The sequence below is a fragment of the Sorex araneus genome, chromosome 5 (assembly GCF_027595985.1).
Source record: "Sorex araneus isolate mSorAra2 chromosome 5, mSorAra2.pri, whole genome shotgun sequence".
Taxonomy (NCBI): domain Eukaryota; kingdom Metazoa; phylum Chordata; class Mammalia; order Eulipotyphla; family Soricidae; genus Sorex; species Sorex araneus.
Window position 1 is genome coordinate 111,672,428 of NC_073306.1, and position 60,948 is coordinate 111,733,375.

At 51.2% G+C, this 60,948-nt stretch overlaps 2 protein-coding genes across 2 annotated transcripts in view; one reads left to right on the forward strand and one right to left on the reverse strand.

The window, feature by feature from the left end:
* The window catches only part of SAYSD1 (SAYSVFN motif domain containing 1), an 8,592-nt gene extending 3,311 nt beyond the window's left edge, over window positions 1-5,281 (forward strand). Inside the window, exon 2 of the mRNA XM_004619340.2 lies at window positions 4,661-5,281. Coding sequence (XP_004619397.1) covers window positions 4,661-5,014 — 354 coding nt within the window. The 3' untranslated portion in view covers window positions 5,015-5,281. The remainder of the gene's footprint in view (window positions 1-4,660) is intronic.
* Window positions 5,282-17,615: 12,334 nt separating this feature from the next.
* Window positions 17,616-60,627, reverse strand: GLP1R (glucagon like peptide 1 receptor). The gene is made up of 13 exons (XM_055139740.1): window positions 60,471-60,627; window positions 54,263-54,359; window positions 53,418-53,525; window positions 45,703-45,821; window positions 45,397-45,503; window positions 35,887-36,040; window positions 35,095-35,254; window positions 31,836-31,896; window positions 30,905-30,974; window positions 30,709-30,797; window positions 30,311-30,449; window positions 29,674-29,715; window positions 17,616-23,356 (listed from the first exon to the last, which is right to left on the reverse strand). The coding sequence occupies exons 1-13, from the start codon at window positions 60,546-60,548 to the stop codon at window positions 23,219-23,221; spliced, it is 1,362 nt and encodes a 453-aa protein (XP_054995715.1). The 5' UTR covers window positions 60,549-60,627; the 3' UTR covers window positions 17,616-23,218.
* Window positions 60,628-60,948: the final 321 nt, after the last annotated feature.

A 60,948-nucleotide genomic window follows, 5' to 3' on the forward strand; every position in this document is an offset into this window, starting at 1 on the left:
GTGGGAGTGGGAGCCCACTGCCACCAAGTGCTGTGACGGAGGGGATGTTTCTCTCCAATGGATGCCCCGTGCAAAGGCCCTGAGGTGGGAGGCAGCGTGATTTGGGGGAACATGGTCTTCCCCAGATTGCCTGTGTGTGCTGAATGTGACCCCAGCACTTCTTTACGAAGCTTTGCCTGAAAACTGGTGCTGGCGCATCCTTTCCCTTCTTTGTTCCTTTCCCTTCCCTCACTGTGTCCTCTCCCCATCTCATCTCTCTAGACTCTTCCCAGCACCCCAAATGCTTCTCATGAGGTCAGAAGATCTTTGAGGGAGATCCTCTGGGTCCTAGAGCATCCCCATCTCTGCCTCCCCAGTTCCACTGTGGACCTTGAGCCTTAGCTGCTTCTTTGCCCCCTAAATAACCAAGTGAGCCCAGTTTACGTGGATCCTGAGTCATGCACGCAGTTCGGGCTGTGTCCTGTATTGACTTCCTTCTCTGCACTCGAAGGGGGCCACCTGCACGAGCTCCTGACAGGGGTCCTGCGTCTGCCCCTGCAGCCCCTTCATGCGTGGCAGAAGACGTGAATCAAAAATATTGAATAGCAGTAAAAGGAATGTATTTGCTCTGCACTAAGGCTTCCAGCGCCTGTGGCCGGAGCCTGTGGTCCCAAACCTCGAATACCCAGGACACTGCTGCCTCGCCTCGCCTGGCCTCGCCTCTTTCCACACAGGCCAATCTCTCACCTGATTTCACCTCCTTCCTGGACAAGAAGTGTCATGCACACTGGCCAGATCTGAGAGGGACATTTTTTTAGTTAATAATGGGGGTGTCTCTAGGGACCATTTAAAGTGATCTTCTACCCAGGCTTTCCAGTCCAGTTGGAAAAAGATGATTACAGAGCACATGCTCAAAACGAAGGTCCTAACAAAATAGAATTCCTGAAGTGACCTCAGTCTTTTTTTTCCCCCCAAGGGGAAAGTGATCCACTTTCTAATTTTTTAACATTTGCAAAATATTATTATTAATTGTTGTTGTTTATCACCATAAGATACACAGTTATAAAGCTGTTCATGATTGGGTTTTTCAGTCATACAGTGTTCCACCATCCTTCCCTCCACTACTGTATGTTTTCTACCACCAGTGTTCACAGTTTCCCTCCCCACTTCCCCCCCCACCTCCCAGCCTGTCTCTCTGGCAGGCTCACTCTTTCCTTCCTTCCTTCCTTCCTTCCTTCCTTCCTTCCTTCCTTCCTTCCTTCCTTCCTTCCTTCCTTCCTTCCTTCCTTCCTTCCTTCCTTCTTTCTTTCTTTCTTTCTTTCTTTCTTTCTTTCTTTCTTTCTTTCTTTCTTTCTTTCTTTCTCTCTTTCTCTCTTTCTCTCTTTCTCTCTCCTTTCGGGAATTTTGGTAGCAGAATATTATTGATTTATACTTTCAGTGCTCCTACACCATGTCTACCACCAGAGTGCCAGGATCTTGCCTCTTTCACTGTGATCCCTTTTTAAATTTGCATGTGAAGAATGGGGATATAACTGAAGAAACAGCCTAGAAGTTGTACTGTGTATTGAGAATCTGTGATGTGTGGTATGCCTATTTGGCTCTGGCTACCAGCCCCATTCCAAAGGTCATGACAGTTGTGGCCTCGTAGTACTTCACTATGTCACTGTCATACCGTTGATCATTGATTTGCTCGAGTGGGCACCAGTAATGTCTCCATTCATCCTAGCCCTGAGACTTTAGCAGCCTCTCTTTACTCGTTCTTCCCAGTGGTGCTGCATTAGAGGCTCTTTCAGGGTAAGGGGAATGAGACCCATCATTGTTTCTGTATTTGGCATATCAAATACGCCACAGTGAGCTTGCCAGGCTCATAAATAAGTAGTCTTGTAGTACTTTATAAAAAAAACTGAGGGATACATGTGACTTCTGTTGGGAGAGGGAGATAGGCGATACTGAATCGGGCTTTTAATTTCTTTTTAATTGAATCACCCTGAAATACAGTTACAAAGCTTTTATGTTTGAGTTTCAGTCATACAAGGATTGAACACCTATCCCTCCACCAGTGCACATTCTCCATCACCACTGTCCCCAGTATTCCCTCACCCTGTCCAACCCCTCCCCCTGCCTCTATGACAGACATTTTCCCCCATACTCTCTCTATTTTTGGGCATTGTGGTTTGTTGGAAATTTCCCACCACTATTCAAGCCTGCCTGCCAGGGGCAGATGTTAGATAATTTATTTTTTATTGCTTATCATGAATACCATGATAGGTCGTGCATGCTTCTGGAATTCTAAAATTGTAAATGGTTGGGGTCCAGAGACATCTCTGTAGTGAGCTGATCCATTTTGAGATTTATTTGGGAGTCTGTGGATCAAGGCTGCTGATGTTCTGGGATGGCGCCTGTAGGCAGATCTTGGGCGTGGCAGCCAGGAACCCAAGTAGGTGGGGAGATGGGGAGGGCCAACCCTTCTCTGGGGGCCACCACGTGGCCTGGAGTCCTAGTCCTGGAACCGAGTACCTGGGTTTTGCTTCCGGAAGCTCGTGCCCTCCAAGGTTTTATCTGGAGTGGGTGGAGAGGGCACACACATTCCATCTGAGGCGCCCCATGGAATTGGCTCCACTCGGGGTCCTGCGAGGTCTCCAGCGAGCTGCTGTGTCTCTGGATCAAGGCCACTGGTGTGCTGAGATGGCGCCCGGAGCTAATATATTTTTTTTTTAATCATGTGCCAACACAACTTTTACAAACAAGTTGTTCATAGCTTTGGACTTCAGCTTTTCCTGAAGTTGGAAGTGTCTGAGTGAAATTGGGACAGGTGGGTGGGGTGCAGAGCCGTGCTGTGATGGGGGCTCCGGGAGCCAGGAAGCCCAGGCACTCCCTCCTGGCCACTGGCCGGGACTGCTGGAAGCCAGCGCTGAGGAGGGGAGAGCAGACTGACTCTGCCTTTGGCTAGTGGGCTGCTGGGAGTCGAGGATGCACTTGTGGGTGATAGATTGCAGAGTCTGTGGCACAGGAAGCTAAAGATTGTTTCTCAGACTGCAGATCATGAACGATTCACAGCTGTTGCAATCAGCTTAGAGCGTCTTGTTTCTCTTTTAAAATGAAATGAAGGGGCCAGAGAAATAGCCCAGGGGTCAGGGGCACATGACTTGTGAGGGCCTGGGGTTGCTCTCCATCATTGCATACGCTGTCCCCAGCCCCAGTAGGGCTGAGTGTGCCCACTGCACTGCTCACCACACACAGATCTAGTCACCAGACCCAAACATGATCCACCTGCCCCGCTGGCACCCCGGCCCCCTCAGACACTCGCATATTTTAATTTTGGGGGGTAGTATATGCAGTGCTAGACATCAAACCTAGGCACAGAATTAATATAAAATATGTTTGCATTTACATGTAGGGAGTGCATTTATTGATTTGTGAGGCTTCTCTGGTACCTGTATGTGTATATATGTATGGACGTGTGTGTATGTGTATATACTGAGTCCCATTACAAATTATTTAGTTTTTCTGGCAGAGAAGGGCATACCTGGCAGTGCTTGGGAGATCATACAGTGCTGGCATCCAGCTTGGGGCTCTCACATGTAAAGCATGTGTTTTGAGCTATCTCCCCAGCACCCCCCTCCCCCCACAAACACACTGGAATGTCTTTCTTTTTTTTTTTTTTTCTTTTTGGGTCACACCCGGCGATGCACAGGGCGTTACTCCTGGCTCTGCACTCAGGAATTACGCCTGGCAGTGCTCAGGGGAACACATGGGATGCTGGGAATCAACCTGGGTTGACCGCGTGCAAGGCAGACGCCCTACCCACTGTGCTATAGCTCTAGCCCCTGGAATGTATTTCTAACTGTACATCATACCCAGGAAAGTTTGGGGAATGCTGCACTAGGAACCAAGCTCATTAAAGCCACTAAGCCGGGGTGTCCCCATCAGCACCCAGGCAGGAGTCTGAGTCTGGCATCTCTGACTTCCCAAACACAGCCTCGCCTCGGGTACTGGGTTACTGGATTGTAATCTAGAGGCCATGACATTTGTGGGAGGTTTGATAGGTGTTTCAGGAGGGTTATTTAGTAGCTGTGCGGCTGATGGCTTGGGATCCAGGTATGAAGCCCCGCCTGGTCTGGGGGAGGCCCCTGTGGATGGGAAAAGGGTGAGGAAGGGGGCCCTGTCAGTGGCTTTTAAAGATATGTGCGAGAGATTTTGTTTCCTGTTTCTGGTAGAGTCTCCGTTTTAGAATCATGTCACTCACTTACGGTATTTTAGCTCATCTAATCCAATCAGCAAACTTCTGTTGCCCTTGAAGGGAAGCATATGCTTGGCTATTGCGTAACCAATTACTGGGGAGTTTCTATTGGGGGCCCAAATGAGCTCTTGTTAGCCACAGACTAATCCGAGGAAATGTCTCCAGCGAATGGAATCCATCTGAATGCTGTAAGGTTTTTAGGGGGTCACATCTCACTTAAATGCTGAACAGTTCTGATTCTGTTTGGAGCAGAGCTCATGAGCTCTTTGGGGGTGGTGGGGTCGGGGGGAAGAATGATTGTTTTAGAGAGCAGGGCAAGAAAAATAAAAATCAGTGAGCCGGAAGCCTGCCCAGAGCAGTGAGAAATGCCTCTCCAGATTTGTTTGGATCCTCTCAGCCCCATTACCCTTTATTCATCCGTTTGTTTGTTTTGTGCCCTAGGAAGCCACTCCAGCTCCTGCTCCACTGGGAAACAGCCCGTCCTGGCCCCCTCTGCACTCAGCCGTCCCACCAGCGCCACGGGACCAGTGGCTCCTGACCAGGATCACTGTCTTGAAGGTGCTCCTCTGGCTGGTTCTCCTGGGCCTATTTGTGGAGCTGGAATTTGGACTGGCTTATTTTGTCCTGTCCTTGTTCTACTGGATGTACGTCGGCACGCGGAGCCCTGAGGAGAAGAAGGAGGGAGAGAGAAGTGCATACTCGGTGTTCAACCCGGGCTGCGAGCCCATCCAGGGCACACTGACTGCAGAGCAGTTTGAGCGCGAGTTACTGTTTAGGTCCCCGGAGGGGAGATAGTCTGAGATCCACAGTCCGGCAGCTGCCAGGGGCCCTGCCACCCTTTGGCATGAACCCATGGATTCGAGTCCAGGACAGAGCTTGGGACAGCTGGCAGGTTAGCTCTGGGACGGCGTGCCTCTTTTACCCTCTTTGCCACCTGTCCAGTCAACCTGCTGCTAGAGTTTCATCCTGGAACTTGGCTTTGGTTTTGGTGAAAAAAAAATGCCATTGGATCTCAGGCAATTTGTGAAAAATAATATCTCAATAAAGGAGACTGTCTCGTTATTTGGGCGAGGTGACTTCAGTACATCGAATATTGTCCTTGTGTTTGAAGCCATGGTTAGGTACTCTCTGTTGAAAGTAAATGTGTGTTATCTTTAAGCCCTTTAACATGTATAGCTTTTTGTTGTTGTTTTTCCTGAAAAGCTATAGTTTGTCAGTTGTATTTTTTTGTTTTCTTTTTTCCAGCTTGCTTTTCTGGGACATCCATGGTATTGAAATATAAAATAGCTTTAAAACATTTACTTCAGGGGCCAGAGAGATAGTTTAATGGGTTAAGGCATTTGCCTTGCGCACAGCTGACCTGAGTTTGATCCACTGAGCTTACCAGGAGTGATCCCTGAGCACAGAGCAAGGAAGAATCCCTGAACACTGCTAGGTGTGGCCCCAAAACAATAACAACAAAAATTTCCTTTTCTGCACCAGATTTCTATTGCCTGTTACAATGAAGTTAATTTATCTCTGAACTAGTGGGTTCATGGGTATCATGTGAAAGATTTGCATACAAAACTCAGATGCTCAAGAAGTTAATTTTGCTCGGTCTGTGCCCCTTGTCAATGTTCAGCTTCTCTCTTCACCAGTATATACATGTTTTGTTCCTCAATGCCCAGTCCAGATCGTGCCAGCTTGGTCCTGTTCTTGTGACATTTGACAGTGACCAATGATGGTCTGGTCTCATCTCTGTGACATTTTCTGTCCTGTGAACACATTCCTGGTCAGAATCCTCCAGCTGTGTCCCCTCCTGGGGCCTGCTCTGTGGCTGGGCCTCTTCCATCTCCTAGTGGGTGAGACCTCACTGTCTTGCCATGTTTTTGAGCTTAGATGAGGGGCCAAAGAGGATTCATCTAGCTGGGGGGCTTCATTTCACTGTCTCCCACCCCCAGCTAGCCATTTTCTTTTCTGACTAATTTGATTTCCATGAGCAAGATTTATGGTGATACTCACAAATGTATTTTAAAACAAATTTTAGAGTTTATTTTATTTTTTAACTACTCCCACCTACTAAAAAGTTTTGTATTCAGTTATGAAACCTGATATGGGATGGCAACCCAGTTTGAGCAGCGAGGTTCTGGGCCACAGAGAGAGCATGGGGTTAGGAGCATGCTTCATATACAGCCAACCCAGGCTTGACCCCCAGCACCATCTGGTCTCAGAGCATCGCCTCACACAGCCCTGGATGTTCCCAAACACTTCCAATGTCCTGAGTAACCTGAGGCACCATCAGACCTTAGCATTGACCCCCACCTTTTTTGCCAAGAATTGCCAAGAGGCGCCTCCTCCATGTTGCTTAGAAGGCCAGAGCAGCACGGTGCTCAGACTGGAGCCCAGGTGATGAAAAGAGCAGATGTTACATTTCTGAGAACATTCATCCGACTGGGTGTGGTGGGAGAGAGAACAGGCAGTGCTGTGACAGATGTTTTCACTGCAGGAGGTGTGCAGGGAAGGGGTGTCCTCATTGGTCACTAACCATGTGTGTCCGCCCAGGTGGACAGTTATGACATGCTGTGCTCTTTGTTAAAGAGGAGCTTGGGTGTGCCTCAGAGCCATCTAGTTAAGCAGAAGATTCTCTGGCTCACAGCAAAGTCTCTTCTGTGGAGCTGGACTTGTAGGGAAGAGGGGAACAGACAAATCTATATTAACTGTGGACCTTTGAATTTTCTGTAAGATTGGTTGTTAATTGGGTTCTTCATTCCTGTTTTTTATTTTCCCCAGGGGTGGGTTGGGCCACTTTCAGTGGTACTCAGGGGGGCTGTCCCTGGTCTGTGCCCAGACGTGATCCTGATGGTGCTTGGGGACCATTTGTGGTGCCAGGGATCCAGCCAGGGTCAGGGGGATGGACGCAAGACAAGCACCTTAGCTCTCGTACTTTCTCTCTGCCTAGTTAATTTTCTTAAGGCTTTTTTTCATTTTCTGTTGTGTTGCTCGAGCTTTCCTGTTACGTAAAAGCCAAATACAAGGAAGACTTAATCTGATTAAAGATTTACTGTCATGCTCAGGGCACTAAACATATTCTAGGAAAGAGATAATTTACATTTCAAAAGACAGAGCTAAAATTCAAGCTTTCCCCTAAAATAAAATGCCTTTATTTACCTGGTTTAGAGACACTTGATTCAATTAGGAAATTCAGCTAGGTGGAGGGACTTCTCTTCAAAACAGGAGAAACCGAGGAGCACTTCTCTTAACTTCTCTTGTTCTTTCTTGTGATGTGAGGGGGAGCAGGTTTGGGCCCTGTGGTGCTCAGGGGCTACGCCAAACTCTGTGCTGGGGTTTGGGGGTCACTCCTCTCGGTGCTAGGGACACAGTCTTGAGTATCATTCTCTGTCTTTGAAAATGAAGCTGTTCATAATGATGTGGTGCTTCATTTTCTGGAGCTCTTCCATGGATTTCCTGTGAATCATTTGTCACCTCTCCTTGCTCACCTATTCCCAAAGGTTGCATGAAATGACAGTATTAACTTCTAGGAAAAGTGAACCAATTAAATGCCTGTCAGGGAAGAGAGGAACAGCTAGTATGTATTTGCTGTTCTTATCAGACCATTAAGCTTTAGGTGCAGCCTTGATTTCCTGAATTTAGAAAGGCCTATTGATCTTGGAATTTCCACTTGGGGCCTGACCATTAGCCCGGCAAGCAGCTTCCATTAAAGGCCTCTGTCATCAGTGAACTTGAAGTCCCAGAACTGCACTCCGCCTGTGACAGCGTGTGCTCACGCAGGCAAGGTCAACCCTGTCCTGGTCTGGGACGTAAATTGGCTTTGCTTATATTCGAATTATCCCATCTTGCCTAGCCACAGGACTAGTAAATGAGCCTCTGCTTGGAGGGCTGGAGGACTGGAGGGACCCCAGAGTGCATCTCCCTGGCCTTGAGCAGGGCCATGGTCATTTCTGGCCACTTTCCAGTGACCTCTGGAGCAGAATTCAAGCTGTAAGATTCAGGCACTTCTCAGTTCTTTTTGGAAGAGCTTTGCCGCAGCCACCACTCCTGATTGTTCTCAGTGACCGCCCCTGGCTTCTCTCTGCCCTCAGCCTGCACACCCCACCTGTTCAGTGCGCCCCTGAGGCAGTCCTCGGGCATGAGGGTTTCAGGACTGGGTGTTCCTGTGAGTGGGTGCAGTGAGGGTTCTCACAAGCTGTAGTTTTGCCCAGGGATGGCTTTGGGTTCTAACACTGGGTTACCTGCCGTGCACAGCACTGGGGGCCTCCATTTATTTACTCACACACATCTGGCAGCACTTTGGGTGAGGGCCATGTCAGTGCATTCTCCTGGTTGAGGAATGGTCGGCCCCTGGAAGCAGGAGGCAGGGCAGCACCTGCCACCTGGAGGTACCTGGAGCCGCTGTTCCCTGTGGTGGGTCCCTTCCCCTTGCTCTGGGGTGGGAAACCCACTGGATGTTTCTTGAGCCAGCCATGCATACGACTATTTCAGACCTTCTTTTCTCTTGGCGGTACCCCAAGCACCGCGCCTGTCAGAGGTCCTGGGAAAGTCTTGGAAAGCTATCAGAATGGATTTATACACACATTTAACAAAACGACGACCCCCTCTAACCTTAGCAGCAGCAATGCAGGTGAGGAGGCTGTTACCATGTTCATCCACATCTTATTTTTTTTTCTTTTTTGGGTCACACCTGGTGATGCACAGGGGTTAACTCCTGGCTCTGCACTCAGGAATTACTCCTGGCGGTGCTCTGGGGACCATATGGGATGCTGGGAATCAAATCCAGGTTGGCCGCATGCAAGGCAAACGCCCTACCTGCTGTGCTATCACTCCAGCCCCAACATTTGATCTTGATGTGGAGCGGAGAGAAGCAGCAAACTCACAGTTGGGAGAGAAATGTGATAAGGAAGCACAACTTCAGCCGTGTGCTTTGTTTTTTATCACATACACTCTAATTTCTTGGGAGCATTAGGCTAGATACAACCTTGGATCTCCCAAAGAGCTGACAGAAGGCAAGTTGAGAGCAAAATGAATGACTTTGTAGTGTGTGTGTGTGTGTGTGTGTGTGTGTGTGTGTGTGTGTGTGTGTTGGCGGAGGGGTCTTCAGGAGGGATCATATTTCAAATCTAAATTCTATACAGTACAGGATTTGTCACTTTGGTGTGAGAAATGCTCTTTCCTCAACATGTCAGGAACGCAGGTAAAAGAAGCATCGCACCACCTGTGTCTGAATCTGTAGTAACAACCTATGGGCCTTTTAGGGGTGTGGGAGAGGCTTCATACCCGGCCGTGCCCATGTGCTTGTTCCTGGCTCTGCCAGGGATCACTCCTGGCAGTGCCCATCCCATTGTTCTGCCATCAAACCAGGGTTGGCCACATGCAAGGCAAGCACCTAAATCCCTGTCCCATTTGTCCAGTCCCTCTTGTAGTAACGTTACATTGAAGATGTTAGGGCTCATGTAGACCCACTGATTTCAGTATGGTAGGGTATAAGGGCCCCAGAAGTCTGCACTTTAACAACCTTCCTGGCTGGTGTAATGTCCAGTAAGGGTTAAAAATGCTGGGGCCAGAGAGATAGTACAGCTGGTAGGGCACTTGCCTTGCATGTGGTTGACTTGGGCTCCATCTCCAGCATCTTACCTGGTCCCCCAGTATCACCAAGAATGATTGCTGGGTGCAAAGCCAGGAGCACTGTGGGTGTGGCCCTCAAACGAAACAAAATCAGATATGTTGAGTAGAAGCATTAATGTAAAAAGGGAAGATAATGATTAATAGACTCAAGCAAAGAAAGAACTATGTATTTCTTATGAAGATCAACAACTTTGCCCTTTTTCAAGATATGAAAGCTAAATAAAAGAAGATGTATATGGCTTTAAAACCAGAAGGAACTAATTGCAAAGACTAGAGTATAGGTGCATTAGTCCTTAACATTTTCTTTACAAGCAGTAATTATTTAAAAGTAGAACATTTGGAAATATAGAAAAAAAAAGTTTATATTTTCATGCCTATTTTCCAGAATTCAATAAAATGAGAAATTCTCCTTACTGCTGCCCTATTTGTTCTTTGTGGAGCCCACAAATACTAATATAGCACTCCTCTGCCTCTTTTTTTCTAAGTACTCTGGGTTTTACTTACACATATGTGTAGTTTTTATGTAAGAGGGTGATATTTTCAGTGATATACTTAGCTGGACAAGTATGAGGCTGAGTTTCATCCCCATACTGCTGTGTGAACGGATGTAGACAGCCCCACTGTCTGTGATCCCTCACGGTGGGGGGCGGGGAATATCACCTCAACTATCATCAGAGCGGAGTCTCTGTGCTGTTCATTTGCTCATTCATTTTCTAATACCTCCATGTTCACCCACCTGCGTATCTATCCATCATCTACCATCCATCACTTACACATCCATCCATCCACTCATCAATCATCCATTCATCTATCATACATCCATCCACTTGTCCATCTACCCATCATCATTCATCCATCCATGGAGAACCTAGTCTTTGCCAGGCCTGGAGCTAGGCTCTGAGCAGGCAAGGGCAGGTGAGTAGCTGATTGATAATCAGCTCAAGGACAGCATGGGAAGTGCTGTGAGAGTGTGGTATCTACTCAGGATTAGAGCACACAAAAGGGATTTCTAGACACTTATGGGTCAGGGTAGATCTTCTGGAGACTGTAACAACATGCTGAGTTTGGAGAAGCATCAGGTATTCCCCAGGGAAGGAGGCAGAAGCCTGGAGGTAGCAGTTAGGCTGCCGGAAAACTGCCTTGGGAAAAGGTGTCCTTCTTGTTCTCATGTTATTAGTTATGCCACTAGTATAATCTTAGGGACTGTACGTCTGGCATTCTCCTTTGTCACAATTTCTTCTTGTTTTTAAAGGGCTGGAGCAATAGCACAGTGGGTAGGGCATTTGCCGTGCATGTGGCCGACCTGGGTTTGATTCCTCCGCCCCTCTCGGAGAGCCCAGGAAACTACCAAGAGTATCTCGCCCGCACGGCAGAGCCTGGCAAGCTACCCGTGGTGTATTCGATATGCCAAAAACAGTAATGACAAGTCACAATGGAGATGTTACTGGTGCCCGCTTAAGCCAATCGATGAGCAACAGGATGACCGTGATACAGTGACACCGTCTTGTACTTGATTGTGGGAGAGGCACATCAGCTGTTCCCAGGGTCTGTTTGGCGTTGTGCTCGGGAGTGAGCCCTGACAGTACTCGGGACTGTGTGCTGCCGGGGTTGGGGCCAGCCACATTCCAGGAAGCGCCTCACCTCCTGTGCTGTCTCTCTGGTCCTCCTATAATCATTCTTACTGAGTTATAAGCGAGGAATATGTTCTTCCCTTCTGCCACATTGATTTTGAGAGCTGTATAATATTTTTTCTGGATAGGTGAAGCAGAATTTATTTGGCTAGTACTCATTATTGACCATTTCAGTAGTGCCTAGTGCTCACTAATGCACATAGTATAAACTGGACTGTCCTCTTCGGAATTAGAGTGCTATGTTTCTAACTCTTGGAAATGGATAATTTGAGGCAGTTTCCTATTAAGGTGTTAGTCTGAAACTTTAGTGGCCATAAAAAGTCCGCAGAAAGTGTGGCAGCTCAGTGGTTGAGCACATGTCTTGTACACTGGAGGCTTGGATTCAGTTCTGGGCACCCCATTGTGCTCTGAGCACCTTACTGGGAGTAGTCCCTGAGCACTGGTGAATATGCACCCGCCTCCCCAAGCCCAAACCCCCAAATCAATAGAACTTGTTAAAATGCAGACCCTGATTTGAGAGGCCTGGGCCCTGGCCTGAGAATCTGCGTTTCAAATACGTTTCCAGAAGCTGCTGCTAGTGGTGGTGGTCTTAGGTCCACCCAGTGACTACCAAAGCAGTTCTATGAAATTTTTCCTGAAAAACTGAAATAGCCACCCTTCCTCACAAGCTCCATGTTTTTTCCACCTTTCCTTAGCAAATACTTCATTGAGTTGTTTTAGTAATACTATTCAATTGTATTTTGATCATCTCTAGAGAAAAGTGTGTGTTTAGAGGCGCATACATTTTTCCACTAGTAGCCATTCATTCACAGTGAAGGTCTATGGACATGAATTCTTTTTTTAAATTTTATTTTTATTTTTTAAAATTTATTTTTATTTTTAAAATGAATCACTGTGATTCCAATACTGGAATCATCTGGGGTGTGGGTAGCTGGCATGTTCTCAGGGATCTGTATCAGGGTTGTAGAACATCTCAAGAGCTGTTACATTTCTTTTTAAAAAAACTTTAAAAAATAAATTATATAACGAGATACACAATTACAAAGTTGTTCATGATTGGGTTTCAGTCATACAGTGTTCCAACACCTGTCCCTTTACTAGTGTACATTTCCTACCAACAATGTCCCCATGTTCCCTCCCACAACCCCCCTGAACCTGCCTCTGTGGCAGACACTTTTCTCTATCTCTTCTCTCTCTTTCCTTTTGGGGATTATGGTTAGCTATAGAGGTGCTGAAAGATTATCATGTGTATAACTTTGCCACCTTTCATCACTTAGTTCCTGTCCAGAGTGATTATTTCTAGCTATCATTGTCATAGTGGTTCCTTCTCCATCCTAATTCCCCACCTCCACCCCCACTTGTGGCGAGCTTCTAAGTATGGACCAGTGCTCCTGATCCTTGTTTGTATTGCTCTTGGGTATTCGTCTCATACTGTGCTTTGTTTTTAATATATCCCACAAATGAGTGCAAGAGTTGTTGCACTTCTAATGTGATGAGGGACACCAGACTCCCCAATGGAGTCTGACAGGAAAAATACCCCTCCTGCTAGCAGGGTGGTTATATCTAGAAGGGGCCGAGTTCAAGGCTAACAGGCATAGAATTTCTCCACAACCAACTCTGAGATTCTGCACATGGCATCCTTTCCGCACTGCGACGCATTAGGCACTGCTTCACAGACTTCAGCATCCTTAACAATTCCCAAAACACAGTATTTTTGGAAATTTGTATAATTGCTGAAAGTGTGGTATTAGAGATCTTTTTTCATGATTGCTAAGAATATTCAGACACACATCCCAGATAGAGAAGGGAACAGCAAGTAAAATGTGATTGGAGATCCTGCGCGGGAAGAGAGATGCGTGCTGAAAGTAGTCTAGAGACTGAACACGATGGTCACTCAATACCCCTGTTGCAAACAGGGGTATTTCTTGTAAGAAATCACGCAACCCGGAGATTCTTCTTGCAGCGATTTATTCAGAGACCTTCTCGGGAAAGAAGAGGAACGAGGGACGAACGAGAAGAAAACCCCACCTAGCTAGGCAGCTTCCCTCCTTATCTACCCCTCTCTGCCTGCTTACGCCCAAGTGTCTGCAGCTGATAAACTAGTTACAGCTCGTGGCGTGACAAGGCATCCTGATTCCTTATCAGGTGTTATCTACGAAGCACGGTGTAATTAACAAGAAACAGGTGTCCACGAAGCACGGTCCCGTGGTGGCTCTCCACACCACAACACCCAAAAGGAGAGAGAGAGAACAAATTGGAATGCCCTGCCACAGAGGTGGGGTGGGGTGGGGGGATAGGATCGGGGAGTGGGAGGGATACTGGGTTAGTTGGTGGTGGAGAATGGACACTGGTGGAGGGATGGGCTCTCGAACATTGCATGAGGGAAAAATAAGCACGGAAAGGTGTGAATCTGTAACTGTACCCTCACTGTGACTCGCTAAGAAAAATAAAAAAATAAAATAGAACACTGACAAGCTTTTCTAATGAGGAAGTCAAACTTATGAGAGTGGACAGTAAAGTTATTATTAATTACTTTCTTTAATAAAAATTTATTTTGAAAAAAAAGAAAAAAGAATATTCAGGCACAGTATAATTCATTTAAAGAATCATTTTTTATTAAGGCACTGTGGTTTACAATGTTACTCATAGTTGACTTTTAGACATATAATATTGAAGCATCGATCCCACCACCAGTGTCAGCTTCTTCCCCCCAGTGTTCCCAGGCTCCCTGCAATATCTCCTCTCCAACCTGCCTTCCTGACAGGCACCTAAGTTAGGTTGTTCAAGTTTGGGTCTCTTGATTTCAGTGTTTTTGACCCTGTGGTTTGGATATTTGGTTCTATCATTCCAAACACCACCTTTCTTTCTTAATCCTCTGGCTTGGCCTTCATTTCTTCTCATCTGTCTCTTCTCCCCCTCCTCTCCTCTCTTATTTTCCTTCTCATCTGGAGCCAAGGTTGGTCATAGCATCCCCACATACATGTGATATCATCCTGTGTTTGTCCTTCTCTGGCTTATCTCATTTAACATTGTGTCTTCCAGTTCCATCTGTGTTGCAGTGAATTACTTGATTTCATCATTCTTTACAGCTGTGTAGTATTCCACTGTGTATCTATACCACATCTTACTTTACAACAGTGATAATGGAACGTATCAGAAATACTGGCAACAATCTCTTTTGGTGGGGATATGATGAAAAAGGAACCCCCTCATCCAGTGTTAGCGGGAATGTTATCTGGTCTAACCCCTTTGGAAAACAATATGAAGGGGACTCAGAATTGAGTTCCCATATGACTCAACATTCCATTTTGTGTGTGTCTATCCCCAGGACAGAAAAACTTTCATATAAAATGTAATAAGTCTTCTTTATATATGTTGAGTCTACATAAGATGTCTTTGCATCTGTATTTTTTTTTTTATTGAATCACCATGTGGATAGTTATAAAGCTTTCAGGCTTAAGTCTCAGTTACACAATGCTCAAACACCCTGCATTTGTATTTTTAATTTTAGTTTTCAAAGTATGTCTTTGGTGGGCTGCTGGTTTAGCATGACTAGAGTTATATGTCTATACTTCCGTATTTGGGTATATCTGTATTTGTATTTGTATATCTCCTGTATTTAGGTTCTATACACTCTCTTTTCTGCCCATGGATTTGAAAGATGAAAGAGCTTCAGTGCAGTCTTGTTGGCAGGTACCAACGGGGTTTAATAAAACCATAAATTCAATTTTCTAGGAATTAGTGAGCCTTGTTTAGACCTCTAGGAGGTCAAAAACAAGTTGGTAATACCCCTGACCCTTTAACACAGTAATAATTGTAAATTGTTCAAGACTGAACATATCCACTAAGAAACCAGGAACTGAAATGTCTCCTGTAAAAATTCTTTATCTATGACCAAGACTGTGCTTGTTCACTCAAGAGCCATGAAAACTGCAAACAAATGCTTGCTGATTCCCTTCTGGTGTTACCAGGCAGTTGCAGATCCAAAGTTGGGGTTGGATTGCTCTGCCTGGGATTGCTTTTTGTTTGTAATCCTCAGCAAGTGCTTTTTTTTTTTCCTGGAGGTTGTAACATAGATGCATTCTGGGCTCTACTGGTCCTACAGGAGGAGGACCCGCAGTCATTCATTCTAACACTCATGCCATGAATCAGTGGGGAAAAAATAAAATGTGCCAGACTTACAGCAAGCTGGACCACCAGTCTTTTTCTCGTGCTAAATTCATTGTGAAAGTTAAAGTGAGTTTTTGTATCAAAGAAAATACACATCACATCTTGGTATTGGGAACTCTCTCTACAAGGAACAAAGTTAGGGTTATGGGAGAAGTTAATGACTCAGACTGTGGATAGGCCTCCTGTCCTAGCCCCTCTCATTCTCACTGTCATTGTCATTATTATCACCACTGTAATTTCTTCTTCTTTTTACTATAGTAACCCCCACCCCCATTAAGCAATATGTTGCCCCTCCTCCTTTCTTTCTTTCTCTCTCTCTCCTTTCCTTTTTTTTTTTTTTTAATGTATGGCCTCTATCATTTCTTCACCACCTACCCTTCTACCTGTGGGGACAGATTCTATTTCTGCTTTGTCCCAATATGGGACTCTATTTCCCTTCCTCTCTAACCGTGTGACCCTCTATGTTGTCTGTTCCAGTCTTCTTAACCACCAGTTCATAGACGGCTGCAGGTCTGCAGGTGTGAAAGGGTTAAAGAGTGCTGATCTACTCCACATTGTACTGCTGGGTGCTGGGTCTTCTCCACTATGCCTGGTAAGGAACATTCCACTGTTACAAATATTTGTGCGTGTGTGTATATGTGTGGTGTGTGTATGAGAGACAGAGACATACACAGAGACAGAGAGGTGAGAGAGAAACAGACTCAAAGAGAGGGACAGAGAGGGACAGAGTCAGAGGAAGATGACACAGAAGCAGAGATAGACACAGAGGCAGAGAGAGAAAGAGGAAGGTGTGGAGATAACTAAAAGTGTTTCTGCACAGACTTTCAAGGGTACTGAAATATAAATTGTGCGGGGAGGTTCCCAGCTCTTGGGAATGCTGGTGCCAACTGCATATGGGCGAGATGCTTCATGAATTCAGCACAGAACCTGGTTGTTTTTGTCTGCAGGCTACTTCTGTCCCTGGGATATGCTTTCTATGAGCTAGCCTTGCGATCCTGGGTGAGTCTGGAGACTGACCTCTCCTTGGTGTGCCCCTGACTGGGCCTCTGCAGGGCTGGGCAGCTCCTTGGACCTTTCTTGAGGCCGAGTTAAGTTCTGTGAAGCACCATCTTTCCGGAGGTGGCCCCTCACACCGTTCTGAAAAGCAGCAATAGCCATTTTGGGCTTGAGTTTGTGCTTTCCTGGAGATGTGAAAGGGAGAAAAGTCTCCAAGTTCCTCCTAATTCCTGCGAAGGGGCTCACAGAAAGGTGAGAGTATCGAGAAGGAAGTAGAAAGCAAGACGATGTTTGATATCAGAACGTGGTTAGATTTGTAATTTCCTCTCAGGGTAAGAATTACTATTATTCTGTTTGAAAGAGGCAGCACTTACAGCTTCACTAAAATCTATTTTATGTTTAAGGAAACCTTGAATTAAGTGTTTCTCTTCAAACAGGTGGAACTGAAATGGTGCTGGGATGAGGGGGAGCTGTCGCCCTGCTCCTGAGTGGAAACAACTTGCAAATCCTGAGAGTGAACAATGATTTTAATTGGAGAAAAGTTCATTTTTCTGAAGAGGAATCTTTGAACTGCAGTTACATTCAAATTCTGTGGCTGCTGCGCAAACAAGGCTTATGCTTTTATGGCATTTTCTAAAAAAATGAATTTAATGGACTGAGTTTATTTAGAAGGGGAGATCAAATAGATGAGTGGAATTAGAATACACATCCATTTGGCCATCAGCATTGTTTAAACCACTCGACCACCCAACTTCTCTAATTAAATGACATTGCAGTCCCTGTACAAAGGCTGTGATGGTAAATTAGTACTTGGTAAATGCTTTGAAGAGAAAAAAATCATGATATGAGTAATGAGCAAGGTTTTTTTTTCCTTTTAACTTGGGCTGGAAACAGCATCTTTTGTATTTTCCTACTGCACCATGAGTCACCTAGGTTGACATTGCAGAAAACCTCTTTTCCCAAAGGAAGACCAAGAGAGACACAGTAATGACAGGCTTTTATTTGATTTACAAGGCAAATTAGGAAAAAGCCTGAATCCATTCACATCTGTACAAGGAATTATACACCATACACATTTCCTACTTATAGATGCAGGTCCTGTTTTACAGGAATTTATACAATAAGAAATAGCATGAAAATTGCCTGTTTAAACATTCATGAAATGCATACAGCCCCCAAGAGTACTGAAAATGAAAACTCAGCTTTGCCCCTCCAGAGAACTTGGCTCACCTATCTTCCTTCCTTCCTTCCTTCCTTCCTTCCTTCCTTCCTTCCTTCCTTCCTTCCTTCCTTCCTTCCTTCCTTCCTTCCTTCCTTCCTTCCTTCCTTCCTTCCTTCCTTCCTTCCTTCCTTCCTTCCTTTCTGTCATTTTGTGTCCCACCCAGTGGGACTCCAGGACTATGGGAGTTCTGTGCTTGAGGTAACTGTGGCAGAGTCTGGGTGGCCACGTGGTGCCAGTAATTGAGTGAAGTTCAATTGCATGCAAGTTATCCCCTGTACTAGTTCTCTGCCCCCTATGGCTATATTTAAGGATCAGGGTTGAATCCCTTTCTAGCCCAGTGGGATTTGAGGTTTATTTTCTTTGAGTATGCCATGCCTATTTTAATTGGGAGAAGGCTAGAAGAAGTACAGGTCCAGAACTAGAGTGTGACCCATTTAGCAAGGTGCAGATCTGCCTTTCTTGGGCAAACCTTGCTCCTTCCTGCAAAGAAGCAAAGAACCTAACTTGTAACATATCCCACACTCTGTTCTTCTTAGCACTTATAAATGCCCTGATTTTTGAATGTTTTACTTCTCCTGAATTGCTTTTCCTCTTGTGCTAGTCACGCTAGATTGTCCAGGTTGATGAATTACTGATTCTTGGATAGGGCCCATTTGGAAAGTGTACAAAACCCCAGTGTAAGTTGGGTGCAAGTTGCCAGCTCCCCTACTCCTCACTGCACCAGGCTGTGAAACACAGTGCATCCTTTTCACCTGGCAGCATTGTGCTCTCAGCTGCATCCTTAACTTGGTCACAGCTGAGAGAATGGCAACAGGAAGAGAAACTCACTAGGGCAAGGCTCATGGGGACTGGGGAGAGTATAGGGGTGACATGGTGGTAGGCTGGATGCATCTGGGAGGTGAATACACCACGGTTGGGTGAGACCCTGAAAATATCTGGTGACAATCTCCATGGAACAGGTGAGAAAACTCTCCCCTCTTCTAGATTCGAATACAGAAGAGATGCCATAGAACAAACTGGAAAGCCGCTGTGCTCCCTGCCAATCTGTACCCATCAGCAGAGCAGGAGTAATCACAGATGCTGGGGATGCACTTTGACATTAACTGTTTAAAGTTATTTAATGCTGCTTTCTGGCAAGGCCCTCTGTGGAGTGGGAGAGCTGGTGGGAGCCAGTAGGTAACACTGGGCGGGGGTAGTGGATGGGGGTAGTGGAGTCTGCAGAAGTTGCTGCCATTGGACCATTTTCTTAAGAAAATTCACTATATCCAAGAAAAGGAAAACAAAGTTTGAGCTGTTATGACCCTGGTTTCTGTTGACTATTTTGCATGTCATCCGCAGAGCTGTCTTAGCAGAGAAAACCAGGCTTTGAGGGTGTATCTGGAGTTTGCCTCCTGGGAGGCAGAAGCAGGGTCAGCAGTGTAGATTGGAATCAATTCAGTGGAGGGAAAACAAACCTCGGGACTATATTTGACTCTATTTCGCCATCCTGGAGCACGTTGCGGGCATTAGCAATAATGGGAGCCTGTCTGTGCATGGAGAGGAAGCATCTGCACTCACTCCAGCGCCCTCCTTGCCCTGGGCGTGCAGTCCCCAACCTTCAGAGGCTGTGCAGGTGCTGAGCTCATTAACTCCTAACTTTATGTTGATATGCACAGGACGTTCTGTAATTCTCTCCCCTTCTCTCTCTTCCTAGCTCCCTCCTTCCTGCTCTCCCTTCCCTCTTCCTTCCCTTTCCTTCTTTCTTCTCCCAGAGGAGATGGGAGGAAATGGACCACACCAGTGAGCTCCTGAAACAACCCACACAGAGAAGGAGTCTGAGTTTCCTTGGGCCTGAATGTGAACTGACTGTGCCCAGTGTCCTCTGCTAGGTGGCTCTGACCCCCCATAACACCCACCAGTCTACTCTTTATTTTCAGTTTGAGCACTGGTCATGCACTCTCTCTTCTGGTTCTTCTGTGTGGCGAGGGGGACCACTTCTTTAACCAGTGCAGATGCATTTAGAAAACATGAGGCCAACCCATTCAGAGTTTGGCTCTCCAAAATGAGTCCCCCACAGTTTATATGCATCCCTAAACTCAGAGGCACCTTATTGATGAAAGACAGGGGAGGTAGGGGTGAATGAGGACGAGAAGCAGCCCAGGCCCTCCTCCCAGCAGTACCAAGCACCGAGGAGCTGGCACCATCACCACCCAAGTGTTTACTTTAGCTGCTGCATTTCCTTAAGCAGTAATAACAACAACAACAACAACAAAAACCCTAGATACCGCTGCCCACTGATCTTTTCTTGCAGAGTCTGGAATGGCCAGTGTTTTCCCTGGTCCTTCCCAGAGGCCTCTCTGGGCTGGGAGGGGGAACTGAGTCTAGACCTGCGCAGCAGACCCCTAGTCTCTGAGGACCCCCCTTTTAGCTCAACCCTCACGGAGACCATTGAAATGCCCACGACAAAGTTCACATCATCCTAAAGAGAAAAGGCAGCTGTTTACTATGCAAAAAAAAGGGTTTGTCCCAGTTGATTGACTTGCCCCATGGACTGAAAAGGACAGCGTTTTAAGCCCAGATCAAGTTTGTGGGAGCTGGCCAGAGTGCTGAAGCCAGCCTGCTCTCCTGACTCCGAGGCGGCTGCTCACGCAGGCACCTGCACCCTGCTGGTCAGCCAGGGCTCCAGGCCGAAGAGACGGAGTTCCAGCCAAGAGCCAGACTGGCGGCACCGAGCGTGTGTAAACAGCCAGTGGAATCTCAGGGCACATTGCATTCCCAGACCTGAGAGCTATACTTAGCTCGAGAGAGTTTGGGAATAGCTGGGAAGGCATATACTGTCATTCAAATGAATATTAATAGTGTGGATCTTAGAGTAAAGAAATATTGCTTCAGTTCAGTATCTGGTATGTCTCCGAGAAGGAAAATGTTCCTATGTGTTAACAGGCTTTAAAAAGACACACCCGCACGTGCGCGCGCATGTGTGTGTGTGTGTGTGTGTGTGTGTGTGTGTGTGTGTGTGTGAGTGAAGCCTTCTAAAATCAAGAATCACCAGTACTAGTTGGGAAAAAAATCATCCCAACTATTCATAGTTTAAACTAAACTGAATTATTTGAACTTTCTCATGTATCCAACTTTAAACACTTTCTTCCCTCAACTCCTCCTCACAACCATTTCTTTCTTTCTTTTTTTTGGGGGGGTCACACCCGGCGATGCACAGGGTCACTCCTGGCTTTGCACTCAGGAATTACTCCTGGCGGTGCTCAGGGGACCATATGGGATGCTGGGATTCGAACCCGGGTTGGCCACGTGCAAGGCAAATGCCCTACCCACTATGCTATTGCTCCAGCCCCACAACCATTTCTTTCTTACAGATTCTATGCATCTGTCTTTGTTGCTGTGTGTGAGATTAATGATTCTTGAGAGCTCCCAGTTTATCCCAAACCAGAACACTGACCGGCATCAGAACTGCACCCCTGCATTATACCCCTTCCCACCTCCCCACTCCAGAGAGAGTCAGTGAACAATGCCTTCAGGGGAGTTTCCCTTTTTCCTAGTAGGGATCCCCCCATCTTCTGTTTTGCTACCGAGCCTTTCCCACCAAGGAGACATCACATTCTTTCCTCTAGCCCGAGGTTCCATTTCCCTATTAACATTAACATAACACTTCACTGAAGCTGAAACAGAAGGCATTTTCTGCTTGGTGCGTTTTATGCTCTATTATTATTTCCCCTGCACACCACATGTCTCTCTGAGGGGCACGGGAGAGTGTGTGTGGGTTCTTACAGGGGAAGAGAAGGGAGAGACCAACTTTCATAAAGGAATTCACTGGGCCACTCTCCGCTGCCCTGCCAGGGGCCTCAATGCCCAGGAGTTCTGTCCTTCTCGGGAAACGTCCTTTGCATCCACACGCTCACCAGCCCCTGGACACAGCTGTTCCTTCTGCCTCATCTCTGCAGCACTGCCCTGTGTCTGCTCTTTCCTGCCTGGGTAGGACTGAGGGATCTGCCCCACCTCACCCCTCAGTCACCCCGCATTATGGGTTGGATCCAGAGGAAGGGCAGAAATCAATGAGCTCAAAGTGTGGCTGAGTCCAATCAACGACTCTCCCAACAACATCACAGTGACCACAATGATTGAATTCTTATTTTCATGGTGGGGTGGTGGAGGGGGAGATCAGAACTGAATGTTTACACAAAGACTATTTACAATAATAGACAAAAACGAATAAAGCATAGCCAAGCTTCTGGAGAGCAACATTTCAAAGAGGCAGGCGGTGGGGTGGGGGAAGTGGGTCTCCATGATGACAGTGGAGACTGGTAGGTAATTTCCTGGGAAGAGTCTCTCCTGGGTCACATCCCCGAAAGCTAGAGGGTGTGCTCGTGCTCCCACACCACACTGACCACCCTGGGGAGAGAGAGGGGAGGAAGTCTCTTTGCCCTCTGGGTCCCCCACAACGGCAGGTAACCCACATGCTGGCTTGAATGTTCCTAAGGTTACTAATTCTTTTTGTTGTTGTTGGTTTTGGGGCATATCCAGCAGGGCTCAGGGCTTACTCCTGGCTCTGCATTTAGGTCACTCCTGGCTGGCTTGGTGGACCATGTGGGATGCCAGGAATCAAACCTGGGTTGGCTACATGCAAGATAAGCACCCTACCCTCTGTGTTATTGCTCCAGCCCTAAATTGATGATTTTTGAGCTTCTACAGAACAGTAGTAAGGGCCTGACCCAGGGCTGGCACCTTGGGAGCAAGCCTCCTCTCATTTCCCAGGCACCAAAGGAGCAAGCCCCAAGAACCTGAATACCAGGGAGAGGGTGCATGCACCACGCAACCCTTCTGGTGCCTTCCTTCTTGTTGCTCATTCTAGAACCACTGCTGAGGCCCAGACCAAGTCTCCAAGGAGAAACCAGGTGGCAAAAAGTGGGGCTAAGATGAGGAAACAAGCGAGCCAGACACAGGAATGGTTCCTTAAAGAGGAGACAGATGGGGTGGCGACCTCACATGCAGCCAATGCAGAGTGGCTTGAACTCAGCCCAGCAGTGCCCTGGGCTGAGGAGATAGGAGAGTCCTGCCTCCTGCAACCCCCTCCACCCTCTAATAGGCCGTTGACCTTGGCTTTGAGCTTGGACTGATGGGCCACTCAGTCTGGGGGACTCCAGGGGCTGGTGGCTTGATGGGAAGAAATCCTCCTGATTGCAGACACTGCTGTTCTTCCTCTCCTCCAGCCATGGTGATCGAATTAGCAGGCTGCTTCTCCGTGCAGGAAATGTGTCCCTGGGTCCCAGGAGACAGGGCTATTTGCCGGTCTGATGGTTTGGAGAAGGGACGGTGGGGCTACTCGTGTGTCTCTCCCCTGTCTCCCCCGGGAAGGGCTGCCGGGCGGCATCAGCCACAGGAGGCCTGGCAGGTGGCCGCGTACACGCTACTGCTGGGGCACTTGAGAGGCTTCATGCTGCTCTCCCGCTGCACGTGCAGGTGCTCCAGCCGCCAGCGCCCCCAGCTCTTCCGAAACTCCATCTGGACCTTCGCGGGCGGGGGACACAGGAGGAGAAACGAGCCATCAGGCAAACTGGCTGCCCCTTCCTCCCCCTCGCCCCAGCACCCCCCATTAGGCTGGAAGGAGAAAAATCAGCTGCAGGGAGTTAAGATATTAAAAGCCCCCGAGTTAAGGCCTTCGGGCGCCTAAATGAATATCTAAATGAATATCCCCATGATGAGCTGTTTACTTGTTGTCTCCTCCGGAGAGAGCTGGGCTTGATGAGTTAATTGGTCTCTTCCATCTCGAAACTCTGTGACTCAGCTCAAAGTACCTTTTACAATCCATCACGGAGCTAGAGAGCAAGAGAGGGAGGCCGAGAGCCGCAGCAGGGGAGGCAGAGAATGAGATTTCAGGACACGCTTTCCCCCTGCACCTGGCCACAAAGAAGAAGGACAGTGCCTCTCAAAGTCCAGGGCTGCTTCCCACCCCCCTAGATGGTGGAGGTGGGGGTGGGGCAAAGGAGGCTCCCCACCCCGCTCTCCCGCTCTCGGTCTGGGGTTGGATGGGAAGGGACCCCATCCTGGAATTAGCCCAGGTGAGTTCTATGAACCACTGTCACTGCTGGGGCGGGCACAGCTCTCCCATCTGAAAAAAACCATCTCACTGATCTGTGGTATATGGAATAGGTGAACAAAGAAATGTAATAAAGGAGGGCTGCCTAGATCACCCTCCATCCCAGAGTATAGGAGGAGAGAAGAGAGAAGGAAAGAAACTGAGGGGGAAGGAAGATGACGAGAAAGGGAAGTAATGGGGAAATGGCTGGGACCTCGTTTATACTGGGGACGAGAGTAGTATAGCTATGGAGCAACAGCACAAACTCCACAACACTTGAAACCATGAGCTCCAAACCACTATCACAGAACTTTGAAATGTGCCTGTCAGGTGGCAGACAGGAGGCAGGAGGTAATATGGGAACACTGGTGGAGGGAAGCTGACACTGGGGGTGGGATTGGTGTTGGAACATTATATGCCTAAGACTCATCTATCAACTTTGTAAATCGCTGCTCTTAAATACAGAAGTCATCTCACAATGGCCAAGGCTGGAGGTCCCAGTGAGGCAAAGCACGACCAACCCTGCAGAGGACGGAGGCGCCTTGTGAGGTTTCAGGATGCGCTTTCCCCCTGCACCTGGCCCCAAAGAAGAGGGACAGTGTCTCTCAAAATCCAGGGGCTGCTTCCCACCCTCCAGATGGTGGTGGTGGGGGTGGGGCAAAGGAGGCTTTGCCAGTTAATTGGTTAATTAATTAATTAGCCCACCCCAGCAGCGACAGTGGTTCATACAACCTTATATGACGCTTCCCTCGGTAAGCAGCTCTCCCCAGCTCCAGGTTCTGGCTCTGTCCACTGGCACAGGGCTTTCAGGCTGAGGGTGCCTTTCTGTGAGAGGTGTTTGTCATGCCCATATATCGGCTTTCCATAGCTCGGCTGTGCTGCCCTGGCCCTCCTGGCTGCTCCACACTGGAGTGCTGGGCCCGGAGGCGTTCTCTCAGGCTGGCTTTTCTGAGAAGGCCAACCGCCAGCATGGTAGGCCGTGGCTCACTGCCGAGGTTCCAGGTCAGACAGCCCTTCTGCAGGGACGTCATCCATGTCCTGAAGCCCAGCAGGGCACATGCCATTTCTTAAAAGAACTTTGCAGCGTGTGCAGCTGAGATGCCCAGAGCCTGCCAGGCTGGCTCCAGATCCCAGGGCCACAGCCCAGAGTCCAGGGTGGGACGTGTGGGCCGGGGTGAAACTGGCACTGAGCAGAGCCCCCCAGGGCCATCCCACTGGCTGGCAGCTGAAACAGGGAAATGCTCTGCCAACAGATCCAGGGTCAGGGAGGAGGGCTGATCTGTCTGGCAGTTTGTGACTAAGGAAAGCAGGGAGGCAGGCAGACAGACAGACAGACAAGCATCCACAGAAGTCTGCTCAGACCCTGAAGGTCTCAGGGATCCCAGAGGGAAACTGGATGGAACCAGAGCCCCCAAGCACTGTCCTGTTCCCTCCTGCCCTGTCTCCCTCAGCATCACTTTGGCCCTCTGCTGTGTCCTCACAGGCGTCAACCCCTCACTGAGGGGAGCTCACGGAATGCCTCCCTTTCCTCAGAGCTGGTTTAGTTGGTGCCAACAAAAACCTGTGAATGTGACTCAACCGTGGTTGGGGATCACCCCTGGGGGTGCTCAGGGGACTGTATATGGTTCCAGGGATGGGCCCAGGGAGAGTCCCACGCAAGGCAAGTGTACTGTCTCTCCAGTCCTAGTCTTGGCCCAGTCAACTAGGAACCGGGACCCTTGTCCCCAGCACTGCCTCTGCTCCACGGATCTTCCTAATTTCCCCCTCCTCCCTTATTATTTATAGGGCAACACCAGTGATATTGGGCCCCATGGAGCTGGGGATGGAACCCGGGGCTTACCCAGGCATGGTATGTGCTCAGCCCCAGACTTTATCTGTTATTTTCTGGTGGTTCCCAAGTGGTGCTCAGGGAATCCCAAGAGACAAGCACTCTCAGCATTTCTCTGCCAACCAGGTTGGATGGTTCAGTTGCTTCTTGGACCTTGGGGTGCTGAGGCCAGAGGCCAGGTAGGACATATGCAAGTTGTGTGTTCTGCTTCTTGAATGATATCCCTGCGTCTCTCTCTCTCTCTCTCTCTCTCTCTCTTTCTCTCTCTCTCTCTCTCTCTCTCTCTCTCTCTCTCTCACACACACACACACACACACACACACACACACACACACAGTGGAGCCCCGACTGATGATTTGGCCAGCTGAGGCCCTGTGGTATCGGGGAAACCTGGGCCACCCCTGAGATTTTTGAAAAAGTCAAACAGACTGGGAAGCAGCTCACGTGGTAAAGCATATGTCGAGCATGTATGTTGACATGCATGAGGCCCTGAGTTTGACCCTTGGCATCTCACGGTCCCCCTTGAAGCACTGGCATGAGTGGCCTTGTGTTGGCCAAATGTCACTTATAGGTGCTTATTTTAAAAAAGACAAAAAATGTCAATAAAATGAGCCAAGCAATGAGCATGTGACTAGGGAGTTCTCGGTAAGCAGCTCTCCCCTGTGACTGCAGGTTCCAGTGGAAGAGCAGAGAAGGTGTCCCGTGCCCCAGACAGAACACACGCAGCCACACAGCCACAGTGTTGCTGCTACCCACTTCTTCCCCCTCTCCCTCCCATACACACACATGCCCACGGGAAGTTGCCTGCCAGGGTCTGGTTTTGGGCTGGGACAACTGATGAAGATGCCTCTCAGTTTACACTTGGGGACAGAAACCAAGTTACTGCAGTGGTGGCAGAACTGGACCAGCACCCAGGCCCTGAGCATGCCTGGACCTTCCCTTCCCTGCACGATCCTGGTTTGTCCCTCTGCACCCATGGCCCTGTCACCTGTCTTTCGGGGACACAGGTCCCCACAGTCCCTGGGTAACCCAGAAACAATGGCTGTTCACACGTGTCTGGTGGTTCTCGGATGGGGAAGTATCTGTCTATGCTCAGAGAATCAGGTACCAGAGTCCCTGGGCAGCCCTTGAACAGTCAGATGCTCCGGGCCCCGGGCAGGGACCCTAGCAGCCTGCGGAAGCCAGCAGGGAATTGGGTGACCCAGGATCAAGCTGCTTTTCAGATCAGAGCAGCGGTGCGAGTCCCCACCCCCAACCCAGCTGGGCCAACCTTGGGGAAACAGACAGGAGAGGTGATGGGCTTTAAGGAGTGGAATCAGGACCGGGCCTGGGCAGGGCCAGGGGAGACACTGCAGAAGTGACGGGGGAGATGCACACACAGACACAGACACACACACACACTCAGGCACATAGAGACACATACACATGCATAGAGACACACAGAGAGACACCAGACACGAAAAGAGACACACATACACATGCAGATACACACACAAACACAGAGAAACATAGCCACACTAACACAGACACACACACTCAGTGACATACAGACCCACACAGGCACAGAGACTGTGGCTGCAACTGGGGGGTGTGGCAAATGTGCACTGCCAGCCAGGCTTTGGGGAAAGAGAAGGGAGAAGCAGGGGGCAGGGTCCTGAGAGAAAGTGCAGAAGGGAGCCCCCTTCTCTCCTCAGGACCCCTAACGGTCTAGCCTGGCTCCTGGGGCTAAAGCTGCATCCTTCCTCTGGCTGAGAACAGTTTCTGAGGAGAATGAGCCGGTGGCACTTAGGGGCCCTCCTTCTACTATGCTTTTCAGTTTGTGGGGGAGTTCTCATGAACTTGGTGTCGGAGGTCAGGGTGGCAGGGTGGACTGTCTCACTGCTTCTGTGAATCGAGGGTCTTTAGGACCCTCTGTGAGTCCTCAAGACCCCACCCCTAATCTCAGAGACTGAGAACAACCAAAGCCCACCTATGGCCATCCCAGCCTGGCGCTGCCCCCACCCCCAGGCCCACGGGCCTCAAGACATTAGCACGGATACCTCCCCTAACCTCTGGCTCTGCCACTTTTTTTTTTCTTTTTGGGTCAGACCTGGCGATGCACAGGGGTTACTCCTGGCTCATGCACTCAGGAATTACTCCTGGCAGTGCTGGGGGGACCATATCGGATGCCAGGGATCGAACTCAGGTCAGCTGCATGCAAGGCAAATGCCCTACCAGCTGTGCTATCACTCCGGTCCCTCTGCCACTTTTTATTTTTTATATTTTTATTTTTTTGCTTTTTGGGTCACACCCAGCGATGCTCAGGGGTCACTCCTGGCTCTGTACTCAGGAATTACCCCTGGCCGTGCTCAGGGGACCATATGGGATACTGGGAATCAAACCCGGGTCGGCCACGTGCAAGGCAAACGCCCTACCCGCTATGCTATCACTCCAGCCCCTGCCACTTTTTAGATGTTGAACCAGGTCATCCATCCCACTCTGCTGAGCCTTCATTTGCTCATCTGTATGTGGGGATACAACCTGCCGTGCAGAATGGATTTGATAGGTAAGCGCTGCAGCTTCCTGCACACAGGGTGTGCTCAGGAAACCTCCAGAGGCCTGATCTCCACAGGCCTGAGCACCACCACCTCCATTTTCTGGATGAGGACACTGAAGGTCACATGCCACGGGACACACACTGAACCACAGGGCCACTGAAATCAGGCAGGGATCTGGGGCAAAGCCCATGGCTTTGGGGCTTTCCTGCTCTGGGCCACTGGACGATTCCTGAAATACCCGCATCCCACCCACTGCTCCCACACTCACAGAAAGGCCACATGGTGTGAGCACGCGATCTAAGGTCCCTGAGGTCCTGACTCTGACTAGAGCCATACACAGACCTCTGGTCCTTGGGGAGCAGTATCCCTGGGTCACCTGGACCTCACCCACTGGCAGCCACCCTGATGTATGGGTGAGGCCACAAGATCCTTATTTCCGGCTACTGGGGGTGGAGTGCCCTCACTCTCTTTCCTGTTGGGGGCTCGTGTTTGGGCGCCCCCTGCGCAGCTCTCACGCTGAGTCTTAGACTGCGTGTTTCCCCAACTGTAGGAACAGGGGCGGGAAAGAGGGTGGTGACATCTGCAACGGCAGCTGGTGACGTGGGGCTGCCCCTGCTCCCTCCAGCACAGAGCCTTGCCCAGGCCCCTCCTCCCAGGAGCCAGACCCTCAGAGAAGGGTGGGCAGGGGCATCGGGAGCCCCTTCTTTCCTCCTACCCCAGTGACCAGCGAGCCTGTGGAGGACCCGCCTGCCCCTCCTGGGGGCTCCTGTCCACACACACAGAAAGACAGGTGCTCTTCTTTCCCACAGAATCTACTCTGCCCCTGGCTTTGCCACTATTTCCAGGCCACACCCGGGAGCGTTTCCTACTCTGACCTTTAGGGATCTCACGTGTGGGAACAGTGAACAGGGATTATTGGGGAGAGGCTGGTGACAATTAAATGAGAGTGATAATAAAAGTTCCAGGTATGTCACTGGGGTATTTGGGTGTGAGTCACCTGGCTAAAGTCTCCACCAAGATGTGTACATTCAGTACCCCCTTCACATAAGGCTAGGTCTTCCCCAAGCTCACAGTATTGTAAGGTGTGTCTGCGTGTAAATGTATGTATGTGTGTGTGTGTGTGTGTGTGTGTGTGAAAGAGAGAGAGAGAGAGAGAGAGAGAGAGAGAGAGAGAGAGAGAGAGCATGAGACACAGAGAGACAGAGACAGAGAGGCAAAGAGAGAGAGACAGGCAGGCAGAGAGACAGATAGGAAACTGAATACAAGAATATATCTGGGAGGGGATAGCAGTTGAAAAGGTGGATGGAGTCCCCATCGCCCACATTCAGAGCAGTCAATGGTGGCCCACCAGGCCCCCTGCCCTACTGTCCCATCTTAGTCTTACCTCATTGTTGACAAAGCAGTACAAGATGGCCACCATCAGCCCCTGGAAACAAGAGTTAGTCAGCAGGGAGGAAGCGGGAAGGAGGAGCCCTGCAGGCAGCCCGGAAGCCCCTCGGGCCCCAGTCCCAGTCCCTCCTCATTGGGCAACCATGCGACCTGAGGGAAGGGGGCATGGGTTCTTTGTCTCCCTCTAGAAGCACAAGAAGGCTCCTTGCTCATACTCTGAAGTTCTTTGATCACTGTCTCCACCCAGTTACTCAGGGGAGAGAGAGAGAAAGAGAGAGAGACACACACACAGAAAAGAGGTCTGGCCAAACAGATCAGGACCAGTCTCTTATAAGTCTACACCCTTGTGGACCCCCAGGTCCTCAGCATTATCTAAAACTAGTGGAGACAAACTCTTCCTGCCCTTAGAAGTGACACAGCCCGGCAGTCTTGTTTTAACACACGCAACCTCAGTGTCCTCCCTGGTACATGGTGCTGATTCTGGGTTCCTCCATGAGGAGTAACTGGCCCCGAGGACAGCACATGACAGGGTGCTCCCCGTGACTGGGCCCTGGCCTCTGGGTCCACTCCAGGTGCCTGACCTGAGCCAGGTCTCTGTCCCAGCCCCACTCACGCCCCTCGCCACAGGTCACCTGGAAGGAGGTGAAGGACAGCTCTGTGAAAAGCTTGATGAAGCGCAGCATCCCCCGGGCGTGCTCGTCCATCACGAAAGCGAAGATGACCTCGTGGGTCCCCAGCAGGGGGATGAGTGTCAGCGTGGACTTGGCAAGTCTGGGCCGGGAAGTGGAGCTGTCACTGCGGGCCTGGCCATTGGGCGCTGCTCCCCTTCCTGTGCCCCTGACCCAGGCCTTGCATCCAGCTCACAAACATTCCCTCCCCCACCCTGGGCCAGGCAGCTTGGGAGGCAGGAAGCAGCAGTCCAGACCCCCGAGAAACATGGGACTCCTCAGCTACAGGAGTGAGGGCAAGGCCTGGAGTCCCCGGCCGGGCTTGGTGGAAGGGACGGTCAGACAGGGCTCGGGGACATCACCTGCACTTGATGTCTGTCTTGCACATGAGGTTGGCTTTCAGCTTGGACACCACGATGCAGATGACCCGCACAAAGATGAGGAAGTTTACCTGTGAAAAAGATGAGGGGAGCCCTGTGGACACCCACTTTCCTCCCAGCCCTTCCCCCAGCACCCCCTCAGGCCCTCTCAGAATCCCCACTTGCCACGGTCACTTACCCCAATGGCAAAGAGAATGGGTAACCGCATAATGAGCCAGTAGTTCATGTTTGAGTTTCTGGTCCAGCAGCTGGGGAGAGGAGAGGCACAGGAGACACCCAGTGGAACTCAGAGCTCCCCCACCCCCCACGTCACACTGTGGGCATGGGGGGCAGCGCACAAATACCCTCGGGAATGCACAGTGACAGCCACACATGCACAGCCCCCAGCAGCCATTTCCAGAGGCTCCGACGGATCTTCTCAAACACACATGCACACATGTGCCCCCTTCTTGGCCCCACAGACATGCAAACACTGTCATGTGTGTGCCCAGCAGCACCCACCAGGGCACAGAACCAGGTGAACTCAGTTATCACACAAGACCTGAGGGGGCCACTTTGTACCCCTCGGGCTCAGCACCATCTGTCACTTGTACAACCCTGGGAGGGGACTGGAGGGGAGGGCCTAACTTCTTAAACCGCCAGCATCTGAATGTGGGGGGGGGGTTATTTTTTAAGAAATTCATTCATGGGGCTAGAGCAATAGAAGAGCGGGCATTTGCCTTGCACGCGGACAACCTGGGTTCGATTCCCAGCATCCCATATGGTCTCCTGAGCACCACTAGGATTAATTCCTGAGTGCAGAGACAGGAGTAATCCTGTGCATAGCCAGGTGTGACCCAAAAAGCAAAAAAAAAAAAAAAAGAGAAATTAATGATTTGTTACCAGAAAATATTTGATATGTATTCTAATTTAGATTCCCCAAGGTGTGCAAGACTTTCTAGGATGAGAGGGATCCTGAGTAAGAAACACTGAAGAAGCCTTGAGGCCAAAATGAACCTGCTTAGTTCCTGGTCTCTCGTGTATCTGCAAATCAGCAGGACTGGGAGGCTCCAGGGGCCAAGGGACCCCACGGCACTGGCAGAGGGGGACCCAGGAAAAAGGACACTCACCCCTCGTCCTCATAGAGGTATTTGACGATGCCCCAAGGGATAACAAACAGCAGAGGAGCACCTAGGAGGAGAGGAGGAGAGAGGGGAGAGGGGCTGGCAGGCCCGAGCCACAGGGCACACCCAGAGGCCTCTACCTGCAGCGCGACACCCCCCCGCCCCCCGCGGCCTGGCCCCAGACCACTCTCTGTAGCAGTGCTGGAACTGGCAGGAGACAGAGGTGGTGGGACCCTCTCCCATCACCTGATGAGCTCCCTGCCCCTGATTTCCTATCCCCCGCTGTACTGGGTGACTGTCATAGAAAGGGGCATAGGAAGGGGTGTGTAGTGGTGGCGATGAGGAGGGGGGCACATGTGTGCAGATGTGGTTTGGAAGGGGTGCAATGACATGTTTCTCGGTAGGACCAAACTCCTTCTTAGCCTTTCCAATCAGCATCCTCAAGCCCGGCTGTCCACCCCACACAGCTCCGAGCCATGTGTGGGCCTGCGACTGTGGGGCTGCTGGTCCAGGCCAGGGAGGCTGAAGCAGAGACGCTCACAGTTGACCAGCATTCTGCATCAACAAGCTTCCTCTCAGCTGCTGATTTCCACACACCAGCCCTCCCGGCATCCACGAGGGTTTAGTAATAACCAGGAGACTGGACGAGAGGGGGAGGCCCTCCTGAGGCCTCAGCTCCCACACAGAGTGAATGAAGCCTGTCGCATGGAAAAGCTGGGAGGCACATGAATGAATAATGAGTGATCAGTGAAAGAAGAGGTATTTTCGGGGCAAGACCTTTGCCTGGCTTGACCAATTCCCCACCTCGCCCCCTCCTCCCCGAGCCCTCCTTCCTGATCTTCCGGGTGCCCAGTCTGTTCCCAGGACTGGGGATTCACTCCTGCCATCAGCCAGACTTCATTCACCAGCAATGTCTTCCCCTTGGAATTAGCAGGCGCAGCTCTGCTGTACACGGACGAGCCCCGGTCCCGTGAGGCGTCATTTTCCTCCCTCCCCTTCTGCAATCCCCCGAGACTGGCTGGAGAGAAGCTTGAATGGAACCTGCAGAGTGAGCTGGGGCAGCCATGCCTCTTCCCTCACTTGCCTCCCGCCTCTGCGGCCCCCTTGGGGTGGGTTCTGGGGACACCTGCTACTCTGGATGGCTGCAGAAGCAAACATGCTTTCTTAGGAGTCCCCCAAAACTGTGAGAGTTTTCATCTTATTCATTATTTGGGGGCCTCCCCAGTGGGGCTCAGTGACTCTCGGCCAGCCCGGCCAGAGGCTCAATGCAAGGGATGGAGGATGCGGCGGTGCTAGAGATTTCCCAGGTAAGCTTGCCAGCGCCGGGCCTGCGGATGCTCTGTAGACAGCGGGGTTGAACGGGGGTGGCCACAGGCGTGTGCTGTGACTTCTGTACCTTCTCTCTGGGCCCTAGAGACTTAATTTTCATTAAAGATGCTCAGGGGAACACTAAGTGCTACAGCCCTGTGGTACGGGCTGGGGGGCCACCAGGCCTAACCCAGTAGCTCAGGGGAGCCCCCAGAGCCACACCAGCAGTTCTGGGAACCATGTAGCATCAGGACTGGATCTCGGCTGGAATGCGCCCTAACCTCTAAGCCATCTCCCTGGCCCTTTTAAAGTCTTTTGTTTACACAAGAAGCTGAAAGTTGCTTCCCAGCCCTCTTCCCTGCTCGCAGCTTGCTCTGGCCTTTGTCCCTCTCTTTCTGTCTCCCCTCATCCAATTCCTCAAAGAAAGGGATTCTGACTGAAAAGAGAGGCCCCAGGTCTTGCCCCTGTGCCTCCTCAAACCCCAGCTGGGGGGGTGAGGGGGTGGGAAAAGACTGTTGCTCCCTCCTCCATTTCCCATGCAGAGACCCCCCAGAGCCCCCCACCCCAACAGTCCAGCGCCTCAGCCCACACTGCATCCCTGTGAGTGTCCCCGCTCCCAGGTCTCCATGGTGACGGCTGCTAACGGTGCTGATGTGCTGAAGCCATTTCCCAGAATGGACAGGCTTTCTCTCAGCCCTGAGCACTGCCATCCCCGGCTCTCGAGGGCTCAGCTCCCTTCCTAGCCCTGCTCAGCTGCAGCACCCACTGCCTGGAGAGCTGGTGAAGAGGCTGAGCAGGATGGGGAGGAGGGAGGAAGGGAAGGAAGGAACAGGGAGCTGTGTGCAGAGGCCAGCCCTGGCCTCCCATTTCCCCCCACCCCAGGCAGAGGCTGGAATCTGTTCAGCTCCTGTAGACGGAAGATACAGTAGCTCAGGCAGAAAAGCTGGCATGACAGAGCGGGGTGCGGGGGGGGGGGGCTTAAAGCTGGCTCTACCTGTAAGGCAAGAAAGTCCCTCCTAGGACCCACAAGAGCCCTCAGAGCTGCCCTTCCCCGGAGGGGCTGTGCCGGGCAAAGGCACCAAGGACCGACAGTGGAATGGGTGCCGGCACCCGGGAGTCTGCGAACAGGGGCCCAGGGAGTGTGCAGTCCGGCAGTCCCGGCAGCATCCTGAGGCCACAGGCTGAGTTCAAAAGTGCCTTTCAAAGTGGGGTCTGGGCGGGGGGCCTTGGAGCCAGCCTGGGAGGAGGGGAAACCCCCAAAGGCAGGGGGCAGTGAAGGAGGGAAGGACGGGAGCAGCTCTGTGGAGTGCACGGGGATCCCCTCAAGCCCGACTAGGGAGGGCCTCAGGCCTCTGTGGGTTGGGGGTGGGGTTCCCTGCCTTGCTCCATGCCATCTGCTCTTGTTCTGATCCAAATTCTACGTGGTGAGAGGCTATAAGCACAATCAGAAATGTTCCAGAAAAAAAAAAAAGACAAAATGGTTCTTAGCAAACTTTTTTGGTGAGAGCATTTCTGGCTGGACCCCAGGCATGTCTGAGTCCACCTTTTCCTCACCTGGCCGCCCACCCACCCTAACTGCCCCAGCTCCCACCATAAGGCCAGGATGCCCCCTCTTCCTTTAGGGCTGGGTGGGACTGAGTAGCACTGAGCCTTACTCAGGAGCAGGGAAATTGGCGGAGACCACGATGGCAAGGGTGTCAGGGGTGGAGGCGCATTTCACCAGCAAAGGCAGAGGCCCCTTATTCAACGTATGAGGGGAGGAGGACTCTGCCAGGGAGTGGGGGAACCATAACCCCCATCTGTCGTGAGCCCTGTGGCCACAATGGGGTGGCCCACCCAGAGTGTCAGCAGTGGGTTCTGAGCACCGAGTTGGCCTCTGGGTATGGAAGTTTAAATTAGGTCTGGACACAGGAAGGGGATGAAGGGATGGGAGCGGGGAGAGCTGGGGGAGCCTTACCCCAGCCTATGCCCAGGTAGAGCTTGAAGACGCGATGCTCAGAGAAGACGGAGAAGGCCAGCAGGGTGTACAGGTACACGCCCTCCACTAGGAGCCAGTAGTAATTGGCCGCCACGCAGTACTGCATGAGCAGGAACACCAGGCGGCAGCCGAGAGACTCCTGCGGGCACGGGGAGGTCCCTTGACTCTCCGAGCCCCCTCCCCAGCCGACACCCCATTACTTTCCTGCACAGGGAAGACCAGAGCACGGAGGGAACTGGGCCTGGGCTAATGCTAAGAAAGTGACCTGCTCCCTGGACTGTCCTTGGCCCTGAAGGAAGAAGCCAACAGGGTGCCCACAGAAAGCAGAGTCAAGGTTTGGCAAGGCGAAGTGACCTACATGGACCTTACAGCTAGTGGTGGCCATGCTGGGATTCAGACCAACTGCCCCCAAAATCACCCGGCAGGTACAATTCCTGCACCAGACTGGGAACTCCTGAAGGAGATGGGGCAGTGTTTCTCTCTCCCTAGATCGGGGCCTCTTCCATTAGACAGGCATCCCTAGAATTGCCTGCCTCTCCTATCAGATTGGGAAGTCCAGGGTGGACTCCTTCTTTCATCAGACTGGGCTTCTCAGGGGCAGTGCCTGTCTCCTCAGACTCCCTGGGGGAGTCTCTTCCATCAGAGTGGGGAGTTCCCAAGGGCTGGGTGTGGTCATCGTGCTGGTCTGTGTCATATGGGGCAGGGAGGCCAGCCTTGGCCCGTCCCTGGTCCCCCACGCCCTTCAGCACCGCCCCTGCCCCCCATACACACCTGGTAGTTGAGGAGCCCGTCCCACTGGTGCTTCTGGGGGGCGGTGCTGTACATCCACTTGAGGGCCGCATCCTTAATGAAGACCGACAGTGCGCGGAGGATGAAGGATGCGAACAGGTTCAGGTGGATGTAGTTCCGTGTGCAGCGCAGGTGTCTAGGGAAGAAGGAGGGTCCTATTGTGCAAGACGGCCGAAGTTCTTTGCCACAAGCCCTGTCTCTAGTTCTGGAACTAGGTTCATGTCTTCCCTTCTCTGAGAACATGTTTCATCCCCATAAAAGCAGGGGGTGTGCCCTGCTTTGCCAGAAAGTCTGTGGGTACACAGCCCTCCATCCTGCCCTCCTCAATCCTGCATCCTTCCCTCTATAGAAAGTTATGTGCAATCCGAGTAGATTCATGTGTGAGGGACACAAGAATCCCAACGGGGGTTGGATTTTTTTGTGTCTCTTGTCGGGAGCCACACCTAGCAATGCTGGGGTGGTGAGGAGGCCAAAAGCAATGAGATTTGGGATTTAACTTAGGGCCTTGTAATGCACAGTATGTATTCCTAATTTTTTTTGGGTGGGGGGTTGTGTACAGAGTGCAGTCAGCTGTACTCAAGGGTCACTCCTATTGGTATTCAGGGAACCAAATGTGGTGCCAGAAATAGAACCAAGGTCTGGCATGTATGAGTCAAGCACCCTACCTGCTGTAATATTTGCTCTGGTCCCCCAACCCCCACTATTTTCTTGTGTAAATCTGAGGCACAGTGATTTACAATACTGTTAATGATAGGGCTCCAAGCATACAGCAATCTAATACCACACCCTAACCAGAGTATCTGCTTCTCTTCACAAGTCACCACTCTTTTTGTTTGATTTTTGGGAGGGAGCCACATCCTGGATGCTCTGGGATTACTCCTGGCTTTGCACTCAGGGAACACTCTTGGTAGTGCTCGAGAGACCATACCCTCTATACTATCTCTTCAGCCCTCAGAGTCACAACTCTTGAGCCACATTCCTGGTCATGCTTTGCTTTTTTGATGGCAAGACCCACTCATTACAAGTCTCCAGGTGTTCTTACAGAGACAATCGGAAGCTGAGTACATGGCAGAAATTTGAAAGTACTAGATTTGACTTCAATATTCTTTCAGGCAGCAAAATAGAAACAAACATCATTCTTAACTGAGAAAGTTTGGAAGTTTTCCCTTTAAAATCAGGAACAAACTAAGGCTCCTCTAGCTTTAAGGAATTTATTTATTTTTTATCTGGGGCCATGTCTGCAATTCTCAGGGGTTACTAATGGTTTTGCATTCAGAGATCACTCCTGGTGGGGCTCAGGAACCATATTCGATGCTAGGGATTGAACCTGGGTTAGCTGTATTCAAGGCAAGTGTCCTACCTGATGTACTATCGCTCCAGCCCCAAGCCTTAAGGAATTCTTATCCCATTTAACCAAAATCATTCATAGAGTCTAGCTGGTATAATAAACAAGGAAAATAGGTTTAAGAATTGGAAGTAAAGAAGCTGAGATATTTGTTTAAATAGAAAGCTTAAGAGAACTGCCACACAAATTATGAGACTAAAAGAAATTAGGTTCCTGAAAAAATCACTTTATAGTATTTTTAATTGACTACTTGCTACCTAGAAATAAGACTAACTAGAGAAGATGAGCAAGATATTGATGAAGAAAATAATAAAAGTTGCTTTAGATTATTACCAAAGACTTGCTTAAATGGATTATAAGCATATTTCTGACTAGAAAGACTCCCTTGAAGAGGTCAATTAATTGATGTCAGCTAATGCAATGAAAAGGACTCCAAACTTCAAATGGTGCATTTAAAACTCAGAAAGAATTGCTGAGGATCAAGGGTCTGAATAGTCCGAATTCTCCTATAGAGACAAAAACTAGTAAAGGTCCTTGCTATAAGCAGCTATTTTTATTAACAGGCCAGGCAGTGTGCACTAGTAAAGGGGTAGACAAATGGCCAACGGGAAGGAGCCCAGACTGCAGTGCCGACAGGCCCAGCGCTGGCAGAGCAGGGCAGAGCAGGCATCACCCACCGAGAAAGCCTGCTGAGCAGCAAATGGTAGGGTGGAATCTGGCACAGATAGAAAAATACATTTACATGTTTTATTTTCACCATAGACAAAAACAAATTCCAGGTGGATAAAAGAACCATAAGGCATAAGTGAAACTTAAAACCCTGAGATAAGGAACGATTTCTTTTTTTTGTTTTGTTTTGTTTTGTGGTTGGGCTATACCCAGCCTGCTCAGGACTTTCTCCTGGCTCTGTCCAGGGATGACTCCTGGTAGTGCCCAAACCATATGTGAAGCTGGGGATTCAAACAGGTTGACCATGTATAAGGCAAGTGCCTTAAGGCCTGGACTATCTCACCTGCCCAAGGAAATATTTCTTAAATAAGCCATGAAGAAATTTGCTCTTTGTTTAAAATGAAAAATTTAAAAAACTTGACCTCCATCAACTGATAATTTGATAAATTTTACTTAACAAAAATGCACAGGTTGATATATTTCACTTCATTAAAGCTAAAAAATGCCTTTGCAATGAGAGAACTTATCCACACAACTGAGTTGGGGAGGGGCTTCAAAGGGAGGAGCACTAGGGGCCCTAGGGAGGAAGGTGGGAACACTGGTGATGGGTAAGGTGTTGGAATCGGGTGAATGGAAAATCATCATTCATAGTATTGTAACTCACAGAACCTCAATAAAAAAAGCTAAAAATAACAGAAAGATAAAAAAAAAAGTGAAAAGGTCTTTGCAAAAAGCACCAAAAGTTTAGGAAGAAACTCCATAGACAAAAAGAAAGTATATCCTGATTCACTGTCTCTGTCACTGGCATCCCGTTGCTCATTGATTTGCTCGAGCAGGCACCAGTAACGTCTCCATTGTGAGACTTATTTTTACTGTTTTTGGCATATTGAATACACCACGGGGAGCTTGCCAGGCTCTGCCGTGTGGGCGGAATACTCTCAGTAGCTTGCTGGACTCTCTGAGAGGGGAGGAGGAATCAAACCCAGATTGGCCGTGTGCAAGGCAAATGCCCTACCCTCTGTGCTATTGCTCCAGCCCTTATGTCCTGATTAGAACCCAGAATGTATAGTAAATGCCTCCAATAAGAAGGGGTCAAAAGACTCCCGTTACAAAAGAACATGAACAAGAAATTCACAGGAGCTCCCCCCAACTCTCCGCCAAAGGGGATCCCTGGCAAGGTTTAGGACTGCATCAGAAGCGGTACTTTAATCCTGCTCAGGTACCAACACTGCCAATTCCCACACAGGTACAGGGGAGGCAGGGAGCGTGGCCTGTGGGGGTTTTGGCCTGCGGGGCACCAGCCACTTAGGGGCCACAGTTATTTTCCCCTTTCTCAGTGTTTTGGACTCATATCTCAATCTCCGTTACCTAATTCTGAGGAGGACAGCCCTGCTGTCCCAAACACATTAGGCCAATAGTCCACTTGCCTATTCCAATCTCACCAAAATAACGGTGAACACAAGAAACTGAACAAGCCTAATATAATAGGACACATCCTCTGAAGCTTTACTAGAGGCCTCACATAAGTCACAGAGGTGCACCTAAGAGGAAGATAGTATTCTAGAAAGGGAAAAAGGAGACCACCATCAGCCGAGCTCATCCAGAATCCTTTCTTGGAGCAAGAGGGGGACTCTGATAGTGAACTGGAGGGTCCCACCTGCATACTACCACAAAAGCATGAAGAAACAGCACAAATCCCCACCACGAGGAGTGGATGAAAAAAAGAGCCCAGGAGCCTCAACAGGGAATATTCACAAAAACAGCCTCTCTGGTAAAGAATTCAGAGATGGAATGTTGAGGATGTTCAATGAACTCAAAGAAACTTTAATTTAATGGATGATCGGAGACTCACAGCCCTCCAGATTCTAGCCCCAAGCCATTGCCAAACTGATTTCAGCTGGAAGTCACAAGGAAAGAAGAGGAGCCAGCGTCAGAGGGCCTGCAGCAAAGGCCTCTTGCTCCTTTAACATGTCACGAGGCCACATTGTACATTCCTTATACCCCTATTTTACAGGCTGTGGATTGGACAATGCCAGGACCCTGTATTTTGGATTAATAATTCCTTACTTTTACGCTGTCCTTGGAATTCACAGGTGCCTCTGTTCCTGAAGGAGGAAGGGATGCCTTTTAACATGAACACCTTTTCATTTCTCCCTAGGATATCTGTTTGTATTGGAGATTCCCTGCTGTCTCCTTCTCTGCCCCCCATCATGGAGACCAAACCCCGATAGTCAAAGCCTTGGATAACTTTAAAAAAGTGTTTTTTTAAAAAAAATTTTTTTTAACATAAGCTAGGTTGCACATCCATGACTGCTGGTGAACCTGAACAGAGAATGGCTACATTTCCCAACTGAAGAACTCCTGACAGAAGTTGTGATGCTCTTGCTACAGTGCTCCCTGTCTGATCCAGTGATCTGAAGTTTATTGGACTCTTAATAGCTGCTCCCCGGGACTCATTGCTGTGACCACTGCTACTGCTGTTTCTGTATCAACTCTTCAAATTTTGATCTAGACACTTCATTTCTTCAAAACATGACTAAATGACTCTCATCACCCCTGGACAGTGCAGGACAATTAGACGCTTTCCTACAAGCACTGCTCTGGGTCCAGAGTCAGACTGAAATCTTAGTACAATTAATGAGACTGTTTGTGATTGGAATTGTTCCTCCTTCTATTTCAAATTTTGTTTTTGTAAAAAGAAAAGGGGAGATGTAGGATAACATTGGTTTGTCCTTTCTGCCTTGCCACAGGGAGCTTAGGTTTATTTGGGTTACTCCCATCACAGTGCTCCCATACTTCTGTGTTTATTTGTAACCTCTTTCTTTGTGCTCTGTTAACTTGTAAATATTGCTTTTCTCTTCTCCTTAAGTTCTTTGCATAGTTAATTCAGAGCAATGTCCTTTTTGTATGGACACAGGAAAACAGTTAATGCTATGCTTTTATCACCTGGGAGTTAATTGATTCTGAATGATATTCACCCCTGGGCATCTATTCTCTCAACTTAAACCTCAGTTACCCTTACTTCCTAGCACCCCCAAAGCAGGGTATGGACGAGGGACTGGATGGACCCAGGGCAAGCAGTGAGTTACCCTGGCATCGAAATGGGCCAGGCCAAAGCATCATAATATATTCGTTAAGAGCCATGATCCAAAAAGTAACAACTAGATAGGACCCTGCTATGGTTAGGAGAGATTAATCTGGCCTTAGCACTGTAGCTGAGATCTTTAGCGAGATATCCCCAGGAGAGCCACCTACAAGCTCAATGTATCTTTTACTGTGTCCATACAAAATAACTAATATTAAGAAGTAGAATTAAGATGTTAATTAAGATGTTAATTAAGTTATTGGACTAAGGAGAGGAGAAACACTCCTAGGTGGTATTTCCACCTTTGAGCCTGACCAGTGATCAGGAAGGGCTTTGATGTGTTGATTCTGTTACCCCCATTGCAGGGGAGAACAGGGCAGCACGATGATGGAGCGCAGAGAGCCCAGCAAGGTGGACAGAGGGAGAAGAATGTAGGGGAAGAATGCAGGAGCAGGCGCGTGGAGAAACAAGAGACCAGGTTGTGAGAGGGAGCACAGAGAGATGAGCGGGAGAGACAGGCGGAGATGGGAATGAGGGGCAGTGTGAGACTAGAATGGGGAGCTTAGTGAGACTGGAACAGGCAGGAGGGGAGAATGGAATAAACAGCAACTGATCACCAACCAGCCTGGTGGCCCTCGTTTCCTCCTTTGTTTGCCCATCGCATTAGTGATCCCAGGTGGGCAAGTGGCCCGAGTCCACTGAATGAAGGTGGCGAGAGAGAGCCGCGGGGCTCCCTAGTTGCTCAGAGATTACACAGTATTGGAACAAAGACAGATCTACAGACCAATGGAATAGGGTTGAATATCCTTACACACACCCTCAAATATATGATCATCTAATCTTGGTAATCACTTGTATCACTTGTCATCCCATTTATCTTCAATTTGCTCAAGCAGGCGCCAACAATGTCTCCATTCATCCCTGTTGTGTGCTAGTGTATCTTGCTAAAGAAGCAAGAAATATAAAGTGGAGCAAGAAAAGCCTCTTTAACAAATGGTGCTGGAAAAAACGTGCAAAAAAAAAAAAGAGCAGACTTCTACCTAACACTCTGCACAAAAGTCAGATCAAAATGGATTAAAGACCTCAACATCAGACCAGAATCCATCAGGTACATTGAAGAAAAGGTTGGCAAAACCCTCCATGACATCGAAGCTGAAGGTATCTTCAAAGACGAAATGCCACTGATCACGCAAGTGGAAACAAATGGGACTATCTTTAAGAAGCTTCTTCCCCCCAAACAACAGTGACCAGAGTACAAAAACAGTCTAAAGAATGGGGAGGGATATTTACCCAATATCCTTCTGATAAGGGGTTAATATCAAGAATGTACAAGACACTGGTTGAACTCTGTAAGAAGAAAACATCGAATTCCATCAGAAAATAGGTGATGAAATGAACAGAAACTTACTCAAAAAAACTCGAATGGGCAAAGAGAACACGAAAAAATTCTCTTCAGCACTAATCATCAGGGAGATGCAGATCAAAACAACAATGAGGTATCATCTCACATCACAGAGTCTGGCCCACATCCAAAAGAACAAAAGCAACTGGTGTTGGCGTGGATGTGGGGAGAAGGGGACTTTCCTTCACTGCTGGTGGGAATGCTGACTGGTTCAGCCTTTTTGGAAAGCAATATGGACGTTTCTCAAAAAACTAGAAATTGAATTGCCTTTTGACCCAGCAATACCATTTTTGGGAATACATCCTAGAGATGCAAAAAATGCAGCACTATTTACAATAGCCAGAATCTGGAAAAAACCCAAGTGCCCGAGAACAGACAACTGGTTAAAGAAACTTTGGTATATCTACACAATGGAATACTATGCAGCTATTAAAAAAATGAAATCATGAAATTTTTATATAAGTGGATCAGCATGGTGGATCCATGGTGGAATGCTAAGTGAAATGAGAGAGAGAGGGACAGACATCGAATGACTGCACTCATTTGTGGAATATAAAGTAACAGAATGGGAGACTAACACCAAAGGATAGTAGAGATAAGGACCAGGAGGAGTTCTCCATGGCTTGGAAGCCGGCCTCACATGCTGGGGTAATTGGCAGCTGGGATAGAGAAGGGATCACCAAGTGAATGATGCTTGGAGGGCTCGCTCAGGATGGGAGATCCATGCTGAAAGTAGACTATGGACCAAATATGATGGCCTTTTAGTACCTGTATTGCAAACCATAGCACCCAAAAGGAGAGAGAGAGTAAAAGGGAATATGCCTGCCACAGAGGCAGGTGGGGGGATGGGGTGGGGTTAGCGGGAGGGATAATGGGAACATTGGTGGTGGAGAATGGGCAGGGGTGGAGGGATGAGCACTCGATCATTGTATGACTGAAACACAATCACAAAAATTTGCAAGTCTGTAACTGTATCTCACAGTGATTCATTAAAAAAATAAAAATTAAAAAGGAAATTCACACTATAATATATATAAAAGGCTGATTTTTCTAAGAACTGGGGATATGCAAATTAAAATCAAAATGATATTTTACACACTTCAGATTAAAAATTTAATCTGAAAATATTAAATACTGGTGAGGAAATTAGCAAAGGGGAACTCATTTTTTTTTCTTGAACTACTCCAATGGAGCTTGGGCGGTCATATGCTGCCATGCTGGGATCAAACCCAGGCCCTGTGTTTGCCAGCAAGCTCTTCCACTCTTGAACCACGTTCCAGGCTCAGAGAACTCATTTGCTGAGGTAAGAGGGAAAACTGGTGTGACCACACTGAGAACAAGTTCAGTTCACCTGATCAATTTGCAAAAGTGTGTGCTGAAATCATTTCATGATTTCTCCAAGAGGTTTGTACCCTTGGGGACACCCTCCCCCCCACACACACACAGTCAGATACTCATTGTAGCAAGGCTTATGACTTGGGAGTGGAGGGCAAGAAGCACCTCAGATATTCATGAAAAGGTTCATGATGAATAATCATGTAATAAAGATGGAATGAATGAGTTAAAATAAAGTAGAATTACCTGTATCGATGAAAATAAATCTCACAAGAATCATAGTATCGGGTCAAAAATAACACTGAATACTTAGAGCATACTATTAAAACCTGCAAAATCCACACTACCTACTTAGAAAGGTGCTACAATTAGGGATATCTCTCTGGACTTAGTTACTAAAATACTAAATTACAGAAACCCAAAACTGAGAGGCCGCAAAGTGTGGTCACTCGACCTCATACCTCTTCATCCTCAGCAATGGAAAACAAATTATCTAATGCTTCCTTTTCAGCAGGTCTGACTTTAGGGGAGAGACTCTCCAAACAATAATAGTGAGTTTTGTTGAAATATTGTATGCAATTAAAATGAAAGTAAAGTGAAATTTATTAGTTACACAGGCGGGGGGGGCTTAGGGTGGGGGGGCTAGGGGCGTGGGGGGGTTTGGGGTGTGAGGGGGCGGGGTGGAGCTATACTGGGATTCTTGGTGGTGGAATATGAGCACTGGTGAAGGGATGGGTATTCGAGCATTGTATAACTGAGATTTAAACCTGAAAACTTTGTAACTTTCCACATGGTGACTCAATAAAAAATTTAAAAAAAAAAAAAAAAGAAAGGTGCTACAATTAGAGAGAAATCCTGGAATTATAAGCAGTTCACCAGGGGCCCAGTGGGGGCTTTCTGCAGGGGCTCAGGGAGGTTTGTGCAGAGTAATGTGTGTGTGTGTGGGGGGGCTGATCACAGTACCAGGTGCTTTATAATCGCTGAGACACCCGTGAAGAAAGAGAGACTAGTTTCTAGTGTCAGATGTGTCTGTGAGTTGTTTTTTTCTTCCTGTGTTTGTTTTGGGGCCATACCTGAAGGGCTACTCATGGCTCTGCATGAGGGGTTGTTCCCAGAAGCGCTCAGGGGACCATGTGGTGCCATGAATTGAACACAGGCATCCCAAAGGCAACGCATGAGCTCAGCCCATGGACACATGTGCGAGGCTCTCTGGTCAGCACAGGCGCAGGGCCCTGGAGCCCCTCCTGCAGAGGCACGTGCCATCCACACCCTCTCACCCCTGTGCCCATCCTAAACAGTGCAGAGTGGGTGGAAAGAGTTTGGATTCTTCAAGGGAAGATTTAGACAGGACAACCCTTTCCACTGGGACCGACTAGCTCCAGAGCAAGCAGAACATCTAGCGCCTGAGATGCCGTGGAAAATCCTCCCGAGCTGCTGCTGATGTGCGTTACACCTGCTGCTGGGAGTGCCTTCCAGTGGTTGCTTCCCTGCGGGACCATGGGCGCACTCACAGAGCAGCCACTGACTAGGTGCACTGAGCTTACACAGGGGCCTCAGGAGATTCAGAGAAGGACTGCTGCAGACTGGCGTGGGGCTTGCCCCTCCAGGGGCAGTGGGGACAGAGCTGAGGGTGGGGGCTGGAGATGAAGCGCTTACCGGAAGCCGAGCAGAATGGCAGAGGCGACGACCAGCCCGGAGAAGGAGAGCCCGTAGCCCACCGTGTAGACGACATAGAGGGACAGGAGCTGTTCCTCCACGGAGCTCTGTGGGCACATGGACACGGTGCCCGCGCCTCCCTCATCTCTGGGACAGGGCCCCCTCGGGACCCGAAGCTAAGGGAATGAGCTGTGGCGAGGTTCCGGTTGGTAGTAATGAGATGATCACCCCGTGTCCAGGAAGCAGGGGGTGCCAGAGCCCCAGGGAAGCGGAAGCCGACCCCCTGCTCCCCCCGGGCTGACTCACTCGCTCCCCTTGTTTGGACTCATCACACTCTGACAGGTTCCTCCAGGGCAGGCTGGAATTGTCCTTCTGCAGCCAGAGGCCATCAGACGTGCAGAACCGGTACACGTGACCCTGCGGCACTGAGGCCAAAGACAAGGGACTGAGTCTGGGACACCCAGAGGGTCCCCAGAGCTGACCCAGAGCAGGACGCTGGTCTCCAGTAGGAAGCTTGTCCCCGGGGCAGGGTGTGGCGGACAGTCAGGGAAGGGGACACTGGGACAATGGCGGAGGGGAGAAGTGCCTGCCACAGAGGCAGCTGGGGGCAGGAGGGAAACTGGGCACGTCGGTGGAGGCTAGTGGGCACTGGTGAAGGGACGGTGTTGGAACATTGTCTGCCTGAAACCCAAACACAAATATCTTTGTAATTTTGTAATTCATGGTGATTCAATAAAAAAAAAAGAAAGAAAAAAATGAATTAGTTAGTGCACCTCTTCACTTCTTCCCTTTGTGCCCTCTCTCATATAGACACACACAGACACACACAGACACACATACACACATGTGTGCATGCACGCCCTTCCTCTCTGTTTTACTCCCTCTGGTCCAGGGTTGGGGGGGTCAGGGGTGAGGCCACTCAACCCTACCTTCTGCCATCCTCAAAACTCTGAGATGATAAATCCATGACTTTGCATGGGACCTTTAGCCCACTTCCTGTGCCTCCAGCCTGATATCATACCATCAACAGGCTCTGGGGATGCCCATAGGGTCCTGACAGAGGGCTGCACCTCACTGCACCTTATTCTAAGGACTCAGTGCCCACTCCCCTTCAACAGATGGGGCAGGCAGGCCCTAGGGACAAAGTGAGTTCTGAGCTCCTGAAAGGAAACAGTCTGTCCTCAGGGAGCCCAGTCTGAGCAGACACAGCCCCGTCCTCAGAGAACCTCAGTCTGAGGGGACACAGCCCTGTCCTCAGTCTGAGGGGGACACAGACCTGTCTTAGAGAACTCTAGTCTGAGGGTACACAGCCCCGTCCTCAGGGAGCCGCAGTCTAAAGGGATACAGTCCTGTACTCAGGGAGTCTCAGTCTGAGGTGACACAGCCCTGCCCTTGGGGAGCTCCTGTCTGAGGGGGGACACAGTCCTATCCTCAGGGAGCCCCAGTCTGAGGGGACATGGCCCTGTTCTCAGGGAGCTTCTTTCTCTGGCTTCAGGGAATCAAGACTCTGAAAACCCACGGAAGTCCTCAGAATGGAAAAACTGGGAAATAAACCACTGAGACCAAGCACCAGGCAAGCCAGGATCTAGGACATACTGTGCCCATTCACAGCCTGGCTTGGTCTCTGGCAGTGAGAGAGTCCCCTCCCAGGGCTCCAGGCCCACTTCCTCTGTGAGGGAAGAGGCGGGGGGCCCGAAGTTTGCTCTGAGGCCAGTGGCAGGATGGGAGCTGACAGCTCTGGGCGCCGTAATACCTCAGGACTTCCCCACAGGAGCCTGTGCCGTGGCAGCCCAGGGCCCAGCAGAGAAAGATAAGTCTGTGGAGCTGGGGTCAGGGTGAATGTTTGCTCAAAGGTTTTAAATACTAAAGGGACCAAGGGAGTTGGAAGACCAGCTTCCCCAGCTGGGGTTGGTGGACACACTCGAGGGAGAGAAGGGGAAGCTGGAGAGCCTGGTTGGCGGTGACTGCTCAGATGGTCCCAGGAGACAGGAGCAGGCACTGAGACTGGGGGAAGAGACTCTTCAACACGGGTGTGTGTGTGTGTGTGTGAGAGAGAGAGAGAGAGAGAGAGAGACAGAGAGAGAGACAGACAGGCAGAGAGACAGAGAGACAGACAGACAGACAGAGAGGCAGAGAGACAGAGATAGACAGAGACAGAGGGGGAGAGAGACACAGAGACAGAGAGACAGAGAGACAGCAGAGGAGAGAGAGGCAAAGAGACATAAGGGGAAAAAGAGGGAGAGAGAGAGTAGGGAAGGGGGGGAGAGTGAGCCCTGGAACTGCCCCACAAGAATCCAGAAAGGGCACAGCATCCAGGACAGGGCACCCAGTTGCACTTCCGCAACTTCCCCCGCCCTGCCCTGTGCATGGCCCACGTGCAGGGTCAGGGACAGCAATCTCTGCACTGTCCACCGTGGGCAGCAGCCAGGCAGCCAGGCCACTCCCACTTGCTCTTCCCACTCCTGTTCTGCTTATGAGGCAGGAGACACGAGTGCCTGGTCACTAGGGGCTAAGTCACGACCTCTGCAAGAACCTACATAGTATTTTATAATTATTTTGGTTCGGGGGCCATATCTGGCAGTGCTCCAGGCTACTCCCTGCTCAGGGCTTGAAGGTCCCTCCGGGTGGTGCTCAGGACAGGACTTGGAACTTCTGCAGGCAAAGCATGTGCTCTTGTCTGTCTACTTCCACGGCAGCCCTACTCAGCCTTCCTGATTTGAACCCCAACCAATAGATCAACAAACTTTTTAATTTTTCTGTTTTGGCTTTTTGGGTCATGTCCCGTGACACTCAGGGGTTACTCCTGGTGCTGCAGTCAGGAATTACTCCTGGCGGTGCTCAGGGGATCATATGGGATGCCGGGGATCGAACCCCAGGTTAGCCGCATGCAAGGCAAATGACCTACTGCTGTACTATCACTCTGGCCCCTGATCAACAGGCATTCTTCTCAGAAAAATTCCCTGCTGAAAATGGAGACACTAATCTAACAAAACCAAAAAGTTAAATGGAGTTAGAGAGAGAGTCCACGGTTTTAGCCTAAGGCGCACAGGCTTGCCTGTGGCTGGCTCGGTCTGTCTCAGTACTGTGGCAGCTGTCCTGCCGTGGGCTCCCAAAGAGAAACACAAGCCCACTTGGCCAGGGTTGGCTGGGAGCAAAGCCCCCAAATAAAGCTAAAACGGCTTAATTATCAGGCAAGTGGGAATTTTCTAGCACCAAAGGAGGAAAGTTTGGAGTCAGTAAAAATACAATTAACATGAAAATATAATATATATATACACACGCGCGCACACATACATACATACATATGTGTTTATATATACATACATGTATATACATACACACATATACATACGTAATGTCTCACGATAGAGACGTTACTGGTGCCCGCTTGAGCAAATTGATAAACAATGGGACGACTGTGCTACATACATACCATCAACCTTTAAATTCAACTTAATTCTCAATAGTTGGTTTTAATTTATAGAAGAAAAGGAGGAGGGCGAGGGGGTGGGGATGTGGCTCAGTGTCGAGCCATGTGTGAGGTGCTGGTGTGATTCCCAGCACTGCCAGGGGTGACCCCACACAAATACAGCTAACTTCATTAGTTCATTCCAAAACCCTGGAGACTAGATGGGGGCGGGGGATTCTGGCCATGGGAGGGCGGGTCCCAGTGCCCTCTACCCCCCACCTCAGGCACTTATGAACAGAGAAGGTCTGGCTGGTTGGTCAGGAGGGCCAGAGGCTCCTGGAGCTACCCGGGCCAGGCACTGCTCGCCAGGGCAGCAGTCTTTGGCTAGGAGGCCGAATCAGTCTTCAGCAAGAGCCATCCGGGGGCAGTGAGGGCAGCAGGGCTGGCACCCAGGGAGTGAGCCTGGCTCAGAGCCTTCTGCTGCAGCCCACTGTGGTGGGAGGAGGGTGGGGGAGAGAGGAAGGAGGGACTGGGCACCCACTGCGGGGCAAGGTGCCTGGTGAGCCACGCCTAACAATGTGACCTTGACGGAGCTCACCTGTTGCAGCTGGCATGGGCCTGGCACACAGGCCTCCACTCTGGCCGGCTCCCTCTCTGCTGCCACCGACTCTCAGGGCTGCCTCCGGCTTGAGTCCCCGGCCGTCACCATGACCGAACATGGCGCTCGGCCAACCCCTTCTTAGGCAGGCAAAGGCGGGAGCTCGGGGGCAGGTGCCTTGTCCAGGACTCCCTGGAGCACGCAGTGGAGCCAGGGCTGCTGCCTGCAGGGGCCAGGGGCTACCAGGCGCCACTTCCACCCCCCAATCTCTTCCAGGTGTCCATGTCTCCTAGGACTGTTAAAGCCTTTCTGAGGTGGCTGACATGGTGACGAAGTGGAACCGGCATGACCCCTGGGGTGGCTGCGTCCCGGGGACTCAGGGGCCATGTCAGCACGCCTGCCAATCCTCGTTCATTCGCCACAAATATTAAAAGCCGGGGCTGGTTCCTGGCCTGCCCCCAGACGCCCATATCAGGGCTGGAGGTGGGGTGGGTCCAGGCACTGCTTATCAGCTCAGCTTTGTCTGGCCCAGGAGCTGGGTAAACCTCAGCCAGCCTTGTCAACACCAGGAGGCAGCCGGCCACATGCCAGGAGGCCCAGGGATATTTCATTAAATCAGACCCTGGTGCTGGAAATAAAACCCCCAATTAAACACTTCCCCGCCCGGAAATGCAGCCGTGTCTATAATCAAGCTCCCGGCCGCCCTTCCACGTGGAGGCAGCGCCTGAATCCATTAGCTTCTGCGCCCTGGCAGCTGTGGCCAGTGGGAGGCCTGTGGGGAAGCCGAGACCCCAGCCCTGGGGTGGCTGGGCAGGACAGCAGCAGTTTGGCATGAGCTGAGGGGCAGCAGTTCCAAGTCGGCCTCCAAACCCAGACTCAAGTTCAAATCCCACGTCATCATCAGACCTTCCCCAGACCTAGCTCCTGCGACACCCCTCCCCTGGTCTTGGGGTTCTTCCCTGGGGAGGGAGCTCAGGACCCCTGAGCCAGAGCTCTGCCAGGCCAGGAGCAAGTGGTCTGGGCTCCCCTTGGCAACCCCAGCCTGTGGGGGGCGGGGCTCGGGCTCAGCATGAGTCAAAGGAGGCACCTGTCAGAGTTTCCAAGAATTGTGAGCAATGGGCCATTTTAAAAGCGTTTTATGGCTCTCATATAATTAGAACTAAGCTAACAAACAGGTAGGGATCAGGAGGGGGTGCAGCTAATGAGACTGGAATGATTTGTAGCAAGCACATCAGCTGTTCCTCGGTAGACTCCCCTGCTGAAGGCCCTCAGGCAGGGACAGGGCTCTGCAACTTCTCCAGCCGCTGGCAACCCCAGGAGCCTTGTCCAGGCCTCTCCCTTCCCACGTCCTCCTGAGGCGCACACTCAAGGTGTATTGGCTCTCCTGAGCACCAATGGAGTTGGGGGTCTCTCCTCAGAGAACCCCCTGCTCCATCGGCCTATTCTCTCACTGAAACCTGGGGCCACCCAGGCCGAGGAGATGCCTCTAACTGTTCTGAGTCCCCTGCATCCCAACACACACATCCACACACCCACACACCCACACATGCACACACTAGCACTCACACCCACACATACACACACAATAGCACACGCTCACACATACACATATGCACATACTAGCATACACCCCCACACACATGTGCACACACTAGCACACACTCAACCCATACATACACACACCAGCACACACTCACACTCACATATACACACATGCACACACTAGCACACACTCACATACTCACACATACACACATGCATACACACATTCACACATACACATATGCACACTAGCACACACTCACACATATACACACACTAGCACACACACTCACACCCACACATGCACACACTAGCACACACACCTGTGCAGAAGAGTACAGACATGTACCCACACAAACTAAGGTCTCAGCACACATGCACTGTGTGAACTCATATGCATACACTCACATCCATGCATAAGAGTAGACACACGTGTACACACATACACTTAGACACGTTCACCCTAAGGTCTCATTAGCATTCCCCGGGTCCTGACACAACCCTAACTGGGGTGTCAGCAATCAATTTCTCCACTCCTCATTCCTCCCCTGCTCCCCTCTGGCTGGACTCTGTGGGTCAGCAGAGGCTTTACTATTCTGGTCCCTGTAGGTGGCCTCTCTGTCACCGTGTCTTTCATGTCACTGCGTTCTGTAGCAGGGATCCATTCCACCCACCCCAACCACACTGAAGGCTATGGTTGTCGAAGCGTCCACTACAGTCGTCAGTGCTTCGGTGACTCCATTGTTGGCCTTCTTCTCCTTCTCCTTCTCCTTCTCCTTCTCCTTCTCCTTCTTCTTCTTCTTTTTTGGTGGGGGGGCAGCAATCTTCCTGGTCCACTTATTGGCACATGGTGGGGAGGGGGCCACTCCCAGCAGCACTGGGCCTGGCAGCTAAGGGTCCCACAATGTGGTGCTATTGGGACCCAGCAATGTTGGTGCTACTGAGACTCTGCAGAGCTTGGGGAGGGCATCAGGGCATGCTCTGCTGTGCTATCTCCTGCCACCCCCAGCCCCTGCTGCACCTTACTGGCATCTTTTGTCTGGGCAACAGAGCATACTCATTGGTGCTCAGGGGTGATTCCTGGCTCTGTGCTCAGGAGTACTCCCTGGTGGTGATCAGGGGACCAAATGTGATGGTGGAGATTTAAACTGGGGTCAATGGGATGCAAGGAAGTGCCTTAATCCCTGTTCTGTCTTTCTGGCCCTTTTACTGGTGTCTTCTGTCTTAGCTGCATTTTCTGCTGAGCCTGAATCCCCCCACCTCCCCCCGACCCCAGCCCACACGATGAGCTTTCTCCACCTGCAGCCCAATTGATCTGTTCAGGGAAGCTCCAGACTGACCCCACATGGTTTGGCGGGGGTCACAGGAGTCCCTGGTGCCAGCGGATGCCAAGGGGACAGCGTTGTGCTGCATGCTGCTGGAGCCTGAGGCGGGTGCCTCTGAGGATCCCTAACTCAGGAGAGAGGGAGGAGGGGAGGGTCCGGATTCCAAGTGTCAAGGCGGTGAGTGAGTGAGGCCCGGGTAGAGGGGCGGAGGCTGGCAGGGGGCCTGAGTGGTGGCTGTTATCTCCGTGGAGAAAGCAATAAAATCACGTTCCCTCATAAACGCGCACCACCAGGACCTATTTCCTGCTCAAATGGAATTAAAGGAGATTGATGGGGCCTCGAGCAGCAGCAGAGCTGGGGGCAGCTTGGTGCTGAGTGATGGGCCCTGTCCCGGGCCTGGCTCCCTGGGGTCTAGAGGCACCAGCCCTGGCGGCCACTCAGCCAGACCCAAATCCTAGGGAGATGCGAAGACTGGGGCTGAGGGAGATGCTCCATTCTCAGGAGCTTGCTCCCACGGCACACGCTCTCTCCTATCTCCCCTGAGGAGCGGTGGGGGCCCAGAGCACTCTGCAACCCATGCAGGCTCACACAGCATTCAGTTCCATAGTACAGGGGGAGGGTGGGCAGTGCAGAGCCCACGTCAGGGGTCCCCGGGGCCTCTCACTAGTCCCCATGTCCAGAGCCATGGGGACTCTCTCTCTCTCTCTCTCTCACACACACGCGCGCGCGCACACACACACACACACACACACACACACACACCAGTAAGCTCACTCAAGGAGCCTGCACTGAGCACCCCGACTCCCAGATTGATTAAACCAGGAGCTGGGTCTGATTCTGTGGTTGTCGCCCATGAACTGGGAGGTGAGTCCGACTTGGGGTGCTCTCCCACAGCTATCTCCTTGGACCCCACATCTCTCTTTAACTCAGACACCTCATCTCTCCCTTCCCCCCATTTTCCAACAGACACATTGGGCCCAGGTTGCATCGGATGCCCACCTCCAGGAGAGTAGGCAGACCACCGTTTTCTGGGATGTGTGTGGGAGAGGGGCTGTTTCAGAGGAAAGGAAGCAGCGTCCCCCTACTGCATCCCTCACCAGGACTCCCGGATTAGAAGGAGGGGGCTTTGTCAGGAGGGGGTGCTCACCACTGCTGGCCCAGGGCAGGTACCAGGGGCAGCTGACATTCACCAAGGAGTTGGGGAGCCCGTCTGGCCAGCAAGCATAGTCGTCAAACGTCCGGTTGCAGAACACACCTGGTGCAGGGCAAACGTATGTGAGTCTGGCGTGGCTACGACCCCGCAGTGTCCTCCCCACCTCAGCGACTGGACCCGAGCACCTGCATTCTGCGAACCTCAGGGAGCCCCTCCTGCCTGCCAGCGAGGGCTGGGCCAGGAGACTCAGGCCCAGAGCCGGGAGACCTTAGTGGGTCACTTCACATGTTTAAGCGGTGCTGTGATCTGAGCCAGTCGAGCCCCTTCCCGGTGTGAGCCATTAGGGTATGTGCTGGCTTCAACGTTCGGGTGCTTCCATTTGCTCCACTATAAAACTGGGACTCTGGGCCCCAGGGCTTTGCACAGACCTCAGTGGGGTTTCCCCTGCCCGACAAGAACCTGAGAGTGGATTCCATAAGCCGCCCTGCAGGCCAGTGATGCTCTACAGAGCAGCTGAGGGGAGAAGGAGCCTCTAAGACTGAACAACCCCCCAAATTTACTATGAGGGTTTGAGGGGAGCTGAACAGACACCCCCACTCCCGTGCACCAGTTATTCCCATAAACACTTGCTAGCACAAAGTACTGAGCTGGCGTGCCACCAGCTCCGGAGGGTCCCAAGAGGGAGGCAGAGAGCTGAGAACAGCAACAGCCCCAAGGTGCCTACAGAGCCCAAAGGGCACAGAACTCTTTGGGGGTGCATTCCTCTAGGAGGTGGCAGCAGGGACTAGTGCTGGGTGCTCAGTCCTCTAGCGGGAGAGGAGCAGTGCTGCTGGACTCACCTGTGGCTGGAGGTGGGGAGTTAGCCAGGAACTGGTGGCACTGGCGGCGGTATTCTCGCCACTTCAGCACAGTCTCTGAGAGGGACACAGTGGCACCCTGCGGGGGGAGAAACATGAGGGACCCCATCCCATAGGTCTATCCACTCCCACTCCCAGACACAGACTGTTGGTATCTTGATCTCCTGGAGATCCTAGAACCTCAAGCCCTAGGGGGGAAATTGTCTGCCATGGAGGCAGCGGGAAGGTTGGGATGGGGAGGGACACTGGGGACATTGGTGGAGGGATGGGTGTTGAAACTCAAACATGAAAGCTTTGTAACTGTATCTCACGGTGATTCAACAAAAAATGAAAAAAAAAAAAAGGAACCTCAAACTCTGCCAGGCACTGGGCACCCCTAAGATGGGAGAACTTATCCCCCACTGCAGAGGGGCTCCAGTGGGGTCCTTAAGACTTTATACCTCCCAGGGCACCAGAGTCTACTGAAGTGTGCTTGTGTTTGTGCGTGTGTGTGTGTGTGTGTGTGTGTGTGTGTGTTAATGATTCCTGCTCTCCTCGGAACTTGCTGTGGGGAAGTTCTTGGAATCTGAGCACAGGCTCCTTTCTAGGACTCACTACTGTCCTTCCATCTATTCTAGAAGATGCGGAAGGGGAGCAGGGTGCAGAGCCAAAGCTAGGACCCAAGGTTCCCTAGCTCAGGGGTTCTTGGAGGGCAGCGAGGCTTGGGGGATTCTCTGCTGCACTGTCAGCATTTCTCCTGCCCACGGCGGGTGCACTACCAGACCTCCCAGTGGCACCCCAAACATAGCCCAGATGCAGCTTGGCTTCTTTTCACTGGAGGAGGAGTCCTGGAGACTGGGGTGCAGAAACGCCCCAGACAGGAGGAGCAGTACCATAACGGGGGTGTCCCCTTCTGTGAGTGGGGGGTGCAGGCCTTGTTTTTCAGAGAAGATGACAGTTTCTAACATCAAGACCCATGCAGACCCATTTGTGGGAGAAAGTGCCCCTTCAGAATTTTTTGTGTGCATTTTCTCTAGATGTCTTGGGACTAAGTTATTCATTTGAAAGATTTTTTTTTCCTGAACAGGCTTAGGATTATAAATATTCCACATTTAGCGACTGTAAATGCCAAAATGATCAGGGAGTCCTTTGTATGAAATTTAGGACCTATACATAATTTAAAACAAAAATTTCACTTTCTCAAATCCCTGTGCACTGGAATGAAAACAACAATCGCTTCTTTCGGGGAAGCTTGCACCCTTATCTGACAGAGCCTGGAGCATGTGCCAAAGCTGGTGTCTGGGTACCCTGCCCCGTGAAGCCGGCGATGGCCTCGCAGACCCCTGCAGACAGACTGGGAGGGGACAAAGCCTGCAGGACCCCATCACACACCATGCAAGTCAAACCAGAGCAAGTGAGCAGAGAACACAGGCCCCAAAGAACAGAGAGCCTCTGAGGGCAAAGGCCAAGAACTTTTCTTAAAAGAATGAATCTTTTTCAGAAGGATCAAGAAACCGGACACATCAGAGAAGGCAGTGCCCTCTTTATCACAACTGGGGGTGGCACGACCTTCCCCAGAGCTGGTCTCTGAGGATCACCTCCAGCACCCCACCTTTTCCTTCTCCTGCCTGCACCCTGGTGCATCAGTATCTGGGGTACGGAGGAAGAGCTGGGGGCGGGAGACCTCTCCCGCTATTTAGGAGGAAGCAGGCATCAAGCAAGGCCACTGAGGGGACTGGGGCAGAAAGTATGTCTGAACTGGGTCTGGCACCAGCCGCTTAATGAGTCTGAGGGGAAGTGAGGCTGGGTGGAAGGCAGGACAGTGCCAGCAGTGAGTCTGGCCCCACCAACACAGGCGTAGGGCTGGGCCCCCTCTGCCTGGAAGACTTTCTAACAATAGGGACCTTCTGCTTTCCCTCTGCAGAAATTCAGGGTTTCCAGGTACCGCCCAACTGCCCCTTTGCCCCCAGACAGCCCTCAGGAGCCCTGGCCTGTCCCTCTCAGGGCGCTTAGAGCATCATGTTGTGCAGCGCTGGGCAATTCTGGGAGCACAGGGTCGCCCAACGACCAAGGCTGAGTCCTGGTCTGAAGAATCCCATACTACGCAGAGGGAGGGGTGTGCGTCTGCCCAGCAGGGATAAAGGACCAGGACGGGGACACTGAGGCACCAGCAAAGAGGAAAGCGGTGGATTTCCGGGCCAAGGGTAAGTGTAAGTAGGATGCAGGCATGACAGTGGGGGAGACCAGGACCCCCCAGGCTGGCTCTGCGCTCAGATGTAGTATGACGCTGGCTGCATAAGGAATTTGGCAATGTTGAGCGAGAGCTTTCATTCCTGTAGGGCTTGGGATTTGGGTCACATACAGTAGTGCTCAGGGCTTATTCCTAGTTCCGTGCTCAGGGGCCACTTCTGGCAGAGCCTGGGGGATCATATACAGTGCTGGTGATTAAGGCAGGGTCATCTGTGTGCAAGACAACTCTCTCTCCTGTCCCTGGCAAGAGTCTTCACTTCTCTCTATGGCTTATTTATACCCAGTGGGGATGGCACTAGCCCCAGCACCCCAGGGTGTGAGGATGAAGGGGTCATGCTGAGAACGGCTCAGACATGTGGACAAGCTTCTGATTAGAGGAGCAAGCAGAGGGGACGGGGCAGCCTGGACCACCAGGGCCTTGCTGAACCCTCACTTCCCGGGTTAACAGACTCCTGGGAGAAGGAAAGAACACATCTTCATGCCCAAGGCCCAACCATTCTGCTCACACCAAGCTCTTCTAGCAGCAACCATAGTGGGTGTCAAAAAAATGGAGGGAGTACAAGAGTCCAGGGGTTAAGGCCCATGCCTTGCATGCAGCTGGCCCTGGCAGAACCCAGCAACACATCTTGAAGCCTCCCTTGCTCTGAACCACCGGCCCAAACAGCCTCGAGCTCACAGGAGGGCCCCTGGCTCCTAAGTAATGCTGGGAGACAGCCCTCAAACAGCAAACGGAGGAGACCACGCTGTGTCCACGGGTGCAGAGTGGGACCAGATCCTGACCCCTCCCTGCATTCCACAGTCCCACAGAATGGGCTCTTGCCCAAGCCTGGGTGTGAGGAGGAAGCCCTGTAAGTCACGGCAGCATATCTGGCCCAGGCGACAGGATCAAAGGGTGGCAATTTTTCAAATCATTCTTAGCAGGTTTCATGGACTCTCTGAGGGGGCGAAAGTACCTGGGAACCACGGGGCAGAGGTGACAATAAGGGTGGAGTAAGTCTCAGGTTTCAGAGTTTTGGACGAAGCAGGAGATGAGAAAAGGGGTATCAGGAGGGATGGTGTGTGGGAGAGAGCGGGGGAGAGTCAGGATTCAGTGGTTTAGTTCCAGCTCTGACACTTCTCGTGTCACATAGGACATATCTTGGTCTTTATTGTCCTCAGTCTACTCATCTGAAAAATGGATACATTGTTCTCTAGCACTGTGCCAGCTGGTCAGAGCAGCCAGCATCTTTATGAAGGAGAGGACAGAGGAGCAACAGTGCTGCAGAGGGCTCAGCAGGGGCAATGCCTTCGGGGAAGGCCCCTCGCTCCCAGACAGGCTGTTGCCCCATCTCGGTAGGGGGCAAGGAGTGAGAATTCTCCTCTGGGCATCACAGAGGAGGGAACCAGGTGGGGACAGGACATAGAGGGAGTTCCTGGGCTCCTCTAAGGACTCCAGCCTCTAGCCCCGTGGTCCCAACAAACCCTTCCTGCTGGCTCCAGGCCCTGGAGGCTGTGGCTGCTGGACCCTGGCTTTTGTGCGGCATTTTTATGGAGGGTGTTGGCCATCTATGCAGACGGGCAGGGAAAGAGAGCTGCCCGGCCAGGGACGCTGTCACATACCCCGAGATAGGACAGAGTCTCACACCCTGCCCACAGGCACACACAAACTGTCCCCAAAGAACTGACCTTTGGCCAACAAATGTTCTACCCACAGATGGACAAGAAGCCCACCGTTCTGTCACTGGCTTGCTCTCTCTCACCCCTACTGGAACCCCCACCCCTTGGGAAAGATTTCACACTGTCCCCAACTCACAGGAGCAGTGGGACACACACTTACACATTGAGAGGTTGACACAAGGTGACTGACTCAGATGGCTAGACTCAGGGTGACAGGCAAATGCCCAAGACACACACACACACACACACACACACACACACACACACACACACACACACGGAAATCTGCCCAAGGCAGGGTATACCCAAGAAAGGAACTGGGAATTGGTTTCCCCCAGAGCAAGGTAGGATGAGCTTTCTAGGTTACTCAGGTTATGTCCATAAGGGAGGGGCCCAGCTGAGAACAAGATCCCTGCCAATCACTGCACCCAGACCCCACTCTGCCATCTAATAGCCCCCTCCCAGCCTTGCTCTGCATCCCTGCAGAGGGCTGGCTCCCAGGAGCAGGACAAAAGGGTCAGTTCCCCCAAGTGACTAAAAACCACTGTTTCAGGGACCCGTGTGTCGGCTTCTCTGTAACCTTCATGGTAGAACTTGAGACCCCCATGACAAATATGGAACTGAAGTTTGGGATGGTCAAAGGCCCTGTGCCAGACCACCAGCTAACAGCAGACCCCCGAGTTGAACATGCTTTGTCTGGTTCTAATTTGGGGTGTCAATGTCCTGCCCTCGCCTCAGGAACAGCTCCTTCACAGGCACAAGATAGTATAAGGGGGGGGATTCATGCAGCAGCCCGGCAGTGGGGGGTCTAGATGCCCTTGATCAGAGCTTCCAGGCCTGGGCTGCAGGGAGCTGCTCCCCAATGGCAGGGATCAGGTACTGGCCACACTCTGCACCCCTTTCTCCTCTGTCCTAAAACACTGCGTCACCTCACCCACGGAACCCTCCTGTACCAAGCTTTGGTGCCCCCTCGGTGACAGGACAGGGAGGAAGTGACCTCAGGAGTGAGAAGGGAAAGCAGATTCCCCAGTGTTCAGAGCCTGTGCGGGCGGCATGAGGCTGTGTCATGGAGGGCTACAGTCTGACCTCAGCCCCCCACACTGAGCCAGAGACGCAGCTGCCCCTGCACAGCCATCCTGACGCTCACCCTCTCTGCTCCGCCTCCTCCTGCCCTGCACCCCAGAGATGCTGGAGACCCGCTTTTGCTCCTGGCTCAGGGCTGCGGGGTGAGAGGATCAGAGGAGAGGGCAGGCTCTAGGACGGTGTCCTCTGGCAAAGGGAACTTAGGGAGCAGATAGATCAGACCCTCTTTTCCCCTGCCCTCCTCCCCTTACTCCGGCCTGCTTTGCAAACTTAGCCTGGAGCAGGACATTTCCCCACCGGCCCCCCAACACCCCCCCATCCCCTCACCCCCCACCCCCCACTCCTGGCGCTGAGAAGGTAAAGGCCAGAGAGGAGGGTAATGGTCTCTGTCCAGGGTGCCAAAGCCTGGCTTGGGGGTGAGTACCAGGAGAGGGGGCACCTCCGGAGGCTAGGGCCCCGTCTCAGGGACACGGCCAGGGACAGCATGAATCTGGGGAAGAAGACAGGGTAAAGGGGAGGCTCAGCTGGGAGCACATCTCACATCTGTCCCATCTATCCAGATGTGGACAGGCCCAATGCGATGCAGAAGGTCCTCCATCATCCTGGGACACATTTCAGGGCTATGGAGGCCCTGGCCGAGGTCGCAGTACCTTAGGTCTGGGGGTAGTCGGGGGAGGAGTGGCAGGAGGGGGGGAGGGCCACTGACCTCGCTCAAATTCCGCAGGGCCGCCCCTGTCCCTGTCCCCTTGGCGGAGCCGGACTCAGAAAGGCCAGAGAAAGCCGTGGACAGGGCCAAAGCGGGGGCCGCAGGGGTCCATCCATGGCCCGGCCGGGGCCAAAGTGGGGCCGCAGGGGTCCACCCACGGCACGGCTAGAACAGGTCCTGGTGTGTGGAGCCAAGCCGGGGGTCCAGAATGGGGCGTCAGATCACCATCAGAGCAGGCTTGGCAGGAGGCAGGCTGGGGACCCGCGGAGACACGCAAGTTCCGCCTGGGAGCTTAGGAGGAAGGACCCCGAGCCGCAGCCGGTCCTGGGGCTGGCGAGGGCCATGGAGCTGGGCGTCCAGTGCCGGCCGGGCAGCAGGGCGAGCCTCGGCGGGGCCGGCGGGCACGGGCGCCGGGAGAAGGAGTTGGCCAAGTGGCCGGGCAGCGCTCGCCGTCCGGCCGGCCGCACGCCCGAGCTCCCCGCCCGCCCGGACCTCCCGCGCCCCCCGCGCTCTCACCTGCGGACGGGGGCCGGCCCTGCCCACCGCCCCGAGCAGCAGCAGCGCCAGGCGCAGCGGGCCGGGGGCGCCGGGCATCGCGGCCACCTGCGGAAGCGCGCGCCGGACTGAGCGGGCGCCGGGGAGGAGCCGCGCGCGGAGGCCGGGAGGGGCCAGCTCCGCCCGCCGCCCGCTGCCCGCCTCCAGCCTTGCCGAGGCAGTGGCCGGCCGGGCAGCGCGGGCGCCCGCCTCTCTGGGCACCCCGCGGACGCCCGGAGCGGCGCCCCTGGGCAGAGGACTCCCCCGGCCAAGAGGAGGGGAATCCGCCCCAGTCCGCTTCGCGTGCCGGGCAGGTCCGGGAAGCCAAGGCTGCGGGCAGTGCAGGGAGGACGGAGGGGGAGACAACACGGGGACTCGTGATGTCCAGGAGGACGGGAGAATCCAGGAGCTCCCCTCTACTCACTCCCGCACCCCGGGCCCCTGACCTGCAGCAACCTGT

Coding starts and splice junctions, on each gene's coding strand:
- GLP1R (XM_055139740.1), bottom strand. CDS start 60,548: ATGCCCGGCGCCCCCGGCCCGCTGCGCCTGGCGCTGCTGCTGCTCGGG. Junction 35,255..35,886: donor ACGGGCTCCTCAACTACCAG/GTGTGTATGGGG, acceptor CCGTGCCCGCAG/GAGTCTCTCGGCTGCCGCCT. Junction 30,450..30,708: donor AAGACAGACATCAAGTGCAG/GTGATGTCCCCG, acceptor TTCCCGGCCCAG/ACTTGCCAAGTCCACGCTGA.